The following is a 72089-nucleotide window of genomic DNA, read 5'->3' as shown; positions in this document are numbered from 1 at the left end:
AAAAATTTCTTCACAATTTTCAACTAACTTTTCATTTGATTTTTCTAACATCTGTTGTTTAGTATTAATAACAAATTTATCAAGTACACCTTTTGGGGATTCAATTAGTTCTTCCACCTTTTTTTTTTCTTATGTTTTGTAAATCCAGATTCATATTTTCTAATAGACATTTTTATTCAAACAATAATTAATTTAGAGTCTTTAATATTATTTTGTTAAAATAAAATAATTATAAAAAAGTGCAAGGAAGTAAGGATTGTAGCTCTTGATTATGCTCTTTTGATTGCACTTTTTGGTGAAATTGTGATAAAACCTAGTATTATTACCTGCATAAAAATAATCAAAACATATACTATAAAAAATTAACCATAATATTGAGATAATATCCTACATTTATGCATAACAACCCTATCTATTATTGGGTTGCTTACCTTTTATGTTTCTTATTTATCCAACATAGATGTCTAATTACTTATCAAAAAAAGTTATCTATAATCCATATGTTTTTCAATGGTATATTATTTTCCATGCACTAAGTTCTAAAAAGGGAAAGCCTTTACTTCTCACTTAGTGATTCATAAGATGGTGTTCCAATAAAATAATAACAATCACAAGCTTTTATCTCACTAAGTAAGGTCGACAACATTGATTCTAGATCTCAATCCGCATAAATTACATTTTAATTTATATAGCAAACACGATCATCCAAATTTCGCATTCGCAAATTGCAATTTAACAAATAAGTTCAAAAACCAAGTCAACTTAGTCATACAATTCAAAGTTTAAACTTAAGGCTAATAGTGAAGGAAGGTGAGAAAGAGAGGGGGAGAGCCAGCGAGTCAACATCTTTGCCGAAGGAAGAGCTACTGTTGCCAATCAAACCGGTGTTGCTATCTCAGGGTCCAAATGAGAGTAGAATTGAAGCAATAGAGTAGCAAAGCAAGCTCCAACCGTCCAACGCCGATGTTCTATCGTGGCTCAAACAGTCAAAATAATTGACAAATATAGTTTCTAAAAAGAGAAATCGTAGAGACAAAGATGTGGGCAAGGGTTGATCACGTCAAGGCCTTTTATCCTTTCTTCTTCCACCATTCCATGACTAACACCTAATGGTCCCTTGATTTCTCGCTCTTCAAGGAACTGTGCAATAGATAAGCAGGCGCACCCTTCCATTCTCCTTTTCTTTTGCTTTTCTCGTTCTCTCTCATGCTGTCAAGTCACTCAAGTAGTCAAGTGTCAAACATTTAATGTGGTAGGCCGACAACTGATAGACGGGATTCCTTAGCTCCCTTGCCTTTCTTTCTCTCTCTTTCTAGCTATCCCACAATTGGCGACCACGTCTCCTGGTCTTCTCCCGTTGTCTATCAGTCTCGTGTAACCAATGACTACGTTTCCAAGTCTTCTCCCGTCAATGTCTCTTGGTCTCCTCTTGGCTCCCATCCTCCAACATCTCCTAGTCTTCTCCTGTCCTCCAACTTCTCCACTCTCTCTAGCTTCTCCTGCAGCATCTATCTCTTTGATATCTCATGAGACGTCTCTCTCACCGACATCTCTCTCGGTTTCTCTCTCTCTCTCTCCCCAGCATCTCATTTGGCATCTCCTCCATCGTCTTTTCTCTCTTTCTTCCGTGTCTCCCATCTTACGTCTCGTGGTCTTCTCATTTTTTTGCCCTCTCTTCCTGTTTTGGGGGACCTAGGCATAGGCCTCCTTGAGTCAACACTGATTCTGTAAATAGTTGTCTTATAATTGATAAACTCACTTTCAATTGAAAATCCATTGGCACCCTTAGATACCACTAGTAATCAGTTCTTTGTTGCCTACTAGCTAGTAGCTCTAGCATTCATTTAAAGTATGAGGTTAGTACTTACTAGTATTTGTTGCACATGTTTAATGACATGTTTTTATATTATAATTTTGTGAGGTTATCATTTGGCTTATTTTGCTACTAGATTGATTGTATTACTCTTTGTGTTACAAAATACTTTGTTTTAATGTACTTCTTTGTTCCTCTAGTGTGCATGTTTATAATTTTTTACATATTTAATGTTAATTGATGGTTTATATTCTAAACTTGGTGTTGAGGTGTGGTACCCAACAAGTCCAAGGTGATGATGTTATTGTCGGGGGTAAGTTATCTATCATAGGCTTTAACCTAGGATTGATAGTTTTTTATAGAGAGGTCCAATCCCACAAATAGGTGGCTTGACAAGAAGATGATCCAAGTATATTTACCTTGTGTTTGAGGAAATATGGGCTTAGCCCAGCTGCTCAAACCAAGGACCAAGCCCATTGGTCTAAGCCCACAATGCCTTATCTGAAGCCCACCATACATATACTTTAGCTTAACCTAGTTTCTTCATTCTATTAAAGATATCCGTGTCTATTCTTCTAGTTAATTCCAACGTAGGTTTGTTTCTCCCCCTATCTTATATCAACCTATCGGATAACCCTATGGTTATTCTCATCTTTGGAGATCTTTATCTAATTCCTGGGAGGTTATCTTTATATTGTGAAGATAGGGGGGGTGCCAAATGGGCAGCGAATGCGAGAAGAGAGAGAGTGAGAAGAAAGCTTAGTGGCCTTTGGGTGTTCTCCTTGGTGGGGTTTCTTCGTCCTTGTGTGGGTTTGTCATTCTCGGTTGGGGGTTTTACGAGTGAGGTAGGTTTGGGTGGCAATTGAATACAGTTCTTGGGTTGTGCTTGGAACCGATTCTAGTTTACCTTTTGTGGGTGTCGGACCGATCAACACTGAGCCTTGCAAATCCACCTTCTTCTTCTCCATTGCCAAGCATCAACAGAGAGTTTGCTATTCTTGTTGTTCAATTTCTGTTTTTTGATTTTTTACTTACTGATTTTGCAATTTCTTTGCCCTAACGTTTGGATCTTGTGGTTGTTTTGCGAGGTATAATATCTATAAATTTGTATCAGAGCCTTAGTGGCTTCGTGGGTGGAAGAAATCAGCAATTTCTTAGCCAATTTTAGATTTGGGACATTTCGCATAAACATAACCCAAATTTGAATATCAGCCTAGATCTCCCTACTCCATTCATATCTCGATCTTGAGGCACACCAGTGGGTACAACGCGTGTCACTCAATAGCACCTGCAGTGACAGCACATGGTGACTCCGACGACGGCGCATTGCGGCTCTGGCGATGATGCATGGGCTCTGGCAACTGTAACTCTAAACAGCGTGCTCAGACTGACGAGTATGTCACTCCTGCGTGGTCAGTTTTTTAAAATCTCCTTTTCATTTACAGACTGATTTGTCAGTCAGTTCAATGAGAAATTTCATAACCCCAATTTAAATCTTCAGCAACTAGTAGGCCATCGGGTGGGGGTGGCCATCAGGTTGGGGGTTACCCTGTGGTGGTAACCAATACGTGTTGCTAGAACTAAGATTATATATGTTATTACTTTCCTTCATTAACTGTGTTTCTTGTTTTAACATTCTTTGTGTGACTAAGTGGCAGTTTTTTGTTGATTTCTTGTTTATTTAGTTGCTAAAATTGCATATTGAAACCTTACCTGCATTAGTCCTCTTCCTTAGGCTAAGAATTAGTTTATGTTGGCATTTAGAGGGTTTAAAAGCAGTGTGCAATTGCAATTTTGAATCTATTTCTTCTTGCAACTTGTGTGCTTTGTGCATTTAATGGCTACACACCACTTTGAGTTAGGTGTGTTTAATGGAAAATGTGATTTTGCAATTTGACAACATAAAATGAAAGGAATTTTGATTCAACAAAAGGTTTCAAAAGCTATTGACAATTCTTTTGATAAATCTATCACTAAAGAAGAAAAACAAGAAAGTGATGAACTAGCTTATACTTATGTTATCTTGCATTTGTTTGACTCAGTTTTATGTAAAGTTGGTAAACATGATATTACTCAAGAACTTTGGAAAAAACTAGAGACACTCTATTTAACCCAGTACACTCCTAACAAGCTCTTCTTACTTAAAAGTTTCTTTAGCTTTAAAATTGACCCCTCAAAAGATATAGATGATAATCTTGATATTTTCAAACTGGTTCAAGATATCACTAATTGTGGTGAAAAAATTACTAAAGAATATAAAGTTATCTTCTTTTAAATGCTATCCCTAACATATATAAGGAGGTCAAGAATGTTATCAAATATAGAAGGAAGACCCTTACCTCAGATATTATAGTTGAATCTCTTAAGTGTAAGGAGAGAGAAATTAAAGTTGAAAGAAACAAGAGAAGAGGTGGAGAAATACATCTTATGAGGAGAAGGCCTCAAACTAGGAGTGGTGAGGGACAAGACAAGAGTAGCAAGAAAAAGGGTAGAAGTAGGTCTTAGTCACAGGGGAAGGCAAAAGGTAGAAAATGCTATGGTTGTGAAAAACTAGGGCATTTTATAAAAGACTGCTATGCAAAGAAAAACAAACAAAAAAAGAAAGAAAAGAATGAGGCCAATGTTATATCTTCTCAATGTGATACTAGGGAGGTATATATGTTGATGAACCATGAACCCTTTGAAATTAACCTATCTATGAACTCTCATATGCATGAGTAGATTCTAGACTCCAGTGCATCTTTTCATGTCACATCTCATAAACACTAGTTTGAAAACTTGCATGAGTTTGATCATGGGCACGTCATTACGTGTGATAATGTTGTTTATAAAGTTGCTGGTGTTGGTGACATAACTATTAAATTTGAAAATGACTTTGTGCATACACTAAATGGAGTTAGGTACATCACACAAATGGGTAGAAATCTAATTTCTGTAGAGGAATTAGAAAAGATAGGTTTCACGGGTGGGGTTGGCAGTGACATTATTAGAATGTTTAAAGGTGGACTTAAAGCCTTTTAGGCGGTTAGGAAAAATGGCATATATATCGCCTATGTCGAAGTAATTAGTGGCACTACTCCCACCATTGCATCAATTGACACTAATCACACATAAAAGTGGTATAATAGGTTAGCCCATGTAAATTTTAACGGACTTAAATTTCTTAATGATAAGGGTGTGTTTGGTAAGGATCAGGTGTTAGATTTGTCATTTTGTGACCACTTCGTGCTTGGAAAACACCATAGGCTTTCTTTCTCATCTAGTAGTCATAAGACGTTTTAGAGTCATAGAGTATATTTATACGGACTTGTGGGGTCTTGGGAGCAATCCCACTTTTGGAGGCAATAAGTATTTTTTGTCCGTTATTGATGACTTTTCTAGGCGTGTATGGGTTTATCTGTTAAAAGAAAAATCTGATATTTTTCAAAAATTTAAAAATTGAAAATTTCAATTTGAAAATCAAACTGGCAATAAAATAAAATTTTTGAGAATGGATAATGGTATTGAGTTTTGTAATGCTGATTTTGACAATATGTGCATTAAGAGTGGCATCAATAGACATAAAATAGTCCCTTATACTCCACAATAGAATGGAGTTGTTGAGAGGATGAATATGACTTTACTTGATAAAGTTAGGTGTATGATGTTGAGTTTTGGTGTGCCTAAGTCATTCTAGGGTGATGCTATTATGACTACTTGCTATTTGACCAATTTGACTCCTTCTATTATTTTGAATGCTGATACTCGTTATGAATGTTGGTATGGTAAATGGCTGATTATTCTGTGTTGAGAATCTTTGGTTGTGCCGCTTTCTCTCATCAAAGTGAGGAAAAGCTAGAACCTAAAGTTAGGAAGTGTATCTTCTTAGGTTACCCTGAAGATGTCAAGGGATATGGGTTGTGAGATAGAAGCCAAAAGGGCGTGAAAATCATTATTAGTCGGGATGTCACATTTAATGAAGTAGATATGCCATGTCTTAAGGATGAGTCTGATTTGGTGAGTGAGAAACAACAAGATAGTGAAGAGCCTAAGGTTGAGGTGGAGAGAATGAGTATCCACATTCCCGTTACCCCTAGTAAGGTGGAGAATGATACTCAAGATCAGCTTATTACTGAGGAAGAGAGTAGTGAGGATGTGGAAGAAGAACATCTTGTTTACCAAAACCCTTTAACTGATTACCAATTGACTAGAGATAGAGAGAGAAGACCACATAGGATTCCTCAAAGATTAGGAACCGACTATAGTCTTGCTTATGCCATGTAAGGACCTGTTCTCAAAAGTCCCATAAACATAGGAGTTTCGAGAGAAAGCCCTCATAGAAATGGATACAGATGCAAACTTAAACAAAACATCTCTAAAGAGCTTTTCATTAATATACACAACATAAGCCAAAGTCATATAATGCACAATCTTTAATGACAACGTTAGGGATCGCATGCCTGCATCTCCCACAAAAACACCATGTCTTGCATAGCAAGACAATATTCTTCCTGGACGGAAAACAAGATAAAATGCCTAGGAATCTTCCAATTAGGGTGCCTCTGTACACGACATCTATCATAGGGAAAACTAAGCTTGGTTGAACCCACCCTCGACTGCCTTTCCACGCTTACCTAGAATGATGTAAAGTAAGAGTGAGTCACAAGACTCAGCAAATATATATATAAGAAAAAGGATAATAGGGCTGATAGTTGACTCGCCTATAAACATCCCCACACATGATATGTATTGCATATCAAGCCATGCCATGTACCATGATGCCAAATCATAATGTAAATGCACCAATGCACACAAATAGTCCTTGGGGCCCACATAAGACACACACTAGCACCTAAGTCCTACATACAAACTTGTTGTAGTCCAATATAGGCTACCATAAACTTCTGAGATATACACTAGATCATTCTCCGAAGTCACAAAGTACGCCCGTGGAGTATACACCAGATCATTCCCACCGGGCCCAAACAACTTCCATATCCAGAGGCCTCCGAGGTATACACCAAATCATTCCCCATCCTCATCATGCAATGTAACAAGTAAAGAAATGCAATGGCTTATGCAGCATAAACATGATGTCAATGCCCCAATAAGCCAAGCATCAAGCCATGTTACGTCCACATAAGAACTCACACATACGAATGCTCCATGTGTCTATACACATCTACAATACACAGGTCAGTACTCACAAGCCAACCATGTCATGCCAATGCTCACGTCTCCATTAAATACAATACATGATCTCGGATGTATGCAAACCCATAACCCAATGTCCCAATGCATCACCATGCAATGTGTATTAGTAAATAAATTGAAATACAACACCACCCCCAAATAGAAACCATTTGGAACCTACACCACAAGGGTACGACATCATTCCGCAAAGAAAAGTAGGGAGATCAAGCCTTACTCAACCATTAAAAACAAGACATGTCAAGAAATGCCAAATAAGACCCTTCCAACCATCTAGGGAATCATAAATAGAAACATCACCACTTAACCCCTCAATGACCCTCATCATATCCCAAAGAAATATATTTATTCCATAAAATCGGTGCATGGAAAATCTCCCACGATAGAAGAATTCTCGTATTTAGATAGAATTTGATAGCTGCTATGGACTCAACTCATACCCAAATTACTCAATTAGCTTCTCAGAACCAAGTCTATGAAATCTAGACTATGGCACAAAAGATGGATTTCAATTTGGATATCACCACAAATAGTTATGCCCCAAGCACTAAAACATTATTAGATTGGACTGAAAATTTAGATTTCTAGTTGCTAGTTTATAGGGCTCTAATTGGTCCAATTTTTGTCCAAATACCCCCAAATTATATACCAAATCAAATCTCATCGAGTCTAGTTTACAACACTTCAAATGATTCATCAATTGGATATCTATAAAAAACGTTATGGCCAAAATAGTAGAGGGTGCACAGTGTAGAGTCAACTTACGAATAGTCGACTAATGAGATGATTAGTTAACTAATGAGAGGATTAGTCAACTATTGAAAACATTAGTCGACTAGACCGAGACCTGATCATCTGGGGGTCAGCTAACCTACTTATTAGTCAACTATTGACCAAAATAGTCAACTATTGAACCCAGAAACGCACAGAAATGATCGGTAACACCTTAAAATCATTCAAAACTCCACCATAATCCATCCCAACTCCAAAAACATCATTCCCATCAAAATATATGGTGGAACCAATCCTATTTTAAGTTCCAAACCACTCTAACCAACACAATCAAGAAATTGGGGAAATTTTACAAAGATTTTACACACAACATCTACCAAGAACCCACTTGAAGAATCATGGGGTTTTTCACCACTAATCCTCAAAACACTAAGATTAGGGAGTTTTGGGAAGGGATAGAGGAGTAGAACTTGCAACTAAACAAGAAGATGAGCAATGGAGTTTGCACAACATAATTAAAAAATAAGTGCAAGCAAGGGCTTGCCTTATGGATTTTGATAGCCCCACCAAGCCTCCAAGCCACACAAGATGCTATCTTTTACTCCCAAAGCTTCAGATCTATGGAGAGAAGGAGAGAAACTTCAAGAGGAGAAGAGGAGATGTTGAAGAAGAAAGGAAGGAAGAAGAAGAAGATGAAGAAGAATGAGAAGTGAAGAAAGAAGAGTAGCTCAAGCCACCACCACCTCCTTCCTTTTTATTCTTTCCCCATTTACCTATTTGCCCATCAAGTTTAGCACTTGTTCCCCCCATGCCCCTTAGCCATTTTAATAAATGCAAATATCATATAATTCCTTTAATTTAATCCTCTTTATGTAAATACATCATTATCTTATTTTCCATTTCTCATATAATATACTACACACATACCTTGCATAGTCGTGGGTCCCATTTTCGTCAAATCCCTTACTCTTCCACCATTTTACCTTATGTGCCAAACTAACTAAAAATATCACATATAATCCTTAAAAAATAATGGCTCAAATAAAGCAAATATTATATTCCCACAGTTAACACCCGGACCCACTAGCGAGTTGTTATATGCCAGTTATCAAGAATTAGTTGATAATGAGCTAAATACATACGATGAGACAATTAAGAGTGAAAACTCTAAGGAATGAGTCAAAGAAATAAAAGAAAAAATGAATTCTCTTTATAAAAATCAAACTTGGGAATTAGTGCCTAAGCCAAAAGACAAATCCTTAGTGGGTTGCAAATGGATTTATAAAGTTAAAGAAGGTACTAATGGGGATGAACTAATAAGATTTAAAATTAGGTTGGTAGTTAAGGGGTCCACACAAAAGAAGGGGGTAGACTATAATGAAATCTTTTCTCCCGTTGTCAAGTATACCACTATACAAGTAATACTTGTTGTGACACCCTTAACTTGCATGAGCATAGAAACATAGGGCAGGTGGTCATATTTCTTCATATATTTTTTTCTTTTGATATATATATACATATACATATTTATGTGATAAATATAACTCTTATACTTTTTGAAGAATAAGAGGTATAGGTGCATATATAACTTTGTTTGAGAATCTTAGATGAAAATTTCAAAAAAAACACCCTTACAGTCTCATGGCTTCAATTAGTTACAAAATTAGAATTTAGTGTCAAAGGAAGTGGGATTTTCATTCATAAAGGGATGATAAGGATATCCGAATTTATCAAGACAAAAAGCGTAACATGAACCACAAAAATAGTCTTTTAAACAAGGTTTCTCATAACATCTAGATTTTAACTTTGAAAACTTCTCTCGATAAAGGAAAGGAATACTAATCTTAGATTTATGAAAATTCATTTTTAAAGAAGCCACCACGTTCCACATCCGTCTTCCAATCTCCTAATTCGCTATCACCTAGGGGGAAAAATATGGGATGAGATTCATGCGAGTCTTAGTAAGTATAAGAGAACCATCATAAGTATTTAAGAAAGACATGACATAACATAACATAACATATCATAAGGAGACATGAGAGGTTCCACCAATTACGGGGGCACGAACCCTTGTGCGTAGCGCTACTATGCTCCGATCTCGAAACTTGCATGAACATAACATAACATGAGAGACCACATAACATAATTCCTGGGCATGCTTAAACATCATAAATAGTTCAAAATATACTTACCTAAACTTGGTTGGTCAAGATTTTTCTAAGGTTTAAGGCCTTCACACCTTAATGGGTTTGTTTTTCTACAAAAAACATGGGTTTTCATAAGCCAAACTTAAATTGTTTTTACATAAAGTTGTAGGGTATTTAAATAAGAGAAAATCTGAAAACTTTTGTGGGAAAAGGGGCTTCCACGCTCCCCAAGAAGAGGTGGCGTGTATTTTCACGACTTCCGTTTTTACAAAAAACACATATGTTTGCCATATCTCCCTCATTTTAACTCTGATTCGACTTCCGTTTGAAGCTACGGACTCATATTTCAGTCCTCTATATGATTATTGAAAGAAATAAGACTTACCTCTTCGAGTTTATGACTGTTACAGTAGTTCTTTGGCAGCTGTCCATTTTCCATCAAGCCTTTGCCTCTCTCTCGTTTTTCACCGATTTTCTCTCTTTCTTTTTACAGAAATTCCCCCTCACACTCAAGATCTTATTTCTCTCTGAAAGTGCTCTCAAAGTAACTTGGATTTGGCTCACACAATTTTGAGATAGCTTGGGAAGTTATATTTCAAGCTTATTTATAGAATTCCAAGCCAATCTTTCTTTGCCAAGTGTCTCGCCACCTAGCATAACAATAATTACCTTGCCACTTGCCCAAATCAAATCTTGACATGTGTCTTAAGTTACATTTAAATGAGGTTTGGAATCCAAAGTAGAATTGAAGAATTATTTGGAATCCAAAGTTGAATTTGAAAGTTATTTGAAATTCAGACCAATAGGATTGTGCCATGTCGTCGTCGATCTTATCCTCAAATGCCCAATAGGATGCTTCCACCTTACAAGGACACTTGGAGGGTGTTGATTGGCTAATTCTTGATATTTTTGGTTGATATTTTGGCTAGTTTACTAATATTACATTTTAGTCCCAACTTTTTGGATAATTATACTTAGACCCTTTGCAACTGGGTCCCTGGGCTATTTTTAAATTGCATTTCAGTCCTCGAAGAAAGGATAAATTACGTTAATACCCCAGGGTTTTAGTAAATTACACTTGTGCCTGAGTTTTTCCAAAAATTTCACTTTTACCTGGACTTAGTAATTACAATTTTGCCACTAGTTCAAAAACTAAATTTTTATCTTAGGACTTTCGTAACCCCTTGAAAATGTCTCATTTCATAATATATCTGAACCTAAAAATCCTTGGTATATATCAAATTTAAAGTTCTTGGATATTATATATTTGAACTGAGAAAAAAAAGAAACGAGAATCTCGGGTATTACACTTACCTTAGTTGCACATTTTAATTGGGAACTTAAACAACTAGACGTAAAAACTGCATTTTTGCATGGGGATCTTGAAGAAAAGATTTATATGACTTAACCTAGGGGTTTTGAAGATAAAGATAAACCTAATCATATGTGTTACCTTAAGAAATCTTTATATGGTTTGAAACAATTCCCTAGGCAATGGTACAAACGTTTTGACTCTTTTGTGCATTCCATTGGGTTTAAAATGAGTGAATTTGATCACTACCTATACTTTCAACAATATGATAATAACTGTGTGTTCTTATTGTTATATGTTGATGACAAGCTTTTAATTGGCCTAAATTTGAAGATGATAAATGAAATAAAAATAACTCTAGGTAAAGAATTTGACATGAAAGACCTAGGAAATGCTAGAAAAATCCTAGCCATAGAAATTGAGAGGGATAGGTCAAATTCATGTTAATTTCTACACTAATCATCTTATGTTTAGAAAATATTGAAAATTTTTGGCATACATGATTGTAAACGTGTTTCCTTACCTTTAACTAACCATTTCATATTGTCTAAAGAATAGTCACCTGCTAACAATTTTTTTTCTAGCACCAACCCAAGTCTCACTAACAAAGTTATTAAAATTATTTGTTCACATTATTTTTTTCTCGTGCTCTTGTGGTTGTGGATGAGTGTTATATATAGCATATTTGTATGTAAACTTATTACTGGTTAACTATGCAAATTATTCGAATTTAGAATCGAAAACAAATTACGATCAAATCATCAACGCACACAAATTAACACAAAAATTTTACTTAGAAAACCTAAATTAGGAAAAATATCATAGGCAAAAAGAATAAATTATCACCATGATGATATTACTACAATAATTCTAACATATTAAGTACCTATTAATAAATCCATCACTTATCTATAGATGCATACAAAACAAGATTTATATAAATATATATTCTGAGTAGAAGATGAGTCATGAATAAAATAAATTTTTAATTATAATGCGTTCTAGTTACAATCAAATTTAAATTTTTAATCACAATTAAATTTGAATTTCAAGTTACAGTCATCACGCAAATCGATACTCAACCAAAGTCTCATTAGAAACGAACTACACCTCCCCGTGGGCATAGCACGGTTGGTTCTTATATAGCAGATTGCATCCAAAGATGCAAGTTCGAGTCATGACAGTCGCAGTGTGGGAGTTTCACCCTCCTGTGGGGGTGGCTCCTTGTGGGTATCATGCACTGTCTCCTATCTGATGTGTTTTTGTGTACCATAATTAACCCCTCTCACGTGTGTAGGACAATGTGTGGAAGATTCTTAAGATGAGAGATTTCACCTTTTGCACCCAAGAAACGAACTACACACAAAATTGTGGATTGATAGATTAATGGGTCATTTTATTGAGACATTAAACGACAAAACATACAGACTCCAACTATCCAATCACACGATCCAACCCTACCCCAAGGAACAAGAGACCTATATAGTCCTAGACTCTCCACTAACACCATTACGTACAATCCCAAAACTCAGTGTTTTCCAGACTTACGTACAATCCCAAAACTCAGTGTTTTCCAGACTTACGTACAATCCCAAAACTCAGTGTTTACCATACTTTCTTCAAGACATTCCTGCAACCAATGGCATCCATTGATTGCCCAATGCAATTATCGAACTTGGAGAGACCTGACACGATAATGGACAGTAGCCCGAGTCTCATTATTCATAGTGAAGTCACAAAGTAAGAGAAGGTGATTGATTCATCCATAGATTTGGGGATGTTCTTGCAAATTGGGCACTTCCCAACTGCGTAGGACTGGTCTCCACGCAAATCTCCATCGCGTCGGGCTTCATATGCTAGACATAGTTTCAATATACAAAGCTGGCATTGCTCAAGGCCGCACGTATTACCATTTATGCTATTGTTGTTGTCTACTATGCACGAAAATTTTTTAAAAGTGTCGTTTTGATGTATCTATTTTTGAAATGTCAAAAAATAATTTTAGACTTTTTTTATAATTTTAAAAAAAAATTGTGACCATTTTGTAATATAAGAAAAATATCAAAAACGTGTTTTTGATTTAGAAACTCATTTCCATCCACAAATAGAGATAAAAAAAATTTCGTTTCTAACTCAAAATTTTTATTTTTTTTCTATAATTTGTTTGAATGCATTATAAAATTTATGTTTTATTTTTAAATTGAATAACTATTTTTTTATAATTTTTTATATTAAAAATTATATTTACAAAAAATCCCCTATATTTTATTATTTACACATTTTCCTATATTTCTATTTCTTACTTTTTTTAAAAATGATGTTTTTTCATTTCCATTTCATATCGTATTCGTTTTTCGTTTCCGTTTTAGTACAATTTGGGTTGTTGTACTATTAGTTTTAGTTTAAATATCTTTCGATAAACTACGTACAAAATCACTATGTAATAAGGGTGGACAAAATTTTGGTTAAATTAATAAGATAATCGAATTGAATCGGTCAAAATTGTCAATTCAATTCGATTTAATTTGTAGGCAGGTTCAGTTCAATTTTTAAATTTCAGTCTTTCAGTTATTTCGATCTTTTTATTGAAAAAAAAATTGAAATAATTGAACCGATCAAAATATCAGAAATGACGTTGTTTTTAACCAAATTAAGAAGTAGAGAAGGACAAATTCGACAAAACCAAAAAAGAAGAAGTTTAACATAATAGGATGGTTATTTTCAATTTTGTTTTTTAATTTTTATGGTTTTTTTATTTTTTTTATTTGAGCAACTATTTGATCGGTTTGATTTTTGAAAAGGGCTCACTCAATTCAATTTCAACAATTTGAGAAATTTGATAATAAAATCAACTGAATACTTACCCTTACTCTTTAAGATGGTTAAAGACACGGAGGAGAATCACCAAATAGAAATTACATCTAGGCTTATTGTAAGGCACTGGTTTCCATAATCCTTTCTCCTTCAATATGTACTCAGAAACCGTTAAGAACCGTACAAAGTTAACCAAAAGAAGAAAAGAGATTGTGATTAGGAATTTGGAAAAAATCTTAATCTAATGGGTAAGTAAGAGCCCATAAGGCTACTAAATCAATTAGGATGATCAAATCAATTAAAATTAAATTAACTTGAAGTAAAACCTAACCGATTCATGTTAATATTCACATTAGACCCCACCTCTTGGGTGCATTGGTTTCTCGACCTGGCGACGAAATACCCATCAAATAATTTCAAAATACAATGAATGAAAATGAATGAAAAGTTTTATCTTGTCCATTGAAATCCCTATTTTTTGTGTCCCCGTACTAAGAGAGTGGATGAGAAGTTTCATGAGCTCATGGGATCAAATAATATATTTAAGATCTCTCCAATAGACTATCGATGTAAGATTGGATATCACGACAAACTCCATTCCTTTAATAATTTGGCATACTTGGAATTAGGGCGAGATTTGATTTAGGTGATGTACAAGACGAGAAGGATAGCTTAGAGTTGATGAAGAGTGAGGAACTGGTGAGGTCGTCGAGGGAGGTGGGGGGGAGTCGAAGGTCGAGTTGGGCTTCGTCGCCGCCACTCTTAGTGGCCAGCTTAGTCACGCCCCTACAAAGGAAGTGTTTGAAGGATAGGCAACGGTTTAAATGGTTTGGTTTTTTATCCAAAAAATAAATAAATAAACCTAACCAAACTAAATTGATTAGCTCAATTTTTTTAAATGGTCGGATTTTTTTTCCTTTTTCTTAAGAAATTGAGTCTATCTTCCTTTTTTTTTTTTATAAAAATTTGGAAAAATAAAAACTTTGAAACTATAAGAATTAACAAATAAGTGAATAATAATCACTAGAGGTAAGTAATATAATCTAAACTGAAATATTAAATAATATATAAAATCTAAATCCTTGCAATTGCAACCTTTATAAGTATCTATAAAAAGTCTTGCACCTGGAACGCCACTAAAGAAGAGAAATTACATGAATAAGATCATCATTATCAGTAATGCTTTACTTCAAGGGTTTTGTGACATCTCCACAAAGCTCACCGAAAGTTGTTTGGCTCCAGTCACACATCGTGGCATGAGGGTGATGTGTCATGGCGGGTTATGGGCGGATGGCAGGCTCAAGTACTATTGGATGGCACATGGATGCCATGCTAAGGTGGCAGCAAGCATGTGAGGGAATGCATTAATTGTGCGGGAGAATGGACCTCGATAACCAAGGCGCCCACACAAGGGGCGACAATTAGCATGGCTGGCATGCACGGATGCGACTGGACTTGACTGAGTGGGGGCAAATGCCACAAGGTAGCCACGCAGGCCAAGAAACACGTGCACGCTGGCGGGCCGAGTTGGCCGAGATGTGCGGGACACGGGGGAAATCCACGTGCCTTAGCGGGATGCAAGGCCAACAGGTAGGAACGATTGCAACACCGCGAGAGCACAACCGATGCACGCTTACAATATGTGGGACATGTTAACTCAATGCCCACCCACAAGAGCCATGCACACGCATGCAATCAGGGCAGTTGAGACAAGTGTCAGCTAGGCGAGCCATGTGACCTAGCAAACGGTTTGCCCACATGGTGCATGCAACCCTTGTGGGTCTGAGGGGATGTTATGGGGCATAACCACTTGTAATTGTGTACTCTATATATATGTGGCTTGAGGGGCAATTTTGGGAGCTTTTAGAGAGCATAGCCCGAGCCATTCTTTGTATTCTCAGATTTGAATATAAAGTTGGGATTTTCTTGCATTCTTTGTGTGTGCTTACGTTTATTTTGTGCATAAACCTCAGAAGGTTATTGGTTGATCTAAGTGGGAAAACTTAGAGCCATCTCAAGGTTGCCAACCGGAATTCAAGGCTAGTCATATGACAAGTTGATATTAGAGCACAAGTGCTATACAAAGAAGTGAGGGAAATCAATGGTTGGTGGAAACAAAGCTGTTCATGATCATGTTGCTCATCTTGAAGCTCATGTGGGGGAAAGGGACCCTACTGCATTGACACAGAATATGGCAGAGGCAGCCTCGTCTATAGAGGATCTGTAGGCCCTTATGGACAATTTGTGCACTTCTCTAAAGGACAGGGCCGTGACTTGGGAGGAGACCTTTGCAGCCAAGATGGCTGAGCTTGAGGCAGACTTGAGCCTGTAGGCAAAGGCACGCGAGGTGAACCTGGAGGATCAGATAGCCTCGCTGGAAGCTAACGTTACCTTGCTTAAGCACGCCATGCTGAGAGCACCCTTTGGTGGGGGTGAGACGACCCCGAAACTGAAGGTGCCCAAGCCCAAAGCCTTCATAGGCGTGTGTGAATCGAAGACTCTTGAGAACTTTATGTGGGATATGGAGCGATATTTCAAAACTGCACGGATATCAGATGGTGAGAAGGTGGATCTCACAAGTATATTCCTAGCTGGTGACGCCAAGCTCTGGTGGCTCACCCGAGTTTCTATTGATGAGCCATGAATCAAGACATGGGACAAACTCTAGGCATAACTGAAAACCCAATTCCTATCTTCCCATGGCTTCTAGCTGGCCCATTAAGCGTTGAGAAGGCTGAAACAGACAGGTTTCATGTGGGAATATGTCAAGCACTTTAGCTCCTTGATGCTAGACATTAATAAGATGTCCAAGGAGGACAGGCTATTCAACTTCATGTTGGGTCTCTAGGCATGGGCCCAAACAAAGTTAAGGAGATAAGATGTGAAGGACCTCATTTCGATAATGGCTGCGGCAGATGCCCTTATTGACCTTCGAGCCCTGAGAGCCACAGACTGTGCTAGTAGTGGCAAGCCGAAGGACAAAAGGAAGAAAAGGGATGATCATAAGTTAGACTATAAGAGTACATTTAAGGGCAAAGGTAAGACCGTGGTAGGCGAAACAAGCAAACCCAAGACTAATGGATGCTTCATATGCGATGGGCCGCACAAGGCACGCTAGTGTCCAATATGGGAGTGATTGAATGCCTTGATTGCTGATGGGAAGCAAGGCCCAAGTGATGATGTTAAGGAGGAGCAAGTTCAGGTGAGCCCCCTCCAGGTGTTAGTTGGCAGAATCCAAGCCTCAACCTTAATTGGTGGCTTAATTCATGTGCAAATGGTAATGAACGAAGAAGATTGTTGTGCGTTGGTGGATAGTGGATCCTCACACAACTTCGCTACTGGCAAGATGGTGGTGGCATTCAGGCTACAGGTGGAGCCATGCCAAAATCGTATCAAGGTTATTAACTCCGCAGCCTAAGGTGTGCTGGGCTTGGCTTCAGAAGTTGCCCTTCATGGTGGTAGAGCTAGATGACTTCGATGTCATCCTTGGAGTGGACTTTCTGATGCGGGCTAAGGCAGGGCCCATGGTACACCTTGGAGGCATAATCATTTATGATGAGTTGTAGCTATGGTTTGTACAACAAAAGATATTTAGTAGGTTGCAAGACAAGGGTAGGAGCAACATGTTCTCTAACATCTAGGTTGAGCAAGGCCTCAAGAGGAAGGAAATAACCTATTTGGTAGCACTGATAGAGATGAAGCCAGATCAATGGATGGAAGTCCTAGATGTTGTGGCAGATGTATTAGCGGAGTACATGGATGTTATGCCACCCAAGCTGCCAAAGGACTTGTCACCTAGTAGGCCAACTGATCATCACATCAAGTTACTATCTAGTACACGACCTGCAGCTAAAGCCCCTTATAAGATGGCACCACCAGAACTGGCTGAGTTGAAGAAGCAGCTAATAGATTTGCTGGATGCAAGCCTGATCTAGCCATTCAAGGTGCCCTATGGAGCCCCTGTGTTCTTTCAGAAGGAATAGGATGGGTCCCTTCGGATGTGTGTGGATTGTAGGGCCCTCAACAAGGTGACCATCAGGACAAGTATCTGATACTACTTGTGGCATATTTGTTTGATAGGCTAGCGGGGGCCACCTTCTTCACCAAATTGGATTTGCGTTCAAGATATTGGCAAGTGCTAATAGTTGAAAGGGATGAGGGGAAGACTACTTGTGTAACCAGGTATAGGGCTTATGAGTTTCTAGTGATCCTTTTTGCCTTAACTAATGACCCAGCTACCTTTTGTAACTTGATGAACAATGTTCTTAATGAATATATAGATCAGTTTGTTGTGGTGTATCTTGATGATATTGTGATCTATAGCGAGACCCTGGAGATCATTTATTACACTTGAGGAAGGTGTTCCCTTGACTTAGGGAACACCATCTCTTTGTAAAGAATGAAAAATGCAAGTTTGCCTGGAAGGAGATTATGTTCTTGGGGCATCATGTGAGCAAAGGGCATTTCCAGATGGATGAAAAGAAAATGCAAGCTATTGTAAATTGGTCTGCTCCTACAAAGGTGTCCGAGCTTATATCTTTCCTTGGATTAGTGAACTACTATCAGAAGTTCATCAAAGGCTACTCAAAGAAGGTTGCATCCTTGACAGATCTGTTAAAAAAAGACAAGGCATGGTAGTGGACTGCCAAGTGTCAAGAGGAATTTGATGAGTTGAAGGTAGCTATAGCTTCAGAACCGGTGCTAAAGTTGCCTAACTTCAAGCATCCATTTTGAGGCACACACTGATGCTTCTGACAAGGCCATTGGTGGCGTCTTGATGCAAGGTGGGCATTCTGTGGCATTCAAGAGTCAAAATTTAAATGAAGCTAACGAACGATACTCAGCACATGAGAAGAAGATGCTGACCGTGGTGCATTGCCTGTAGTTGTGGTAGGTATACTTGTTAGGGATAACATTTGTGGTATGCACCGATTGTTGTGTGCACCGACAATGTGGCCAACACTTACTTCTCAACACAGAAGAAGTTGACAGCCAAGCAAGAACATTGGCAACAACTTTTTTCTGAATACAACTTTGTGTGGAAGCACAAGGAAGGGGCCAACAATTAGGTAGTTGATGCTTTGAGTAGGAAGCATGTTCAAGCGGTTGTGGCAGCAATTAGTAGCTTTAATACTCTGTTCTTAGACTAGGTTCGGGAGTAGGCAAAGACTAACAGCCAGTATCAGAAGTTAGTGCAATAGGTAATTGAGGGCATGGTGCAGCGCTATATGTGCCTTATGGCACAGGCTTGCGATAAGTGCTAATGTGGGAGACCCATGACACCACATGGACTGGCCACCTGGGAACCGCAAGGATGAAGGCATTACATGCACGCAACTATTTTTTGCCCAAGATGGAGATGACATTGAAGCCTATGTCAGGACTTGCATGGTGTGTCAGTGGGACAAAGTTGAGAAAAGAAAAGAAACAGGCTTGTTGTAATCTCTTATAGTCCCTGAAAGACCGTAGGTGTCGGTTTCGATGGACTTCATAACAGGTTTTCCCAAGGTGGATGGGAAAGACATGACCATGGTGGTAATAGATTGGTTCTCAAAGTATGCAGTGTTTGTGGCTACACAGAAAGCATGCAAGACCAAGATCATTGTTGAACTATTTTTCAAGCATGTGGTCAAGTACTTTGGACTGCCTGAAGACGTGGTCAGTGACCGGGATGCGAGATTTACAAGTCAGTTTTAGACTTTGTTGTTTAACATGATAGGCTTTGAGCTGAAGTTTTCAACAACAAACCATCCTTAAACTAATGGTTAAACGGAGAGGGTGAATGCATTGTTGGAAGAGTATCTCAGGTATTATGTGATAGTGAGCCAAAGGAATTGGGTAACTATCTTGGACACTGCTCAGTTTTGTTATAATTTGCACGAGTCTTCAGCAATGGGTCGGAGTCCGTTTGAATTGGCCATGGGCCAACAATCTCTAACGCCCCATGAAGTAGCTAGGACATAAGCAACAAGTCGATGCCCTGCTACATACCGATGGGCTAAAGGGAGGCAGGACATGCTTGAAGAAGTGCAAGACAGCTTATGTAACGCCCCACTTTTTCGGTGTTAAATAACTCATGGAATGTCGTGGTATTTTTTTTTAACATAAACTTAATATAAATCATTCCCCGACAATCCTATTCTACCTTCTCAGCATACCAAAATAAGAATCAATAAGCTAAGACAAGTAATCATCATAAATGCAGAAGCTAAGATCGAAACCTAATATGGTACATAACCAAATTCGCTTTAATCATAACACAAGAATCTGTACCATCATATCATCAAGTGCTTAAATGCATGGAGATTTGTTTCTTGAAATAACAACTAAGCACCTTAGATACTATAACATCCCATATTTTCAACTCAAATACTATGTAATACCTAAGGTTATTAGGTTCTAATACTTGAGGAAATAGGTCATTTCAAGGGATTGTAGAAGCCTTGAGGCAAAGATTCAGTTTTTGAACTAGTGGCAAAATCATAAATTCTGAAGTTCGGGTAAAAGTATAATTTACCTAAAATCTTGGGGTGCTAAGTGTAATTTATCCATTTTTTAGAGACCAAAAAGTGCAATTAAAAATGGCTTAGGGACCAAGTTGCAAGGGTCTAAGTGTAAATTATCCAAAAAGTTTAGACCAAGTTGTAGTTCTTGAAACCTTAAAAATATCTCTTCAAGGTATCATGGATTTCAAATTCAAATCAAATGGAGCTTTGGATTTCAAACTCTATTAAATTCAATTAAGAGACGAATGGTGTATTTGGGTTGGATACACATGGGAGAAATGATGAAGCCTTATCTTCAATGACACATGGCAATCAACAATTGGCCACTTGGAAGATAAGATAAGGTCACATGATGGCTCATAATGACCATTTGATGTGGCATTGTGTGATTGGCTAAGGAAAAGCTTACTTAGCTTCCAAGTTTGCAAAAGTCTCTAAACCTTATCCCTAAGGACATGTGGTAAGCATTTATTGGCCACTTGGAGATAGGATTTGATGTGTAATGATGAGAAATGTGGAAAATGCAATTAACCATGTGGGATGTAGTTGTTAATTAAAGGTGTAATGATGGGATGTAGAAAATGTAATTTACCGTGTGGGATGTAATGATGGGAAATCTTGAAAATCTAATTAAACATGTGGAGGCACAAATCCCTAGGGATACATGGCATATTTTAATTGGGTGCTCATGGATGGAATGATGACGCGACACGTGGCACGATTTGGTTCGTCGAAGTGTCCTATAAATAAGGGCTTTGGGGTTATTCATTTTGGGCACCAAGTAAGGAGGAAAAGAAAGGGAGTTTGAGGGAGGAAATGTTGTCGAAAAGAAGGGAGAAAGTCGAGGGAGAATAAGCCTTGGCAGAATTTTTGAGTCTTTCTCGAAGTTCATGCCAAGTAGTAAGAAAAACTGCGAGAAAATCCATTCCGCTCATTGTAAATCATGCTTCCTAAGGTAACCAATCAAGGTGAGTGATTTTTGCATGTTTTGTGACACTTTGAGCATTTGTTGCTTCACTTATTTGTGGATGTTGCTTGCATATCATGCCTTTGTGGCTTACATGTCATATTTTTCCTTGGCTATGCATATTCCTTCTGCTTTGTCATATATCATATTCATGTTGGTGACTGTGGCTAGTTGTTGGGCCATCATGGAAGAACTCGTGCTTTTACAGTGAGCTAGGGGTGACTATGATGATCGCGGGGGTGATTGCAACACCTTGGCATTGCTACCACAGGGGTGGATTTCATAATGGCATTATTGCATTTGTACGCATGTACTCTAATTTTCTGAGTCACTCGCTTAGATGTCATTATCTAACTTGGATGTTTCATACCCCTGGGACATTCAACGTCCCAGGTATATTAGCATGCCAGGTACCCCGAAGACAAGCAGGAGAAAAGGCTACGAGGAGGCTGATGTTTAATTTAACTTCATGTTATTCATGTGCTATGGATCTTATGTAACATTTGAATTTATTTGAGACTTGTGTATCGCAATTGTATAAACAGGGGTTATGTAAGGCTTGGATTCACCTTACATGTTGTTGAGGGTGTAAGTCACTATGTATTGAACATGGTAAGAGTTGTTTGTTGGAATTTGGAAGTTTTCGAATGATGCATTGTGAATAGTAGCTAGGATACTCAAGGTTGTAAGAAGTGTGTGTGTGGGTGTCCTGCAATTGTACCCTCAGTGATGTATTGTCTTTTGGAATATTGGAGGTCGTGAGCATTTCTCATACTTGTAAAGGAACTATAGTGAAAACCCTATTTATTTAGCTTTGATTAAGCTTTCAGGTTCGATCCAACGCTTCCGTTGGCAAGGGTTTCCATAACGCCCTAGGTGATGTCTGCTTCTATTTCACGTTGTTATGTATTTGGAAAAGTGGGGCATTACAGATACAGTCTAGTGATGTCTCAAAAATACATTAAATCGTAACAATTATACATGATTATCAATATAATATAAACTTCTAAACATGACTAAAAACATATCCCGAATCCTCATGAAGAAGCAATTACCGGAACAACTCGTCGAACCCATCGGCCATATCATCACGTGCCATTACATCTCAATCATCCCCTTGCCATAGTTGCAAATCCTAATTGGAACGTTTGAATGTTCTAGGGGTATAGCCCAATTAGAAGATGGATCTTCTAATGAGGTTTTAAAAACATGATACATGAATGCATGACGCAATAATATGAACAAACAAATGCCCATCAGCCTGGCACGAAACCCTAGGTAGAATCCTGACTTGCTTTTAAGATAATCCTAACGTTGTTCTATCAATTTTCCTCGAGAAATTATGGCTATACTATTAGGACGACATCCCAATCCCATGCACGAGTATCAATATGCCAACAATATCGCGTTACATAAAAATCATGACTTTCCATGCAATAATATATGAGAAAATATGACAAAATGATCATAACTTTCATGAGTATCATACATAATATAAGCAATCATATCATATACAAGCTTTTGGGGAGAACCACTCACCTTTAGCACGAAATTTAGAACACCTCGAAAAATGTGCATTGCCTCGATTTGCATGGTTAACCTCGATTTTCGTGTTGAACTTAGAGATCACTTAATCTCGAGCCACAATGGTCCCTAAACAACATATTTATTTCAAAGAAATATAAATATCTATTTTTCATAAGTTCTCCATGATTTCTTATATTTTTCTCCTATTTTCCTTTCTAATATTCCAAATAAATGCTTTCTTAACTATTTTCTCAAATCTTTTTCCACAATAATTGATAATATTCTAAGAACTTTAAAAGAGAATTCTAGAACTTACCCCGATACTTCGTTTGCATGCATAACGAGACTGGTCGTTGCGGAAACCATGAAACTCGAAAGGCAAACACCAAAACTTTGAACACAAAACTCCCTTATTTTATTTTTCTTGATTTTTTAAGATTTGTTTCCAAATTTTTTTAGCAAGGGATGCTCTCTCATGCACCCCCTTTTGATCCTCCACGCGCACCCACTCGCGGGGGTTGGTTGGCACGTGCACTGGACATGCCGATCTTCTTCCTCAGCGAGTTTCCTAATAGCTCTAGTTTTTTGGCGATATCTCATTTGTTTGAGCTCCATTTTGCCTTTTGTTTGAACCTACGCCTTACTCTCTTCATCCTCTACAGGATTATAACTTCAAATGCCTCGACTGGAGCTATTTTCTGATTGCTCAAACCCATTTTCCAGTGAAGCCCAGTTTTTTGACGAAGCTTCATATCTCCCTTATCTCTCAATGAAAATTGCTTAAATTTTTCAAAAATGATCATCTGGACATGGGGAAAAAAAGCCCCTTATCTGCTTCCCTTAATTTTTCCTCAAACTCTCGGATTTGAGAGTTTAATTTTTGCCTTATCTCGGCCATCTCTAAAAACCTCTATTTATAGGCTATTTTGAGCCATCAAATGCTCGTGCCTAGTAAATCCAACCTCTTTGAGGCTCCTACCTACCCCAGATAAGTCCAAAAACACCATTATTCTACCACAAAATGCATCAAAATTCTGGCCAAGAAATGGTCAAAAATCAAGTAAAATTAGTCATCCTTGTGGCCAATGTCGGCCTATGCTCAACCCAGGAGCATCCTAGACAACTTTGCTCGAGTCTTTCGTCACCAAATTCAGTGATGGGAGGTGGTGGTGGTGGAAGCTTGGTCGGCCATGGCAGATTTCCCTTTGTGTAATTTTGTAAAATTGCACTTTGACCCTAGCCTCTTTCCATTTTGCATTTTGGTCATTTCCTTAACGCCCCTGAGCTTCCCAATAGTGTCATTACAGCCTACAAGTTTATAATTTCCATTGCATCTCTGAAGATTATGAAAAAATGTCATTTCGACCTCCCTCAAGTAAAATTAAGAAATTACAGTTAGGCTCGAATCTACGTTTTGACCATAAACCTTTTTGTTTCTTCCTGAAACTACTGAAAGGTTGTTCTACATACTAAATATGAACCTCCTCCGTTGGCTTTTTGGAAGCCCCTTACGATAATTCAGTTTTTCAGCCTAATCCGAAATTATACCAAAAACTGTCTCTAACTCGATTTATTTTAATTCCATAAATCATGCCTCAAAATTCTCATTACTACCATATCATTTTCCTTAGAAATCTCGGCTCCAAGGCACTCCCTACAGTCAATTCGGTCACTCATAATTGTACTAAAAAATGCATTATAGCCCTAATCTTCTGATTTTTTTTTTATCCCAAGATAAATTACTCTTGAGCCCTTTGTAAATTATTGGGTATTGCAGCTTAGACAAACCTGCTCGCCACATGAAGAAGTATGCGGATCAGGGAGACGACCCTTGGAATTTGCTGTGGGGGATAAGGTATGGCTGAAACTTACTCACCAGATTTGGAAGCAAATCACCAATAAAAAGGTGCATCGTGGGTTAATTCCAAGATTTGATTAACCCTTTGAGGTAGTACAATGAGTTGGTACTGTGGCATATAAATTGCTATTACCCGAGAGGCTCAAAATACATCTAACTTTCCATGTGAGTTTCTTGAAGCCTTACTATGAAGACAACACACCTAGTCGGGTGCAAGCTAAGAGGGCCCCTCTAACAATTTGGGTGCATCATGATCGTGAGGTTGAGGTAATCTTAGACCATCGCATGTTAGGGGTAAGCAAGAAGAAAAAACATGTGCAATACTTAATAAGATGGAATGAAGCTCTAGAGGGGGAAGAAAGTTGGGAAATGGATACAACTCTTTGGCAGTTTGAAGACATCATATAATAGTACTTGTCTTCACTTTTGACAAGGCTGTCAGAACCTTTTGTAGGGGTGGTTTGTGACATCTTCGGCAAGTTCACTGAAAGTTGCCCAGCTCTAGTGAAGCATCGTAGCACAAGGGTGGCGTGTCATGGCGGGTTATGGGCGAATGGTAGGCTCAAGTGTTGGATGGCACAAGATTGTCGTGGCAAAGTGGTAACAAGCATGCGAAGGAATGCAACAATCATGTGACAATGTCATGGCAAGGTGGCAATAAGGGGCGATGATTGGCATGTCTGGAAAGCACGGAGGCGGTTGGACATGACTGAGTGGGGCAGATGCCACAAGGTAGCCATGCAGGGCGAGAAACGCATGCATGCTAGCTGGCTAAGTTGGCCAAGATGTGCGAGATACGGGGGTAATTCGCTTGTCTTAGCGGGAGTCAAGGTCAATAGGTAGTAATGGTTGCAACACTATGTGGACGCGACTAGAGCATGCCCGTAATATGTGGGGTATGTTCGCGCAATGCACGCCCACGAGGGCCATGTGCACGCATGCAGTCGGGGCAGTTGCGACAAGTGTCAGCCAGGCGAGTCTTACACCCAGTAGACAATTTTCCCACGTGATGCATGCAACCCTTATGGATCTGAGGGGACGAGTATGGGGTATAACCACTTGTAATTGTATACTCTATATATATGTGGCTTGAGGGGTGATTTTGGGAGCTTTTAGAGAGCATAACCTGAGCCATTCTTTGTATTCTTGGATTTGAATATAAAGTTGGGATTTTCTTGTATTCTTTGTGTGTGCTTCCGTTTATTTTTTGCATAAACCCCGGAGGGTTGTTGACTGATCTAAGTGGGTGAACTTAAAGCCATCACAAGGTTGATGGTCGGAATGCAAGGCTAGTCTTGTGATAGGTTCTAAGTAGGGGTGAGTAATATTTTAATTAAATCGAAATAATTGAATTGAATTGGTTGAAATTGTCAATTTGATTTGGTTTAAATTGTAAGTCAGTTCGGTTTGATTTTCAAGTTTGACAATTTTGATTACTTCAGTTTAGGTCGGTCTTTATATTTAAAAAAATTGAAATAACTAAACCAATCTATTGTGGGATAGCCAAACAAGCCTTAGCTAATCATTCTATAAGAATCATCAAAGAAATTTGAAGACCTGGAAGAGCCCGAAGTGTTTTCCAGGCAAATTTCATCCGAAGAATCAAAGAGTTTTCGAAATGAGTCATTCGCACTTAGTTACCCTAAAGACCTGAAAAGTCTTTGGGTAAACCCCTGAATTCCAAAAGACCCAAAGAGTCTTCTAGAGAGTATCCTTTCAAAGGATACTCTTCGAGGAACTTGGTCCTCAAAAGTGCCTTCAAGCCTTCCGGCCTCATCCACAAACTTTTCATTAGAAGAGTCGCGCCACCTGCGTATGCCATGCATCTTACCTTGCCATGTGGCCCAATCCTTGAACCTTATAAATACCCCCTGGATTCATGCCCTTGAGATCCAGATGTAGCACCCAAAGACTCAGACCTAACTCTTCAGATCCAAACCCATCCGAAGACACACATCTGAAGACTCACACACATAACCCATACTCATTCTAACTTCTGTATCATGGCATCATTTGACTTTGGAATCGAAGGGCTCGTGCATGAGAGTTTACCGCGTGACTTTTAACTATTCTTGTGTCGCATACATCTTGAAGACCCATCCAAAGGCATCAAGGCCATAACACCTCTTGGAGACTCCCCAACTTTCCCGAAGTCGACCCATCCGAAGACAGACCTAACGAAAGACCCATAGTCTTCGAGGCCTTAATCTCTCGAAGAGTCTTCAGGACACCAGAAATCCGAAGACTTAAGGCGTTCATCTCACTCTATCAGACAATGGATCGAGCCTAGCCCAATGAACTTTGCTCTCCAAAATAACAAATTAAGCCATTCTCTATCTAGACACTTGTTAATGCCACTTTTCAACACATACCTTACTCCTAACTTTCTCACCAAACTCTATTGAGTTGTTCCTTAAGAAAAGAAAATTTAATTGTTGTATCCTTGTAACAACAATTTGGCACCGTCTTTGAAAAACGTAACTAAAAGCCAAACGCGATGGTGAGAACTACTGGATCAGCTTGCATGGGTAATCCACCCAATCACCCACGAAGGAATACCAGAGCTAGGATTGTAACCACTAGGAGCATAGTTAGATAGTTCCTCCATAATCTCACATTTTGAAGGTTGAAGCAAATGAAAAGATCCACTTTGGGAATGCTAGCCTCCCAAAAGGAAACTTAGCTGCCAAACTCTATTGAGTTCTTTCCTAAGACAAACAAATTTAATTGTTATATTCTAGAAACAATGCAATCAAAATATAAAAAATGACATCGTTTTTACCAAATTTTGGAATTTTTTTCTAGTTAATTCAGTCTTTTCAATTTTTTCTGGTTTTTTTTTTATTTATTTTTATTTTTTAGTTTGTTTGGTTTGAAGATCTATTTGGTCGGTTCAGTTTAATTTTGGGCTATTAGCACCGTTGTTGTCTAAATACAATAATAAAATTTAATTAACTGAAAATGTCGTCATCAAGCCGCATAAATCTACAAAAATAAGAAAAGAATCAGACGACGCAAGGAGGTCTCTGCACAAACACTCTGATGCTTAAGTCAGACATGAAGTATGATGAAAGAAATTATATTGAAATCAATATTAGAGACACCGTACCTCTTCAAGAATGAATGTCTACTTATTTATAGAGAAATATAGAGTGATCTCAAGTGTAACAGAATTAGGATTCTTGTAAATAACGCTTATCTTCATTAATTCTAGTCTAGTTGAGACTAGATTTGTTATAGATGACATCTATATTTTATAGATAATGTTTATCTTGATTAATTCTAGTCTGGTTAAAACTAAAATTGTTATGGATGGCGTTTATTTCTTATGGATGACTTTTATCCCAATATTTCAAAATCATTTTAGAATTAATTTTTTTTATGGATAATTGATTATCTTCCTAGAGAAATTTTCAAATGTCAGAGTTTTCTTGTTTGCGCGTTTATGTGGGACCCCCCTCCCACGTATGGAAAATTTATACCTTTAAGCCCAAAATATCGTTTTGGGCTCTTGGGCTTTTAATCGGCGTTTGCTTATGACACAACAAGCACGAAAAATTCAAACATTTTTGCGTTTTTGTAATTTTATCCAAAAGTTTTAATTTTGATAATAAGTTCCTATTTTGATCAATTGGTTGTAATTTTATTCGTGACCTGAATCCAATTCGAGAGGCATCCAAGTCTCGCTGACGTGGCATATCACCTGGTATTTTAAAATATTTTGAGTGGGCCCATATGCACACGTGTAAAAAAAATAAAAAAACTAAAATAATGTTAAATATATATTATATATATGTGTGTTATAGATATATTTACAAAGGCAGGCAGGCAAAGGTCGAGGACGGCAATGACAACAGTGTCGACAGAGGACAGCAACGACAACAGGCGATGATGCTGGGCTAAATGTGGCGATGGAGGCTAATTTGAAAGAAGGCTGATTCTGGAAGCTTGATGGTCAATCATTGATGTCGATGGGGTCGACTTAAGTGATTGATGGCGAGGGTGAGGTAACTAGCAAAGGATGTCATCGATTGGCAAAAGTAAAGGGTCATCGATCGCTTTCTATGGGTAGCCCTGAGTATGAGGAAGCCTAAATCGGTGGTCGGTCCAGCTTCTAGATCAATCGTCGTTGTCGTGAGCAAAAGAAAAATTAAATCGATCGTCGTCTCTAGCTTCCAGATATGTCGTCATCATCACTGTCGCCATTCGCTGTCGTAGCCGTTGCTATCAGTGTCATCATTCTCTGGCTGGTTCCTTCTCTCTATGCATAGATATAACATATGTATATATTAAATATTATTTTATTTTTTATTGTTTTTACAAGTGTACATGTGGATCCACTCAAAATGTTTTAAAATGCCAGATGACATGCCACATTAGTGGGTCATAGACGTCTCTCAAATCAGATCCAAATCGTGGATAAAAATTACAACCAATTGATCAAATCGGGACAATATTGCCAAAATTGAAATTTTTAGACAAAATCACAAAAACGTGAAAAGTTTGAATTTTTTGTGCTAATAAGTCTTTAATTTTTTACACAAGTTCTATCTATTCCATTTGAGCAATTTGGTCAATTCAGTAACCAAACCGATCAAATACTTACCCTTATTTCTAAGTGATAAGAGGAGCAAAAGATTGGGCTCATAAAACTAAAATAAAAGGTGTGCTCAATTTAAAAGTCAAGAGTTGTATTTAGTTTGATCTCGATTTAGATTCTTTATAATTCTAGTTTAGTTCAATTTTTTAGCCCTCCAAACTAAAAATCAAGGTCTTCAACTTCTTAATATTATTGAATTGAACGTGAATCGAGATTCATCAAAATTCGAACCAAACTACTTATTCTAAGCGATGAGATTTCCATTCCATTTTATTCTAAACAAAACATTAACTAGAGATTAAGAAAAAAGAAAAAAGAAAATGAAAAACATGTCAATTCTTTAAAATGGCAACAATGGAAGGAAAAAGTCCACGAAACTTACTATTGTCACCTAAATTTAAACATGTCCTTTGTCTTTACCTACCTAAAGTAGAAGAAGACACATCTATACAAGTAAAGAGGGTATTTTGATACTGTAAAGTGATGAAATCGAAGAGTTGACAATTTATACTATTATATAAGCAAAGACGGTATTTTGATATAAAAGTCAATAAAGTAAATTCTTGAAATACTCTTTATATTCTTTATTTAAAAAATAAAGATAAAGTTAATCACCAAAATTTGATCTCATCACTTTGCACATATAAGTATTTAATTTTATTACTTTGCTAACTTTAACCTTCATTTAAACTTTACTTTAAAAAAATATATATAAAAATTAGACCACAATTACTGATTATCTCCTAATGAATATTAATTTAAAATATTTTAATTTTTTATTTACATGTAAATAGCACAGGGCGCACTTCTACTCATTGTAGGCTAAAATTTAAATTAAATAAAAAATTAGATATCATAATTGATAAAATAAAAATTGTCTAAAATTAAGAATAATCAACAACAAACCATTCTCTCTTTTTCTTTTTGAGAGTGAGGTTGTAATCGAAATGATTTTTATTAAATTAAGGCTTGACAAGAGAGTTTCTAAATTAGAGCTTGACTTGAGTCTTAAAACTTGGTTCGAGCTAACTTAACAAGAGGTTGACGAGCCAATCTCAAGCACTTGTTGGCAAGCCTAAGGTCAAGCTCGAGCTTAATAAACTTTTGGCAAGCCTGAGCCTTGCTTGAGCTTGAATTTGTTAAAAACTTAATAATTTAATATACAAATAATCAACAAATATAACTTTAAATTAAAGTTGACAATCAATATGATAATCGACTAATAATAAATTTAAATTTAATTTATTATTTTGTTTTATTATATATATGTATTATGTTAAATGATTAAATTAATATATATAATAATTTTAAATATATTATATTATTATAATAATTTAGAGTTTAAAAATTTTATATTAAATAATATATTTATAAAATTATACATAAATATATTAATATATTTATAAACAAGTTGATTCATGAATTTCTAATTAAGTATGTTTACGAACTTTTAATCAAACATATTTACGAAATTTAACGAATCAAACTTTATTAAGCTATTATAAATTGAGTTTCAAATTTAAATTTAAATTTATTTTAACTTAATAAATAAATTTGAACAATGTTTTGTGAACACGAACACCGAATCTCTTATGAACAACTCATCTCATTTGCAATTTTATTTGGGGAGTCACACGAAGTTGTTCAAATGGGATTTGTGGTCTCTTTTTTCTCCCATCAATGACTACTTGGAAAATATCAAGAAGGCTGAATCACATCTCATGGTGGGGAGTGGAAAATGAGGTCGGGGAGAAGACAAAAAACAGAAATGGAGAACTACAACGGGACACGTCTCCGTAATATCAAACCCTACAAACCCAAGCAAATTTCAATCACAAAATGGACCACAACAGTTAAGGAAACGAAGACACATAGCAGTTGAGGATGCTCAATTTCGGTGTCCTTTTCTTTACCCGAAGGAGCCGGCAGGACGCAACCGTTACCGGATCTTCACGCTCCGTTGCTTCAAAAGTGACCCCCCAATGATTTTTGGTGCCCAATAAGTCTTATATAAAATATAATTCACCGCAGCTAGAGCACTACTCTCTCAATCATTCAGTCTACTTTGATCAGTAAGCATTTCCTCAATCTCAATTGTGTTTCCGCTTGTTTAGCTTGCATACAGACCTCTATGTACTTTACACGAAGGCATTTTAATTATCAGCTTGAGATTGCAATTGTTGCCATATGATATGTAGGATGTTAATTTGTGATTACTCTTATTGTTTTGTTCTTCTTGAAATGCAAATCAATTGGGCTGTGTTGCATTTCTTTGTGGATGTTCTTGGTGGCTAAAACAACATACCTTTTTTTTGGAGTTTTGGCTTTTGGGTTCAATTTATCTGGATTGAAGTTTAGGCAGCTTATTTATTTATTTGTGTTTCTTGCGAATTCATTAGGTTTCTTAAATGGCGGCAATACTGGCTTGCCAAAGGTGTTGTTGCCGCAGCGAGGACTTGGTTAATCAAGGGAGAGCTATTGAAAATTTAAGTTTCTCCAAATCAATATCAATTCGGCAGTTCCCATGGTTTGTGAGGCAAACATCCAGTCTGCCTGCTACCGCTAAATTGTTCAAATTTCAAGTGGAAGTAAGGCAGACTGAATCTCGTACGAAATTGGGTAGTAATGGTCGACCTACTAAGATGGTGCCTACCAGTGAGATAGTGAATGGTAACCCCAAAAGGAAAACCACGCCAGTTGATGCAGTGGTAGTGAATGGTCGTCCAAAAAGGAAAACCATACGAGTTGATAGAGCAGCAGAACTGAATGGTTCAGCACAGGTTGTTAATGGTGTAAGCATAGTCAAGAAAGATGGTGCCTCTCCCCTGGTAAAGACCCAGAAAATTAGGAACTCTGGCGAGCTTCCACCTATTGAAGACCTAAGGGTTCTGCCCTCAGATGAAACTTTCAGTTGGGCCAATGAAAATTACAATTCAGTTCAGAGAAGTATAGATGTATGGTCTTTTGTTCTTTCTCTGCGTGTTCGTGTTCTGTTTGACAATGCAAAATGGACATATGCTGGAGGCTTCACAGAAGATAAGCAGGTGACTTTTAGCATTCCAAAAAATGTGTTGTTTATCATACCATATTTGTTCTAAATCACAATGTTGTTGTGGAAATATCTTCTTCAATTTCTGCATGTGCCTTGGCTGGTGAAGCCTCTCAAACTGTTTTTCTTGGTTTGTATAGTTATATCTTCTAATTTGTGATTGGTACTTCTAAATTCTATTGTATTCAGAAATATCGAAGAAGAAGAACTGCCTCATGGTTACGAGAACGTGTTCTGCAACTTGGCCCAACTTTTATTAAACTTGGTCAGTTATCCTCCACGAGATCTGATCTATTTCCTTCTGAGTTTGTAGATGAGCTTTCCAAGTTGCAGGTACTCCTTTGGTTCTCCGTGTTTATCATTCTATGTTCTCTAAGAATATCTTCTTGGTTCCATGCTTGGAAATACAAGCAGTTGCATAATTTTTTCTACAAAAGGAAGGCTGATTTTATTTATGGAAACTACCAATCATATTGATTAGGATAGAGTACCTGCATTCTCACCAAACAAGGCAAAAGACTTTATCAAGAAAGAATTGGGAGCCCCAGTTGACATGTTGTTTAAGGAGTTTGAAGAACGGCCAATTGCAGCTGCTAGCCTTGGTCAGGTGTGTGATTTATGTACACTTATTAAGCCTTTGGGATGTAGCATTCAAAGTTATGAAACTGAAAAGACTTATTCATGTCCACGTACTTGAAGCGTCTGTTGTCTGTTCTACATACAGTTGTTATTTGTTGTTTCTATCATCCACATTGCCACCATCATCATTTCTACGTACAGTTTTTCTTTTTTCTTTTTTTGGGGGGGGGGGGGGGGGGGGAATTTGTCCTGATAATGAAACAACAAATAAATTTATATGCACGGAAAATGGGGATGGCATTTAGATTTTAAAGACAAAGTTGAATTAAAAAACCCCTGTATTTACCCTCTTCAATGATAACAAAACATGAGATACAGAGACAGACGGGGGTGCTTGGTCAATCTTATAAGCATGTGAGCATTAATAACAGTTAAAGTGAGGTAACACTTGTCCTTTAATTGCATTTACTCCAGTATTGCTATTATTATTTATTTTTCTGATTCAGTTTCGGTAAGCTTTTCCTTTAGGTGCATCGGGCTGTCTTATACAATGGAGAGAAAGTTGTTGTGAAAGTTCAGAGACCTGGTTTGAAGAAACTTTTTGACATTGATTTACGTAAGCAAGCACATATGTCAAGGCACCTTCATTTTTCACTTGGTCGTTATTTATGATAATAAACATGTCTCATGTGTTTGTTCGGTTCAATTTTTTTGAGAAGGTTTGTTATTTACCTAATTATGCTCTTTTATTCCAGGAAATTTAAAGTTAATTGCAGAGTACTTTCAGAGAAGTGAGACACTTGGGGGTCCATCTAAGGATTGGGTTGGAATATATGAAGAATGTGCCAAGTAAGGAAGCATCAAGTAGTATTAATATTTCTTCTTTCCTTTCTTATTCATTATTTGAAGAATATTTTATCTAATTGGAGAGTCTCAGCTTAACTATGAGTTCCTTTGCATTGTGTTTACTCAGCAAATACATCAGGTTTGGATTTTTCTCTGGATCAAATTTACCTGATCCCAACCCATGACTAATTTGGTGTAGGTTGTACATAAAAGTGTCCTATGCATTTCAGTTAAGCAACCATATGATAAAAGCTGTAGTAATAAGCGATTCTTTACGTGCAGTTGTGTCTGTCCACATAGCTTGCCACATGTTGTTGCGGGCAGTTCTCAAATTTGGCTGAGTTAACTCATCTTAAAAGTACTTCAACATGTTTCCTTTATTATTATTATTATTACTACTACTACTTTTGTTTTCCTTTTTTTGCTTTATTGTCCTGCCAGGTGTCTCATGTTCTGTAACTGAGTATTTCTGTTTTCTCCAGTCATCAATTTGCCTTTCAACCATGAAATATTTTCTCTGATTTTATCTTGGTAATGGTTCATATATTAATTCTACTACTTTAGGATAATTTCAGCGAAGACTTGCCCATTATTATTCATCCTGGTGGCAAGTCATGATATTTAAAAGTTTGTCAGGGGAAAATATAAATCTGGAAAATATTTTTTTATCTTTCATGCAATACCATGGCAAATTGATTGCAAGTCAGATTAGCAACTATGCACCTCTAGTACCTCTGTTTTTGACCCAAACTCTTGGATCATAACTCTTGAAGAGATTATAATTAATCCTTATGCTTAATTCCTTATAAATCACATGTCTTCTATCATTATTTTGATTCATAATCTTTCTGGTTTTCCTTTAATCACATTGAGTTGCCCTTTATGTCCACTGGTTCTCTCAATTTTTCTTTTTCTTCTGAGCTTGTTCTGGAGATTATATGTTTTATCTAATGCATATCATGCTTTAGTAGCTAAGGTCCCTCTGTTGTCTCATTCTGCATGGGAATACATGGTTCATTACTGTGATCCAATGATCGGGTAATGAAGAGGCATGTTTTTGTGATTCTGGACATAGTAGATCGAGTTTTGGATCCGCCCTCCACTCAGTTTCATAAGAACAATAAGGGGAATATGGAAGTTTCTGGGCAATTGAATAAAGACAAATTTAATGGAATCACATTCGTGTTTGGCTTTCCTTTGCCAAGAGCATATAAAGACAGATATGATCTTAGGGGAGAAGATTTAATAATACCTTGAACTTTATGCTTTGTTCAGTTTTGTTCTTTCCCCTCCTTCCAGAGGACGCTTGTATTGCAAAGATAAATCCTTGCACAAGTTTTTATATTTTTCCTCATGTTATACTAAAGACACTGCTTTTTGATTTGTGACTTCCAGCCTGTAGTTAATGCTTGTCTGTCTTAATAGAATAATTATTTGGTTAATCTTTTCATATGTTGGATTTTATTAACTTCTTCAATTTAAATTTACTAAAAATTAAAATAAAAAACTCTGTTCAAGGACATGGCATATGACCACTTCTTCCTAAATTTATGTTGATGATGAGCTATCTTTGTTTTGATATGGTGGTTATTGTCACATCTTATGGAAATTTTAGGATTTTGTATGAAGAAATTGATTATATCAATGAAGGGAGGAACGCTGATAAATTTCGCAGGGATTTTCGAAATGTCAAGTGGGTTCGAGTGCCTGTACGTTTCTTGCTATAAGACTAGAACTCCATGCTTTCTTTTTTCCTTTTATTTCATTTCAGATGGTTCTTAGTTACATGTTTCCATTACCTGCTAATTGGTTGCACAGAGAAAAAAGGAAGAATAGAAGAAATCTTGTGTGGTATTGCTGGGGGTTAAATGTAGTTCTCTTTGTTGAAACTCAGCTATTAAGACTTTATTTCATCTTTTCTTTTCCACTCACATTTTTTCCCTGGCAACATGCACCATTTATGTTGGACAAAAATAATAATAATCATAAAGGTCTAAAAGGTATATCTCAAACAGAAAATAGGAAAAACATAAAGCTTGGCTTGCTGGTTCTTACTTTTAATTCCTTTTTGTTTTTCTTTTTTTCCATCCATAGCTAGTGATGTGGGATTATACTGCAACAAAAGTTTTAACGCTGGAGTACGTTCCAGGTTCCATTCTAAGCCACTTTGTTACTTTATGTTAAATCTTTTAAATTATCAAGTCCTATGATCAAAATTTTGGGAAGCAAACATTAGGCAATGTTTGATGTTGTAAATATGTGACCAGGGATTAAAATAAATCACTTGGATATGATAGATGCTCGCGGTTATAACCGATCTCAAATTTCCTCCCGTGCTATTGAGGCATACTTAGTTCAGGTTGAGATCTTTACCTACTTGATCAAATCACACCATGTGGGGCTGGGTTTTAATATAAATCTCACGTCCTGGAAAATTGCCAGCAGAAGTTCTTCTCCTTAACTGATGATTCACTGCACCATGGTACAATTTCAGATTCTGAAGACAGGTTTCTTTCATGCTGATCCTCATCCTGGAAATCTTGCAATTGATGTTGATGAATCACTCATCTATTATGATTTCGGTATGATGGGAGAGATTAAGTCTTTCACAAGAGAGCGGTTGCTGGATCTATTTTATGCAGTTTATGAGGAAGACGCAAAAAAGGTTTGCTCTAGTCCTTTAATAATTTATTTCAGCATCCATCTAACAATTCATTAACCAATATAATTTATGAAGTCATATATTTTACTGTTATTCTAGTATTGTCTGGAAACTAAATGTATATTCATGCATGAGGACATATATATCCCCAATTTTCTTAAATAATTCAGGACACTATCTGCTATATGTCTAGGGGACAACTACATCCGCAGCCTAGTTTGTATGGATCTACTGCCCCTTAGAGGTGTCAAAAGGGCCGGGCCGGGGCAAGCCCGGCCCCCGTAGGACTAGCAAACTCTCCGCCTTCGCTGGTGTTTCTTTGTGAGGACGACCGATGCGACTCTCCGCCTGCGACCAACCGCCTATATCTACCATCTTCAATGCTGGAGTACGGCTCTGTGCTGTGCCCTTTCATCTTCTTAGACAACAGCGATGACTGTTTGGGTTTTGTTGTACAAACCCTTTTGTCTTCCTCGTCGATTTCAGTTCTGTGACCCTGCGCTTTCTCCGACGCAGCTTTGTGACTGTGGTCAGTTATCCCTGCGTTAGCAACGGTTGTGATTGCGGATAAGAGCGACAACGATGGTGACGGTTGCGGTTGTGATTGAGGCGATCAGGGGCGGATGCAGAGGGGGGCTTGGGATTGGGCTGTGCTTGGGAGTTTATATATTTATATATATATTACTATTTATTATATATTTTTTTACTATTTATTATATATTTTTTTTACTGTTTAATTGGGGCTGGAGGCGATGGTAGACAAAGATAAAGGAGATGGCTGGAGATGGGCAGTGGCCGACAATGGCAATGTTTTCTCTTGGGAAATCAGGGTTTCTCAATTTTGGCTTCACCATCTTCACTGCTCTCTCTCTCTCTCTCTCCCCCTCTGAACTCTCTGTCTAACCTCACTCTAATACAATAAAGAAGTTTTGGACTGTAACCTCCTTACTTTTTCATTTGATCGAACATATATATATATATATAAATTACAGGGGAGAAACCGCCCATATGGAGTCGGTTAAGGAAGGAAAAAATTGGAGTCAGATGAGGAAGGAAAAACTGTCATCTAGAGGGACAAAATTAATTGTACACTTAAATACAAAATTGTAATTACATGATTTTCTACCATAACATTACATATCTTATTCAACCTTAAACCAATTACTTAGTCATTAATAATATTAAGGAGAGTACTAAGATGTTATCTTCTAGGTTTTCAGCTTAAATTGTCTTTCAGGAGAAATTTTGTTGAGATTCTTCAATACCTTTAATCATCATGCCTCTGTTATGCAGGTTGTGTCCAGTCTCATAGAACTTGAAGCACTTCAGCCCACAGGAGACCTGTCATCTGTATGTTGTCATATTAAATGCCAGTAAACATCTAAAAGCAAAACGGTCGTGCAATTGAACTTCTGCTTATGGAGTCCTAGCTGTCCAATCTGATAGTACTGTACACTTCCAGGTTAGGAGATCTGTGCAGTTTTTCTTGGATAATTTGATGAACCAGACACCAGATCAACAACAAACTTTGGCTGCAATCGGTGAGGTATACAAGTTTCAACTAAATGCTGAATTGTATAGGCTTCCTTCTGAGACATGGGCATTTCTCGATTTCCAATAATTGCTATACATGACTAATCATAAACCCTGTAGCAAAATCTCTATATTTGAGGGGGCCACCAAGACTAAATTAAATTCCAGATAATAAGTATGACCAAATTTGCCAGAAAAAATGGCCATAACTATTGTGTTAGGATTAATTGAACTGAGATAGTTCCATTCATGATGATTAAACTTCCTAATTCTTCTATGTCAACAGTTTCTGCATTATTAAAGAGGTTTTACGATCGTGAAAATCTAATCAGAGAGCATTATATAGGGAAGGAAGATCAATCTAATAAAACAGATTTTACTGAATGTGCTGGAAATTGATCCCACAATTCCTATCAGATTAGTCAGATCTGCTAACCTACCAACAGCATTAAACTAGAGAAGTTCAGGTTACCATAATACAAAGATTGATGTCATTTATTGCTTTCCTTGCAATCTTCTTTTGTTGTACTAAAGCATCTTTCAAAGCGTCCTGTCAAGTGAAATACACATTGTTCTCAACTAATTAATTGTTTTGCTTAATTTATAGAACCTTTGGTGTTTATAATTTCCAATTGGTTTTCTTGACTGGCTCTTCAATGATCAAGAAATTTCTCTGCAGGATTTGTTTGCTATAGCACAAGATCAGCCATTCCGGTTTCCATCCACTTTTACCTTTGTGCTAAGGGCCTTTTCGACACTTGAAGGTTCTCTCTCTCTCTCTCTCTCTCTCTCTCTCTCTCTCTCTCATACAAATACATATGTGTTCATTTGCCAAGCGGGGTGCACCAAAGTGATCGAGTTATTTTGGCATGAAAGTCACTAAAATGCTTAAAGAACAAATTATGATCTATACACGTATCCATCTGATTCAATGTAGGAACATATCTTGAAATCATTTTACAGTTTCAGTTTTTATTGAACAAATAACATTCTTGCATTGTAAGAAGAATTCATTGTTCATGACACTGATCAGTATAGGACCAATTAGGTCCATGTGCTAGTTATATTTGTCCAGGCCATGTGGATGTTACATATTTGGTCATTTCAAGGTTTGTTTATCCTTATTAAAATTACGTAATATAAGGGTGTACCCTCGCACCATCAAGTCACATCTCCTGAACTATCAAGTCTACTTTTTCAGTGTTGAATCTCATCCCTAATTTTAGACATCTATTATTTTTATTTCATGTAGAAATTCACTTAAAAGAGAAGTTTAACCAATACCCCTGTTATATGAATAAAGTAAATTGTGTATATTACCCATAAGTGTATAATACAAGCGTTAATATATACATACACATATTTAAAATTAATTACATTAATACCTTCTTACTTATCTTATTTAACACTCTCCCTCAACCTAGAATATATATATTCAGCATGCTTAGCTTGGTACAAATATAATTCACACGAGACTCTCTAAGTGACTTGATGAGTAAATCAACCAGTTAATCGTTGAAACCCACTTATGTTGTAACTATATTCTTAGATAACACATTTTCTCTAACAAAATGACAATCAATTTCAATATGCTTGGTTCTCTTATGAAACACAGGATTAAAAACAATATGCATTGCAGTCTGGTTGTCACAAACCAATTACATAAACTTAACATGCGTAATTCCTAACTCCTTAATTAATTATTTCAACCACACTAGCTCACATGTTACGACCATTGCCTTGTATTTAGTCTCCGCACTGGATCTAGCGACAACAGTTTGTTTTTTATTTTTTCAAGAGACTAGATTTCCACCCACAATGATAGAGTATCCAGATGTAGATCGCCTATCACTAGGTGATCCTGCCCAATCAGTATCCGTATATCTCACAATTTGACTGTGTCCATGATTTTGATACAATACACCCCGACCCTAGGTAGCTTTAATATATTGAAGAATACAGATCACTGCATTCTAGTGACTGTCACAAGGTGAATCCAAGAACTAACTTACCATACTCACAACAAATGAAATATCAGGACAAGTGACTATGAGGTAATTAAGTTTCTTAACTAGTTGACGGTAGTGTCCAGGATCAAAAAGAGGCTCCCTTGTCTTGGTAACAGCCTAATATTTGGATCCATAGAGGTATCTGTAAACTTACATTCAAGCAATCATGTCTCCTTTAGCATATGCAAGGCATACTTCATTTGAAAAATATAGATGCCTTATTTTGACTGAGCTACCTTAATACCCAAAAAATATCTCAAATGACCCAGATCCTTAGTCTGAAATTGTTGGTGAAGATGTGCTTTTAATTCAATGATACCAACATCATCATCCCTTATAAGTACTATATCATCAACATATACCATTAGAAGAATGTGACGGTCAGATTGGGAGTGATAAAAAACAGAATGATCAGCTTCATTCTGAGTTAACCCAAACTCAAGAACAACTGAACTAAATCGACCAAACCAAGCTCAAGGAGACTGTTTTAAACTGTACAAAGATTTTTGAATGCGACACACCAGCCCCGACCCCCCCTGAGTAACAAAGCCAAGAGGTTGCTCCATATACACTTCATCCTATAAATCGCCATGAAAAAAATCATTTTTTATGTCCAGTTGATGAAGAGGCCAGTGAAACATAGCAGCAAGGGACAAGAAAAGGCAAACATATAAGATCTTAGCAACAGGATAAAATATATCGCCATAATCAAGACAAAAAAATTGAGTGTATCCTTTGGCAAGATGATCAATCCGGCCATCAGGGCCAACTTTAACAGTGTAAACCCAACGACAACCAACAATAGACTTATCCTTGCGAAGATGTCCCAAGTCTTGGTGGAATGTAAGACAGACATTTCTTCAATCATAACAGCCCGCCACCTTGGATAGGAAAGAGTTTCGAGAATAGATTTAGGAAGAGAAACAAAAGATAAAGAATAAACAAAAGCAGAATGTCTAGGGGACAAAGAATCATAGTTAACAAAATGGGAAATGAGATGGAAGATGGTGCAATGACGAGTACCTTTATGAAGAGCAATAGGTAAGTCAAGATCAGAAGTTGAAGATGACAAGCCAGAGGAGAAAAAACTAATTGGCATAGAGGATGAGTCAGGAGATGGCTCTCTCGGACTAACGACGACAGTTGGTGTTGGTTTGGCCACGAGTTGTGGACGCCGTTGATAGACTTGAAGATCGGGACTATCAAGGCGAGAAGCAAAGGATGGTGGAGATGGTGAAGGCATTGGAGATGGAGATAATGTAAGGTCAAGAAAAGGGACAAGCAAAAGTAACCCAGCAGACACAGACTCGAAGACCTCAAATGAAGAAGGGAAATAAGGAAATGACTCAAAGAAGGTAACATCTGCTGAAATAAAATATCGAGTTAATTGAGGAGAGTAGCAACAATATCCCTTCTAAAAGCGAAAATACAACAACATATCCAGCTTTTATCCTACTATGTGGGGTCGGCTACATGAATTCTAGACTTCCATGTATTTATATCTTTTGTCATATCTTCATTTAGACCTATACACTTCATATCAAACTTTAATGTCTCTCCCAAAGTCTTATTGGATTTACCTCTACCTTTTTTTTTTTTTTGACTAATTGTTCAATTTTATCAACTCTCCTCACCGGAGCATCTCTTTATCTCCTTTTCACATGACCAAACCATCTTAGTCTAGTCTCTCTCATCTTTTTCTCGATTGGCACTACTTCTACCTTATTACGAATAACCTCATTTCTAATTTTATCTTTTCTTGTATAGCCGCACACCCAAAAAAACACATTCAACAGAATGAGCGAATAACTTATCACGACCTGGGGCAGATGGTGAACAAAGCATGCACTCCCAAAGATACGAGGGGGAAGAGAATATAAGTCAACCCAGGGAAAAAAGAATGAAATGAGGAATTTGGTCATTAAGGACAGAAGATGGCATGCAGTTAATTAAGTAACATGCAGTTAAGATAGCATTACCCCAATATTGAAGTGGAATATGCATATGAAGAAAAAGCATGCAGGCTGTCTCAATTAAATGATGATTCTTGCATTCAACCACCCCATTTTGTTGTGGAACACGAAGTTTGGTGAAGAATCCATTGGATGCCATATAAGATCTAAAGGGGAGAGACAAATATTAAAGAGTATTATCACTACGAAAAAGCAAATTAAACTGTGTTCTAATTTCAACGCAAAATGTAGTGAAGACTGAAAATAACTCTGAACGCGTTTTCATTAAATATAGCCATGTAATTTGAGAGAAATCATTAATAAATGTTACAAAATAACGAAAATCATCTTTTGAACTAAGACGACTGGGACCCCATACATCTGAATGGACTACTGAAAAAGGAGAATTGGCACGTTTATTGACTCTACTTGGGAAAGAACTACGACTATGTTTTTCAAGTTGACAAGACTCGCACTCTAAGGAAGAAATACTAGAGAGACTGGGAACCATCTTCTTGAGATTGGGAAGAAATTGGTGCCCCAGCTGACAATGGACCTGTAGTGGGGAAGTTGTCGTCGTGCACACCACTGAAGAAGTAGGGAGAGACAGATAGTAGACACCGTGAGACTCAAGCCCCATGCCAATCGTTCGTCTGGTTCTTCGATCCTACACAAGAATAGAATCAGAAAAAAAAGGTTATGGAGCAATTAAGACTACGAGTGAGTTGACTGATAAAGAGCAAATTCAAGGTACATTGTGGTAAATGTAAAACAGATGATAATGGTGAAGTAGGAAGAGGTGATGTAGTGCCAATATCCGTGACTGAGGCTTGAGAGCCATCAGCCAATGTAACAGGAGGTAGAGACTATAAAGTTTGAATATGAGATAGGAGAGAACGATTACTTGACATGTGATTAGTAGCACTAGAGTCGAAGATCCATAGGCCAAGAGAAGAGGAGGACTTAGTAAAGCAGACAATAGGGTTACTAGTGTCAGCAAGGGATGTGACAGGTGAAGTAGCCTGTTGTGCGGCCCGAAACTGAAGAAATTGAGCATACTCCCCTCCTCCCCGGAGATAATCACTGGTGATGAATCACTGGGTGTAATAGATGCTTTACTTTTTGAAGTGCCCACAACCATGTTAGCAGTACTAGTTGTGTGAGGTGGATGACCATGTAAGCTGTAGGCGATAATAAGTCTCTTGAGTGTGACCAAAACGATTACAATAGGAACACTAGGGTCGAGGACGACCACCACCTCGATGACCACGATCAGTCAGGGTCGTAACAAGGGCGGAGTGATCTCCAGGTACAAACATGCCATGATTAGCAGTAATAGAAGAGGCTCTAAGTAGCCTGGCAAATACCTCTATCAGAGGAGGGAGAGAAGCATTGCCCAGAATCTATGTCTTAACTGATTCAAGTTCCGGTCGAATTCCATGAAGATAGAAGATAGTAAACATTTGATCATGCTATTGTTGTTGTTTTTTGGTATTGGCATCAAAGGGCATCAACTCGTTAAAATCGATAATAGAAACTTAAAGCTTACCCAAATACGCGGTTATATCCAAATCAGTCTATCATAAATTGAACAAAGCACCAATCACATCATAAATACGAGTGATGTCACTAGTATACAACTCAAGAGCCCGAGTCTATAAGGCGCTACACTCCCAAAGAGGTTGAAATATCAGCATCAAGGTTGGCTCAATGGTCTGCCACAATAAACTCAATAACTGAGCATCCACCTTCTGCTAAAGAGGTTGATTACCCTTAGGAACAGTTGAAATAGTCTGTGATAAATGATCCTCAAGGCCATGGCCAAGAAATCAAATTTCAACTGTAGATGACCAAGCGGAATAATTTTGTCCACTCAACTTCTCCATGGTAATAACTAGTGTGCCTGAAAAATAGGGAATGGTAACAGACGTGGACATGATGGAGCGGCTTGTGGATGAAGAGTGAGCTAGAGATGAAGACATGATGCAGAAAGAATAGCAGATCAAATCTAGAGCAAGTCAGATTGCACGACCGAAGAGAAAGAAGAACAAATTTGGAACAACGGCAGATCTAAGCAGATCTGGGTGCACAAAAGTTGAGTGTCACTGGATTTGAAACAACGGCAAATGGCACGGTGGCCAAATCTAGGCGGGAGCGGCCTGATCTAAAGATTGATGGCCAAATATGGGGTCGCCTAAGGATGGCCAGATCTGGACAGGCATGGCGACGGCGACGGAGAGATGGCCAGATCTGGACAGGCACGGCGAGTGCGAGGGCGAGATCTGGGGCGGCCAAAAAAAGATGGCCGGATCTAAAGAAGAGGCCATGATATCAAGGAAACAATCACGTGACCAGTGAAACCAACGACGGATGAAGCAACCGACAGTGATGGCTGCAGCAGGCGAAGCGACCGACGGTGATGGCGTCAATTGATGACGGCAGCTAAGGTTAGATTAGGGTTTGAAGGACTCTGATACCATATTATGTGAATAAAATAAATTGTGTATATTACTCACAAGTGTATAGTACAAGCATATATACATACACATATTTAAAATTAATTATACTAATACTCCCTTACTTATCTTATTTAACAACCACTTGGCCACAAGGCAATCCATTTTATGGAGGAGAATTGAGAAAAAATCATCTTTGAATTTGAATGAGTCCACTGATTTCAAGAGTTTGTCTAGATATCAAATAAGTCCAACACCAATAAGGCTTTATCTTTTTTATAGACCTTCCCTACCCCAGTATTGTAGATATTGTTTTTCTGGGTCATCATGAAATCTCCCTCTTTATATAACTAATATTTTGGGGTATTTCAACATTTTATCCTCCCGGCATTGATTATAGGCCAAATGGTTTGGAGTTCCATCTCTAGAGCCAACACCATAGCCGGAGATCTAGATATTTTCAGATGTGCATTGGCAAGTCCCTTGCTTACTTTAGTCCAAGAAAATGGAAAGTGAACATACAAAATGACCAAATATACATATGCTGTTCAACGTATACAGTATGCACCTCTCATTCATAATAATCATGCACTGTTCAAGGATTCCTATACAGCAATTATCAGCATTTGGAAACTGGCCATCATTAGAGTTGAATTTTACAAGAACTGACTTATTAGTTATCGGGTTCACCATAGCATTGGGTTTTTTGCGTACTTATAATGTGTATAATCTTACAGGTATAGGCTACACCCTAGATCCAGATTTCTCCTTTCCAAGGATTGCTGCACCTTATGCACAGGTTTAATATGTTTCCTTGAAAGATTTATTATGCATGAAGTTAATGCAACTGCTTTTGCCAAAGCACATATAATTTCCATCAAGATATAACTCTGAAAAGGTTCAATACCTGCAGGAGCTGTTGGATTTAAAACAGCAGCAGCGTTCTGGAAGACAAATTGTTCAACAAATAAGGAAACAAGCCGATGATGTACTGCGTACTACTTTTCCCTTCTTTTTTTTTTTTCTTTGCTTCAGTTTCTCGTCTTAATTCCTTTCAAATTGATAACATTACTTATTTTGCTACTCTGTAGAAAGCAGGTTTTTCAAGGAGATGATATCTATTATGAGAAGTAAAATGTTAAATCTCCTTTACCATCATTATATAAAGTCTATGCATCTATGAATTTCAGGCTAGAACACACACCATATCCATGCCATACAGAATCCAAAGGATCGAGGAGATTGTGAAGCAGCTTGAGTCAGGAGACCTAAAACTTCGAGTCCGAGTGCTTGAGGTATTCCATCACTTGATCTTTTATGAAAATCCATTACTATTTGCTACAAAGACTTAGATTTTACCTTTCTTTTCAATTGTGGATTAGTGATCTATGCCCAACCTTAATTGGCTATTTCTGCTAAAGCATGCTTTAGCACCTAAAATTCTTGTGCAATCTATGTTTAATATTTATACATTTCCTGAAATTGCAAAAATTGCATTCATCAGTCTGAAAGAGCAGCTCGGAAGGCAACAATACTGCAATTTGCAACCATGCATACAGTTTTGGGTGGTACCCTACTAAATCTTGGAGTCACATTAAGCACTCAAGGCTATCAAGTGGCTGCAAATGGATCATTCATCGGTGCAGGTTATCCCTAAAATTCTTGCATCCAACCTATTACTTTTCATACTCGAGTAGTTCAAAATTCTCTGCAGCTAAAAAAGAGTAAAAGACTGAGTTTTTAAATTTAATCTGCTTCTCACCGCCATTGATTCATAAAAATGCAGGTGTTTTCATGTTGCTGTTTGCCAGGTCCATGCAAAGGGTAAAGAAGCTTGACAAATTTGAGAAGATGATATGATCTGTTTCCCCCATTTCTTGGTCATAGATTCATATTCGTTTCAAGAACTAGTTCTTTTACGTTTATTTTTCAGTTCCACAAATCCCATAGATAAATGAATTGTACAGCTACCACAGTCCAAGAGGGGCATGCTCTATTGTCCCTGTTTCAGCCAAATTATATATAGAGGTGCGGACATATTTGATTCCATGGATTGAGCATTGCAACCCCTGTTTCATGGTTGCCCTAGATTTTTAGTTACAGGATGTAAATTGTTGTTACACTGAATCAATATCTGTTTTTACCCAACCCATCATAAGAGTCTATTAATTAAAGTGGAAAGTGAGGACTACAATACATCACATCAAGGCATGTCTATAACGAGTGCAATTTTGTTCACCCCCTTTAACTGGGGTGAACGTGACCCCAGTTAGTGTTATGGGGCCTTCGTCAATTTTGAATGCTTCTTTCTCATTCTCTCTCATTTCTCCTCTCTCCCCTTCTCTCTTTTTCTCCAACAAGCCTGTTGTCGCCTTCCTCTCGCCGCCTACGTGCCGACCACCACTGGATCCTCCCTCACCACGAAGAGGCAGTGAGGCACCAGGTGACAAGGTGAGGCAGCAAGAGGGTCGGCGGCGATGGCGGCAACAGCGAGAGGGTTGGCGGCGAGAGGCATTTGCTGGAGAAGAAGAGGAAAAGGGAGAGAGAGGAGAGGAGAGAGAAATAGGGTGGGTTTGAGAGAGATCCACTCCCAAATAACTTTTTTACTCCTATACTAACTAGGGGTCACGTTCATCCCAGTTAAAGGGGGGGAACAAAATCGCACTCATCTATAATGGCATTTTTGGATAAATAATAACATTTACATGTAACATATATGTCATATCTACAAAAGAGGATACAGAGTAAATGCGAGACTAGAGCACTGTGCTCCAATCTAAATAATATCAACTATCTAAATCAGGTTAAGTATCCTCCTCGGTTCTACCCAACCAATAATAATAATAATAATAATAGTAAGGAGGAAAGAAAGAGTATCCTCCTTGGTGAGAACTTCTGACAAGCTCAAAATTATATAATTGCTGGAGGATCTACCACTTGAATCCTGTAACTGGTTACTAAACCTAAAATGTACAGAATATGGAACGTTACTAGGTCCCAAACTAGGGCGTTTGCTCTAGTATGAAGGCAAGGTAAATTAACACACTTCTGTTACCTTCGAATTCTTGAACCTGGAAAATTGGTTAGAGAAAGAGGCAGCAGCCTGCTGGAATTGAACCAGAACTGGCATACATCACAATTGCCAATGCTACACGGGATGCCCTTTATCCAGCTTGGTGCTTGCCCCCAAAAGAACATGGATCCAATGAATTAGCAACGAGCCCCAAATTAGTTCTTCATGGTGGAGGTTGGCCCTAGCAAGTAAAGTTAAATTCTAAGCTATTCAAGTCTGAAGATTGACTATGTTCTCAGAATTTGCATCAGTCTAGTTTCCTGCAGCTTCCAAAAGATTTGCTTCTGTTAGTTCATTTAACGTGGTTGAGTCTGGAACCCATCCAAACCTCACCATACTCTCTAAAACCTTTGTCGCGTTGTCCATGTCGCCAGCCATTTGAAAACCTCGAGCTATAGCATTACATGTAGCAAGACTGAGCCTTTGTCCACTCTCTCCCATTTCGTCAAGCAACCTCAAAGCATCAGAGTAGTCTGAATTCTTGCAAAGAGCTTGTGTTAGCGCCTCATAACAAGCTACATTCACCTGCATGCCATTCTCCAATATCTTGCTCCTTACCTTGAATGCCTCGTTCAAGTTTCCTTCTTCACAGTGTGCATCGAGCATTGCATAATAGGTGATTTCATCAGGCTTGATGCCCTTAGCGTCCATCTCTTCAAATAATGCAAAAACCTTGTTTTTATCACCTATCATTTTGTAACCAAGAAGAAGTGTTGTATATGTTATGGTGGTAGGGTTCAAATTCCTCTCCAGCATCTCCAAAAAGAGCCGTTTTGCCTCTTCCATCATTCCCTTCTTGCAATGCCCATCAATAAGAGTTGTGTATGTGATGTGATTAGGCATTACCTGCTTCTCTATCATTTCTTCTAACATGCAATTTGCTTCTTGCAGCTTTGAACTCCTGCAAAACCCACCAATCAATATGTTGTAAGAGACAGTAGATGCAAAACCCATCTGCCACATTTGTTGAAACAAGTCCAGAGCTTTTTCCAATCTTCCTTCCTTGCAACAGCCATCTAAGAGGGCATTATAGGCAAACTTATCAGGTGAGATTCCCCTCACTGACATCTCATCGAACAATGTAAATGCTGCATTTATATTCCCAGATTTGCAACAACCATCTATCATTGTGGCATATGTTACAGCATTTGGTTTCAAACCAGCTTGTAACATGCCATCAAACAAACTTTTGGCTCTATCAGTTTCACCCGCCTTGAATAGCCCATTGATTAAGATGTTATAACTAGCAATGTTTGTGGTGATCCCTTTTGCATGCATCTCTTCAAGAAGAAGAAAAGCCTTCTCTATATCACCATGTTTACATAAGCCTAAAATGAGAGAGTTGTAAATAAATGTATCAGGAACCAGACCTATAGAACAGAGTTCATCAAAGACCCTGGTAGCTTCTTCCAGTTTTCCATTCCTTGAGAGACATTGTATCAGCACACCATAGGTCTGAACATCGGGAAAAAACTTTCCTGCAAGCATGCGTCTAAACACCGAGAATGATTCTGTTATATTCCCCTTCTTGCAGTGCCCATCAATTAATGCTGCATAGACTCCACCAGTTGGGGTTAGACCATTTCCAAGCATGTCGTTAAAGCACCTATCTGCAATTTGCATCTCCCCCATCTTGGCATGGCCATCAATAAAAGCTCCATAAGTATGAGCATTTGGCTTTAAGCCTCTCTCCAACATTTCAACCAAGTAATACCTAGCTTCCTCCATCTTCTGCCCTCTGCAAAGACCAACTAAAAGAGAATTGTAGCAAAAAACATCTGGTGCAATACCTTGCTCCTTCATTTCATCAAAAATCCTTCTTGATTCTTCAAATCTACCTTCTTGACCATGGGCTGCAATAAGACTTGTGTAGACTACAGCATTTGGTTTAAGACCCTTTGCAACCATTTCTTCAAAAATGTACCTGGCCTGCTGGAGATCACCACTACGACATAGCCCATTAATTATTATACCATATGTAATCAGTGAGGGTGCCAAACCACCCCTCTTCATCTGTTCTAGTAGTTTAAAAGCACCAGTCATATCAGACTTTCTACAAAATCCCTCAATCAACATATTACAAGTTCTGGAATCAGGTTTTAAGCCCTTTTGAATCATCTCATTCATGAGTTCTAGTGCCTTCTCCATCATACCAACCTTACAAACTCCGTTGAGAAGTGTATTATATACAATCAAATTTTCTTGTACACCACTAGTGAGCATTTCATTCCTAACCCGAAAAGCCTCATCTATATCACCCAGTTTAATACACCCATGAATCAAAGCATGGTAGACAATTAGGTCGGGCTTTAGACCCAAATCAGTGATCTCTGCTAACACCATTTTCGCCTCTGTGGGTCTCTTCTGCGCAATAAACCCATTAATAAGAGTGGCATAAGTGTAACTATCAGGGACTAACCCATGCTCAAAAATAGATTTCTTCACCTCAATGGCTTCTTCAAGGAATCCAGCTCTGCACAAACCTCCAATGACCATATTGTAGGTCACAACATTTGTATCACAACCCTTTATCCGCATTTCATCAAGCACTCTTCTTACCTCCTTAACATTCCCAACCTTACTATGTGCCTTGATCATACTGTTATAAGCATAAACATCAAAAGCCATATTTGCCTCAGACATTGCATGACAAACCTTCCAAAACAATTCTAGCTTATCAGTCCTCAACAAATCTGCCAGTAAAGAATTGCAAACTAAAGAACTAGGAAAGCATCTCATACCTTCAGGCCCTGAGACAATACCAGCAGCTTCATCCAAGAGGCCCATTTTCACATACCCATCAATCAGTATATCAAAAACTTTAGGGTCGGAGGACTAGACCCATTACAATCTCCATAACAACTTGCAATTGAACCCAAAATCTCACGCGGAGAGGAGCGCATCCTGATCATTCTTTGAATTATATCAATTGCATGCCGATAATAACGAGAATTACAGAGAGGAACAGCTAGCTTTGCCAAAATATTCAAATCCTGGACAGCGCCCATTTTGCGTTCGTACCAGGAGAAGAAATTAAGGAGGCGGTTGGGATCACCCACCTGGTGTTTGTCGAGGACGGTTCGAACAACATCGGCGTTAAGCCTCTTGGGTATGTCTGATTGTTCCAAGAGCAAGTTCCAGTTTTGGAACTTGAGTATTTGGGCGATTTCCTCGGCCAGTCTTTCATTGGTAACCGGTGAGCTAGAGTGATGCTTCTGAGAAGAAGAAGAAAAAACTTTCTTCATAACAGGAGCAGCAGCAGTAGTAGTAGAAGTAGTGAAGTTTCTCTGTGACTGTGAGAGTCTCCACATGTTGGGCTTGAATCACCGTCTCTCTCTCTCTCCGGCGGCAATGGTGTGAAGAAAGGAAGGAGGCAGAGAGAGAGGGAGAGCGGCAATGGTGTGATTGGCATTACCGACCAAATCCAACCAACCCTAGCTAGATAATTGCAGTAGCAATGTCAATGACTTGACTAGGGCACATACCCATGTACATACATAGGCTTAATAAATTATCAAAATTTTAATTAAGCGATTTAAATACTGTAAGCAATGCAGTATTTAAATCGCTTAATTAAAATTTTGATAATTTAATTATTTTTGTTATCACCTTAAGTTCTTTAGGTTAGTTTCTAATACATGAATATAATTCACGATACAAGTATGTGAAGGGAATGAAAGTAGACAAGTAAACACATTTTAAGAACCTAATATATAAAGATCTTCTTAACTTATTAAAAAATGTATTTTTTAGTGCTTAAACTAAAATTTTGACATATTTATTCGTTCGACCATTTATTTTTTTGTCACCTTCAGTCATTTGATTAAGTGAGAGTTAATGGTTCAATTAACAATAATAATTAAAATTAAGCATCTCTAACACATCATATTAATTTATATACATCAAACTAAATATTTATACATCATTCTTTATAATAACCTAAAAAAAATCAAATTTATCAAATCTCTTACCCTTTACTCTCCTTTTTTTTTTCTCTTCATTATTTTTTGGTTGTGCAATATCGCCACCACCTCCATCCCTTTTTTTTTTCTTTCTTTTCGTTGGCCACAACCACTCTTCACTTGAACTATCTGCCTACTGCAACACTTTTCTTTTTCTCTTTCATTTCTTTTTTATCTCTCTTGACCCTACACCATTGCCACCATTTTCATCTTCTTCTTTTATTTCTTGGCTGCCACCACCAATTTATCATCACAACCACTCTTTTCTCTCTTTAAAAAAGAAAAAAATGAAAAAAAAAATCTTAATCTTGCAGCATAAACTCATTATTTGCCTTTACCATCGTTAGCCACCAACGATCACCAAAGCAAAATTCACCCAATCATTTCATTCACCACTACCACCCAATCATTTAGACCTCGTTCTCTATTACCACCAACCATTTCTACGCAACCTAAAATCACCCATGAAAAACTCCATCCAGCACTCCATCACACAAAAACCCATTTACCAAAAGATAAAAAACTAAATAAATTCTAGATACGACACAATTCCAATTAAATAGCAAATTGCAACAAAAATTAAAAAAAAAATTATAGAAATTTAGGATTACATATTTTATTTAATTTTTTCGAGAACCAAATAAAGAGATAACAAAAACCAAACCTTATTCATCAATGGCAACAACTTTAACAAGCACAAGAATTATGATCCAAAAAAACTCAGATCTCATAAAAAAACATGAGAAATTAAAAATAAGGAACAAAAGTTGAATTAAGATCTTGACTTATCTAGAGACCTTGATTCATCCACCCTGTTGAGAAATTTGTATTTTAATTTATGAAAAAAATAATTTTAAAAAAATCTTTATGAAATGGAAAATATATTTTTAGTAAATTTAGTTTATTGATGATTTTCAAAACATTTCCAAATCATTTTATATAAATTCTTTTAAATTGGAGAACTTTATACTTATATACATATATCTTTCAAAATAATCGGGTATATTTTTGTATTAGTCAAGTATATTGAAACTCGTTATGAAAAATCGGCTAAATATAGCTTTTGATCCAATTGAGTAATTGCTTAGTGTGTTTTCAACTTAATCGAGTATTGAAGAGATTCAATAGACATAAAATCCCTACTCAAGTATTTGTTTTACAAAGATCTGTTTCCTAAAAGCTAAGTCGAGTATGGTATTTTTATAAATCAAGTAATGATTCTTTCCACTCAAATAAGTTTTTGAGAAAATAAAGTATCTTTATAGCATTGAAATCTAAACATATTTTTACTTGAGTAAATGCTTTGTATGCTTTTCAAAATAGTCGATTATATACTTTAGTAAAATCATTTTTCAATCGACTATTAATGTTCTCATGCTCAAGTACTTAGTATAATCAAGTAAGGATTCTTTTTAATCGAGCATCAGTATTTTGTACTCGAGTAAATTTTTTTGAAAATTGAGTATCTTTTATATCAAAAGATCTGAGCATATTTTCAATCGAATAATGCTTACTTTCAATCGACTAATGTAATTAGTTAATCGAATAAATATATGAGTTAGTTGAGTGAAAAAAGATTGGTCTCTGGCTAAGTCTTTGATTTTAAAGTTAATCAAATATCAAATGATTGTACTCGAGTAAATGCATCTATTAGTCGAGTAAGCTTACCCCAACAATCAAGTAAGAAATTCATAGTCTCTGTGACTTTTAAGTTAGTCGAGTAATGACTTGATCGTACTTAAGTAAACCTTATAGATAATTGATTACTTGAAAAGTCCAATTGAGTAAGCACTATATTAATCGAGTCCTTAAATGTTAATTGAGTAACTGGTATTGGATTTTGAAAAATATAGTCGCTACTCAGAGAAGAAAAAAATTACAGTTTTCACAGTTAGAGCTTTATCTCTTTATTTTCATGAAGTCTAACTATGTTATCTCATATAAAAATGATAAATATGGTTATGTATTGCGTTCAAAATGTTATATCTATATAACATAGATATTGTTGTTAACTAATTTGACAATTGTCAGTTAAATCAAAGAAGCTATGAGTATGTGCAGGTATCAAGGCAAATCCTAAGTCTTAAGCTTCTATAAAAAAATCAAGTGCAACAAGAGATCTGTTGGTGAATAGAGCAGTTGTTATTAAGCAAGCCTGAGTTGTTGATGTCCAAGTAATGCCAAGCTAATCCAAATTTAAACACAACAAAAGCCATGCCCTTTCGAGCTAATGTTCATTGCTTGAGTGATTAAGCCTTCATAATCATTCATTCTTCACTTCAAGCAAAGTATTTGGTAATGTTTTCATGTAGTTGTTCTTAGACCATGTTAGTGTTGTGTGCCCTAACGCTAGATTTGGATGACATCTAGCAGACTTGTTTTATGCATTCATTGTATCTTTGTATAAATCAATAAAAGAAAAGGTTTTTTTCATTCATATTTTCTCCAATCAATTATATGAATGAATCCCTAGATCTTCTATGTGAGAATCTTATTCTCAAGGTGTTGAGATTGTGTGATAGGATTCTCTGGTAACAGAACTTCTTAAATTATTCATAGTTATTAGATTCTTTAGATAGGGACTCCGATTAATCGAATATGAACTAGCACAGAGGTTACTATCTCGTTTGATATGGGGATACCGATGGGAGGATAGTGTGTCACACATCATATGACATGAGATGTCACTAGTAGACCTATGGGTGGTTGTTGGGGAACAATTAGCCAAATGTGACGTCGATTACTGACCACATGACTTGGTAGATAATGGTCGAGTCATCAGGTTGTGATGGTGTGTTGATCCTTAAACTTGAACCGATACGGTTGTTTTGTGTATTGGTATGCGAGATTTGCTAATGAGCCAAACCATCCAATTGGGATGTGAGAACGTTCATTTATATGATTCTGTATTACTAGTATATGAAGACAGGTGTTGGGAATAGGATTCGTCGCCCTCATCAGCATTTGATGGAGTGAATGTCCTATGTGATATACTATTAGTGTGATGGGACAGTCTTTAGACAAGGCAAATTGAAAGTCAGGAAATGTGTTTAATGAGGTGTCATCTAGTCATATTAATGAGGTCTAATACATAGTTGCTGAGTTTGTGAGTTTGTCACTCCATGGCTCTTGCTTAGTCAGAATGTTAGGTGATGGAAAGATTATAACACACTATAAACGTCAACTATAATAGGTTCACTTGAAGTGAGACTTTACTGTCACCTATAATGTTTTGAACCACTGCTAGGCGCTACAAGAACTTTTGGATTGTCGTCAGGATTTGGAAACATTCCAGTGATGGGTTTGATTGGCCGATACCGAAAAAAGTTTCGGTATTATCTGATTACTAACGAGTATTGAATCTAGAAAGTCATACACCATATAGTATTACGTTTGGTGTTGATATTGTGTACCCGAAATGTCTCTGGAAGTGATTGGTTAAAAGTTGACCCTTGGCCCCTCAACTGTCAATAATTAGGTTACCATGTGCCACAAAATTGGAAAGGCTAGTAGGGGTGGGCGACGGATGTGAATATGAATTGGATTTGGGGAGGGGAAATGATAATGGAGGAGGAAGATTAAAGAATTGGAATTGAAATAGTTTAATTAATAAAAAAAGGAATAGTAGAATTATGAAGAGAGAGAGAATGAGAGAATTATTGCGTGTGTATGTGTGTGTGTGTGTGTGTGTGTGTGTGTGTGAGAGAGAGAGAGAGAGAGAGAGAGAGTTATTAAAAGAAGCAAAGGGCCTTTTTCTTTTCTCACGTTGGTTTCTTCTTCTTTCTCTGATTCCTTTAAAAATATTCTACTGTTAGAAATTTTATATGTAAAGTCATGCGTATAATTTTGAGATGCGGGTGTTGGTAATACACAAAATCTCTATGTTTAGCATGGAAAGAGGTGACTAGAATGGTACCAGATTGCATACTAGGTATGGACAGACTAAGACCATCACAGGTTGAGGTGGAATCAATCTCAGTACATAAACAATTTCTGTATCCCATCTTTACATCGGACATCATGTACACATTTATTTATATTCATATGATGAATATTCCACTACGTGTATCTAATACATGATAAAAAAAATTTATTTTTACTCGTACTGCCATATCAATGATCTCCTTCAGACCAGATACTAAATATAAGAAAGTTGAGTGTTTTATTCATTCATATTCTTATAACTCTCTTTTGTTCAAAAGAATGTTTGAAATAATTGTATTATCTTATATTTTTTTCTTGAAAAATCATTTCACAAATTTTGTGAAACTCTTATAATGGTTACATCTAATCCTTTAAAAGGTAGTGGTTATGACTGAGCCTAATCATGAAAAAGTCTCATGTAAAGATTATAGCTACTCCTGTAAAACTGGAGTTCCTATTTAGCCAGTGAAAAGTGGAAGTTTTAGCTGTGTAATACCCCATGTTTGTATAAGGTTGTCACGTAATTTTAATGAGTTTAGAATATCGAAAAATTGGTTTGATAGCAGTTATAAGTACCGAATCGACTGCAGGGAATGCCTCGGAATGAAAGTATCTAAGGAAAATTATATGGTCTCGACGAACATATCGAGATAGGATTTATGGTATCGAAATAAATCGAATTCGGAACGATTTTCGGTACAGCTAAAATACAACTGTCATTTAGGTTGAAAAACTGAATCGTTGTAGGAGGCTCCCGAAAAATCAACGAACCCTTAGGGGGGCTTCGATTTTGCGTAATGAGCAACCCTTCAGTGGTTTTAGGATAAAACGACAGCTCGGTGAGGACACTGGGGCAAAATCGTTCTTTTAACTAAGCTCGAAATTATTAATTTTGTGTTTTTAGTGTTAAAATGCAATTTAATCCAGTGTTTGAGGCTATAATTGAAATTATGGAGTTGCCTAAGTGATATTATGATAAAATTGGGGTTTAATGTATAATTTCTCTTAATTTAAAGTGTAATAAATAGTTGTATATATATATATATACACGTGCATATATGCGTGAATGGAAGAGGTAGCTTCTGTGAAGTTTTAATGGCCGAGATTTTTAGCTGAAAATTGGGAGATTGCGGCAACGAGATTTGAGGAAGAAGATATGGCAATCGAATTTGAGAGATTGTGCAATTAATGTGATCTAATATATATATATATATATGCATCTCGTACAGCAGCTCGTCTATAAATTGAGATGCATTTGGCCAAATTCAGAGCAGCAAGAAAGTGGGAGAGGCAGAGGGAGATCGAGAAGGAGAGATTGAGTTTGGGCTAGGCAATCCGAGAGAGAGAGAGAGAGAGAGAGAGAGCTGGAAGCAACCAGCTCGCGATAGCCATGGCCGCGAGCTTCCAGTAAGCTCGAGCGGCCATGGCCGCGAGCAAGGGGCCACGGCCGCGGTCGTGTTCGACAGCAGCAGCTAAGTCGAAGGCCAGCGAAGGCATGGACGTCGGGCGGCAAGGCTGAGGAGGATGGTGCGACGGCGTGGGCGGCCGAAAGCCTCGGCAGTGGTTGGTTCGATCAGCCATGGCCGATGCGCAGCCAGCAGGTGCGAGCGAGGCAGTAGCCGTGACGGAGGAGGCCGCGATGGTGGCCGGCGAGGAGGCTACCAGTAGGTCGAGGCGGCCGGCGGCGGAGGCGGATGGACGCGCTGGTAGTGGCGGTGGCCGCGGGAAGGAGATGAAACAGAGGCTATTCGCGTAGGAAGGAGAAAAGAGAAGGAAGAAGAAGAAGAAGAAGAAGAAGAAGGAAGAAGAAAAAGAGAAGAAGAGAAAAGAAAGAAAAGAATGAGGAAGGAAAGAAGAAGTTGTAGGCGCATGGCAGGGGCGAGAGGAGGGAAAAGAAAAAGAAAAAAAAGAAAAAAGAAAGAAAAGGAAGAAAAAAAGAAGAAAAAAATAGGAAAATGATGGGAAAAATCCTAGAAAATCCTAAAAAATAAAAAATTATGTTTCGGTGATATCCCGGAGATTTTGGTGAGAAAATCGACCCGGGCACGCATTTCGGGAATATGGCACGCCTATCGAGAAGTCGGAGATGCTAAGTCAAGGTGAGTAAAATTCTCTAGAAAATTTTAAGAATTCCAAAATATTATTTTATGAATTTTCGTAGCGAAATATTCGAGGAAATATTTTAAAAATATTTAATCTGGATTTATTGAGGAAAAATAGGAAGAAATAGAGAGAAAATTATAAAAAATGTCAGAAATTATGAAAAAATAGGTTTTAATGTTTATTTAAATAATTATGGTAATTAGGATACTTTGAGGCTGAAGTTGAAGAGACTCATGCAAATTTTGAGGTTGGCACGCAAATCGAGGCAAGGCACGGATATCAAGGTAGCCTGATAAGTTTGAGAAGGTAAGTGATACTCCTCAATTAAAGTTAGTTTTATAGAAAATGCTTGGTTAGTAAGTGGTTTATGTTCCTCGAAAATGTTTTCATCATATTGATATGCCCTAATATGAATCTATCACGTAGACTGCATACATGACATGACTATGAAATGCATAAATACACGTTGATATCATTGATCACTCGCATTTGAGGCCGTAGGGAGTACGAACTGGCATCGCTGCTTTACCAAGGGTGCACCCATACACCTCGGCTTCGAAAGAGGAGGTCGCAAAAATGGTAGGTAGCATGAGGGGTGTAGTTGACACCTACGATGAAAGACATTGCATTCATGCACGAAATATGTTTTCTGTACCCTTACTTAGATGATTCATCATCTAACTTGGGCTTTGCCCCTAGAATATTCAAACGTTCCAAGTGGAGATTGTAGCAGATACGAGGATAGATGAGGCATGAAATGGTACTTATCAGAGTGCATGAAGAATGAAATGTATGTTACGTAGCCCCTGTATTTAAGTTCTGCTACTTTAGGTTCTGAACGTTTTGAGGAATGTTGAAGATGTAAGAATTTATTTTTGATTAATGTTAACATATCAGGTTTCGATCTTTGCTTCCGCATTTGATGTGTAATTATCTTTCGAGATAAATGAATGGGAATTCTAAGACGGATTTGAGGTATGATGAGAATTAAGTTTGAAAAGAAAAAAAAAATTATTGTCCCGAAATTATCCCAAGTTATAAAACGCGCCCGAGCAAGCGGGGCGTTACAGTTGGTATCAGAGCTTAAGATTATTGGAAGCCCTAAGTGACTCGGATATAGTTGAAATTAGAGTTAAACCCTATTTGGAAATTAGGGAAGAGCGAATTGGAGACTTAAGAGGATCCGATGTTGACAGAACCAGTTAGTAGGACCCCCAAGTAGAGGCTTAAGGGAAAGAAATCCATGGTTCGTAAAACGAGATCCCTATTTGAAAATTTGGGGATTGTTGGTTAAAGACTTAGAGGTTATTGGATTTAAGTGTTGTGAAGTGGGAGTGCATGTCTAGGCAAGTTCTAGCTAAGAAAAGACTTGGTATTTAAGTGTGTTCGTTTGTGACCTACCTCTCTTTCCTGGGAACTTACCTGGTGTATTATTCACGTACAGACACTATTCCAACATACGATTACTATTCTCAATGAATAGTAAAAGCCTAATAGAAGCTAGTACAATGATCTAGCTATTGAAGTTAGGATCCAATGATATGATTCGGGTGTAAGGTTGACTCGGTAACCATGATTAGGGATCCGAGAAATTCAGAAACTGTTGATTTGAGGTCATTAGTCGAAATCCTTGCGATGAATACGATAGCTGGTAGTTATTAAGAATAATTGAGTCATGGATGATTAGTCTGATGTGACATAGCCTAAATGTTAAGTTAGGATTGAATGATAAGTATTTCGAGGATCATTTAGTGTCTCGGAAATAGAATGTGTAGATAAGTGATCCAACGGATTAAGTTAAGTGAGAGGCCAAAGATAGTCAAATGATGGCGTATGAGTTGTGTCATTCGATGAGTTGGCAGTGGTGTAACTGATGTGACAAGCAGAGACGGGATAAGGAACTCTAGCAGTGTGACGGCACTACTGGTTCGGTGTTCACAGTAACAAATCTGGGTTTAGGGACCCACGTGCAGATAGTTAATAGATGGCTTGCGATAAGGTACGGGAAGCCCGTCGATCGAAGCATCATAGTAGATTGCGTGGGAGACGGTCAGATTCTGAAGATCTGGGACAGCCCAGTAGGGTCTGTATCTTGTATGGGTCTAAGTCCCAATGGTCTAGGGTGCGAGGTGTGCCACTAGCTAAGGTTAAAAGAGGCTGGAAGCCTAGGGAATCAACCTGAAATAAAATAGATTGAGTATGGATTGAGTAAAGAATTATATCAAGGTTCGCGGTCATCTTGGGAGTAGGTGACACGACAAACAGTGTGAAGCTCGAAGAATAAAATACCACAATATTTAGTAGGGTAATGGGATCATGAGGTTCAAAGTGGAGTTCGGATACCCAAAAAATGAAAGAGTTACTTGATAGGTTGTATCGATCGTAAAAAGAATGATGAGGAGATCTAGTCAACAGAGATTATGACTACGGTTCAGTTTGTCAAATAGACATGCGAAATCAGGTAAAGTTGTCGGTGGTCAACCCGACGAACTCAGAAATGCCATGGTGGATTGGGAGCCATAATTATAAGAAAATAGAGTTCACGAAAGATGATTGGAACCAGATATCGTGGTCTGATTTGAGATTTTCGAAGAAAAAATAGGTTTGAGACTCTTAGGGAATTTCTCGAAAAAAAAAAAATCCAGCGAAGATTGGAGTACCGTGGATAACATAAGTACCTACCTGCTCTAGCTGACAGTATAGTTATGAATTGTCGTCTGGAAGATTGTGCAAATCTGAGATGTGATTGAGAGAATCAAGTGATGGTAGATATACCAGGATAACGGGTCACAGTAGGAAAAGTTGCAGACCTAGATTGATTAGAAACTCGAGATTTTCGATATTAGAGAATGAAACCCTCGTATGACTAAACGGTTAGTCTAGATAACCCTGATGGGCAAATCGAGATATGTGTAGCTAGACGATCACTAAAGTGATGTAAGCAAGTTATGAAAATAAGGAGCCTGTTAAGTTATGTCTTTTGTTCAAATATCTCATCTAATTTTTTTTCTTCTTTTTCAATACATAAATATGTTGGGTTAATTACACCAATAATAACTCAATTTTGCATTCTATTACTGTTTGATCATTGAACTTTGAAATGTTACCTGTTAGTCATTGATATTTCAAAATTATTATTACTTAGTCACTGAACTTTAAAATATTACTTATTAGTTACTAATATTTCAAAACTGTTACTGTTTAGTCACTGAATTTTAAAATATTACCTGCTAGTCATTAATATTTCAAAATCGTTTTTTACCCGTCACTCGATAGTCATTGAACTTTAAGTTCACAAGTGACGAATGAGGAATAGTTTTGAAATATTAGTGACTAACAGGTAATATTTTAAAGTTCAGTGTAACAATTTTGAAATATCAGTGACTAATAGGTAACATTTAAAGTTCAGTAATTAAGCGGTAACAGTTTTGAAATATTAGTGACTAATAGGTAATATTTCAAAATTCAGTGATTAAGTAGTAATCGTTTTAAAATATTAATGACTAATAGGTAACATTTCAAAATTCAGTGACCAAATAGTAATAGAATACAAAGTTGAGTTATTATTGGTATAATTAACCCTAAATATGTTTTTACCATCAAGATGACTTATTTGTTAAGTTTTAATTAAATTAAAATTAATTAATTTTTCCTTTATCCATCTATCTAATTAGAAATCAAAATCAATAGCATATATTTCAATTGTTATAGATTATTAATCAACTTGAAAATTATAATAGTATAGTTTAATTAATAACTCATTTATCAATGTTAGTTTAATAACTTGAATAGTCATATGATGATTAATCTGCAATGTAATTAATTTGTAAAAGAGTTAAATGCTAAGGGTCCTGATAGTATCATGCCATGGGGAGTTAAGATAGTCTTCAAAATTATTTCTTAAAGATTGTTTACTCTTTTAAGAGCTTGTTTTTCATGTTGGTTTTTATAGAGGGTTTCTAATCTAAAGCATAAAAAGATGTCTTTGTATGCATGTGGGTCAATTCCATATTTTTGCTTTTATACTTTTATGTTTTTTTTATTTTGTATGAGTACTTGAATTTTTTATTATTTAAATTATACTTCTGTATTCATATTTTCGAATCAATTTAAATTTTATATTTTGATATTTTTTTTATATTACAAATCAAATTTTTCGTTATTTCAATTATATCTATGTATCTACATTTTCGAGTAAATTTAACCCATGTACTTTGATGTATTAAAAAAAAACTCATTTTACCTTTTTTTTTATATGTCTAAGCATACAGATTAAATTTACTCAAAGATACAAATATAGAAGTGTAATCAAAATAATGAAAAATTTAAGTTGCCACACGAAAAAAAAGATCAAAATATAAAAATTAAATTGATTCAAAAATACAAATTTAGAGAAATAATTACCTAAATTGTTTTTATACTTTCATATTTTTATTTTTTATATAATTAACTAAATTTTTCATTATTTCAATTACACTTTTATATTTATATTTTTGAGTTAATTTAAGACTTGTATTTTGGCAAATTTTTTTTTGTTATTTCAATTACATCTATGTACTTTCGAATAAATTTAACTCTTATGTTTTGATATATAAAAAAAATACGTATAAAAGAGAAGATCTCACTTTATATTTTTTTTACATATCAATGTACACGAATTAAATTTATTCACTGATATAGATATAGAGATATAATCAAAACAAGTCGTCACACAAAAGAAACGTCTAAATATAAAGATTAAATTGAGTGGACAATATAAATTTAAAGAAGTAATTGCAACAACGAAAAGATCTAGCGACCTTACAAAAAAGATGTGAAAGTGCAAGAGTAAAATTTTGAGTTTGGCTTATGTATGGATGATACCCTTCTTTGCATGCATCATGCAACATTTATCCCAACATTTTATTACATAAACTAGTAGACTCAAAATCCCAAGCCGAATCCATCCTAGAGACCCTTGTGGGGTTTATAGCTATTCCATATAACCGGCCCCATAAATAGCCCGAAATTCCTGGGCCCAAGATTCAGGGTCCTAACCAAAACCAAAGTTCTTGGGAGCATAGTTGACACTCAAATGATCAGAGCTTGAAGTAGTAATGATGCAGATGCAGCAAGCACCATTAAAATTCAGATGGATGGAGGAGGGAACTTTGCCAAAAGAACCATCAATATCAACCCTCCCAGTATAATGGGAAGCAAAACTATCCAACCAAAACTCTACAAGAAAAGGCCATTGTTAATCTTACTCCCTATTCACATTCACAAAACAGTGTTAGAAGCCCAAAAACATTCTCCACATCTCTGTACATTTCACCACTGCATATTCACATTCACAAAACAGTGTTAGAAGCCAAAAACATTCTCCACATTTCTGTGCATTTCACTTCATATATCTGCTCTATCTACACATCCCATCATCCAAGATTTCCATAAACAAAATATCGTGCCAAAAATCCATTGTTCCACTGAAAATATATAAACAGGTCAATGAGCTCTCAGTTTCTTCAAGGGCACTTCAGCAGCAATCAAGTCCTCATGCCTTTTCACCAACTTGCATTTAGTTTCAAGATTTATTTCAGATAACAGAGAGCTTGGAAAGGAACTGTCATACTCGACCATGTTTGTAACTACAGCATAGAGTGTAATTTCCTTCTGTGCGTGTGATTGAATTTCTCTGTGGACCACTGAAAACTGCCCGCAGCAATGATCTTGAATTGCCGTGTCCCTAAGCTTCTGAATAACGCTATTCTGGTCTATTGCGGGTACACTCTCCATTCAGGGACGGAACTTTCATGAGGCCCATGAGATGGTTGCCTCGGGCCCATAAAAATTTGACTATTTGGGGGCTTATAAATTGGAAACCTTCCTCTTTGTAAGTACTCAATAGGTACTTGGAATAGATTATGATTGTTGAACTAATTGTTTTCTCCATGTAAAGGAACAAAGACAGGCCTCAGGCTCTCACCTGAAAATTAACTGGAAACTCGATACTCGTGTGCTCACACTGGCAGCCATCATTAAAATTAATCTTCATAACAATCTTCAATGGTCTTCTTTTAAGCATCCCTGTAATATCTTGAGAGTTCAAGGTTAAGTTCATGAAGAGATTTTAGAGAAATTAGTATATATATTGAGGATAGTAATGAAAAAAATAACATCAGTTGAATATCTTTTGAGTAGAATATGAATAAAGAACTTACGGGTTAAGCGTGCTTGAATTAAGGTAGCTTAAGAATATGTGATCTCTGAAAAATTCGAGTAGGCTCATTAAAATAAGTTAATTCGATCACTTCCATCGCTCGATGCGGGATATTTCATCTGTGACACAAACCACCATGATAAAAGGATAGATCAGAGAGGAGTAAATGTGTTGGTCAATATCACTGGCCATTGAAATTCTAAGCGGAGGAATATCCCTTCCCTGTATTATAAATCTATTTAGTTACAATTTACAATTTAAATTTGATTATAAAAGCTAGAATAAAATGTTCTTACTACTCAACATGATGTATGTACTCCTTTCACAGCCAGATGTTTAAATGTTAGAATGTGAATAATGATTAGAATGTTGGAATTTGAGTGATGATCGTGATGTTTTAAAATTATAATCACTCAAAATTTTATTAAGATAGAGTTAAAACTCATTTGCCCCTTGTACTTTTTAATAAGCATCCAAAACTGTGATTAAGTATCTAGAATCGAATCGAACTAAACGGCTCGGTTTCATTAATTAAATAGAACTGAATAGTTTCATTTTTACGAGTGATAAAATAAATTTGTACATGAACGCCAACATAAGTTTCAAAAAAAAATATTTCAATCACAAAATGCATAAATTATTTTACTTACATTATAAAATAAAGAAAGGAAAATGTAGAAATAATTATAGAATAATAATGTTTGGACTTTGGAACATACATGCCTTCCTATGTTGATAGTGATCATTTTGATATCTGATTGCCTACTAACATGGGCTCTGAAACTGGAAAGGCCTTCCCCCATCATTCCCGTAAACTCACAGGGCTATGACTAAATTAAACTAATTCAAGAATCCAAAGTCTAAACAAACACACAATTCAATAATCTAAAGTCCAAACATTATTATTCTATAATTACTTCTACATTTTCTTTTTTTATTTTTATTTTGTAATGTAAGTAAAATAATTTATACATTTTGTGATTAAAATATTTTTTTTGCAACTTATGTTGGCGTTCACGTACAAATTTATTTTACCACTCATAAAAATTAAACTATTTAGTTAGTCAAAGAAATGAAAAACCGGTTCCAATTTGTGTACTCACAATTCTAGTTTCAAGAACTAGGATGAGAATCGATCTGTTGTTGATTTTCAATTTTGGATCTTATTTTTTCTTTTTTGAAATTGGGTCGAACCCTCTAATTTTGTTTCGATTTTGGTTCAAGAGATTCAATTCCGGTTAAAATGTTTCAACCCTTCACCACATTATAAACACAACACTAATTAATGTATATTTTTCATTATACACCACATCCATTTTACAATTATAACCTTAATACAATTAAAGTAAATTCTTTTAAAAAATCAAAAAAATAAACAGTATACCACATATCAAAACCACACATATGTAAGTATAAAAAATATTTAAAAGTGTGGTGTGATAATTAAAAATCGTGGTGGCAATATAATCACTCTTAGATGAACAGTGCTAATTGAATTAAGCTCCTTATACACCATAGAGAAGAGAAATAAAAAGTCCTTTCTTAAAAATATTACTCCACACCATCTAATTAAAGTTTTAAGTTTTTATAAAATGAACGCATTTATATCTATAATATAGCTCTTCTATTCCCATTTTCAATTTCAAGTGCACTATTTCATCAAGGCTAAATATATTAACACCATAATTTTTTTTATAAATTCACCACACAAAAATCGCATTAAACGTCCTCTTCCTTCCAGCCCAGGGGGTGGTTGGACGTGAGTTCATGACGACAGGGATTGGATTTCAAGAAATGGTTGACACCTGCGAGCATTCCGATGCTTAAATCAATAAGAGATAAAATAGGCATAATATTGGTAGGGTATAAGAGAACATATATTGACTCTTAATAGAGCTGGTTTATATAGAGGTAATATAGGTTCTCCTACATAAGATGTTTACATTGGGTCTTGTATGATGATGGGATTGGTTATTCGACGCTGAGGAGGCTCTTTGACTGTGGCATGGTGCCGATAAGACCTTTATTAAATGAGGATAAGATCTAAAATGAGTGCGGGAGAGCCCAATGTGCAATGATAATGATGTTACAGACTGGTGCATAGCTAAGATTAGGTCGCAGGCTGGGGCCAAGATTGAGCCATAGACCTAGGCTAAGAGTGGGCCGAAAGGCCCACAGCCCCAAGTCGGTCGCGAAACAAGCATCCGAGCTTAAAGGTGTGTAGCCAGGTGACTTTTGCGTTTCAACTGCCTGTGGTTAGAGAGAGGTCGGGATATAATCCCTTGGGCTGAAGTGTTTTGACTGATGATGCACGAACATACATGGGTTGACGTCATAACTCGGATGCTTGCGGGCTTCGAAGGTCACCATGCCTGGTCGAGACGGCAATGGGGCTGAGCTGTCAAGAGTCAAGGGACAATCAACCCACTACTCGATATGGACGTTTTGTCAGTGTATTAGTTGTTGGAAAGGTGGCATGATCTGGGGGGTTGTCTCGGTGACGAATAGTCTCCATCCCTCAGATGCATCCAACGATTTTTATAAATACGCCTCTCTTCCTGCCGATTTGTATCATTTTGGATGCCTTCTGTGATTCCTTTCACGTTTTGGCAGTTTTTATTTTTAGGGGTTGTGGCTTTTTAGGCCCAATTTCTTCCCTTGCTATTTGCAAGCTTTTGTTCTTTAGGCAATCACTATTGGCTGAATCATCCGCCAATCTCCCCACTTTTGAATGGGGAAGTGATGAGGTATCTAGAATCGCTTTTAAATTCGATGCTGCTGGTTGCATGGCTGAGATGAGGCAACAAATCTCCTTATTTGGCACTAAAAAAGGAGAGAAGTCATTCGTGTGCCGGCATTGCGAGAAAGAAGAGCGCGTATTCATGGAATTGAGCTCTATAGGGTGATTGATCTTTATGTATGAGACATTCTTCTCGCATATTCGATTGCAGTTGCCTCTGTCCGAGTTCCATGGTTCAGTCCTTTCGATGTTTCACGTTGCCCTGACCCAGCTGCATCCAAATAGCTGGGCCTTCGTTCAGGCATTTGAGGTGCTCTACAGTTTCCTCGTCCTAAAGTCGAGCTTGGGAGTCTTCTTTTACCACTTCTAGTGGAAGGGGGCGGGCAAAGGCGGTTGGTTGTCCTTGAACAGTCTTCGGGGAAATGGATGGTTAAAGCTATATATGATAACTGTAAAAGCACTTCAAAGTTGGTTTCTTCAAGGTGACCTCAGTGGAGAAGGAGTTCCCCTTTTTTCTGGACGCCAAAGGACATCCAAGGTACCCTCCTGTTTTGGCAGCGCGAGCCAACCGTCTTATCCAAGATTGACTACGCAAATTTGGATAGGAAAGGGTAGGTCTTGGTGGATCTTCTTACTTTCTCTCCACAGCTAAAGTTGACTAAACTTGTTGAGCTTAGGGATGACCCAAAGAGGCTTGTAGAGTACATGCGTAAGTTCCTTGTGCCTCTGGTTTATTTTTGCCTTGCGCAGTCCTTGCCAATCGTTACCTATGTTGTTTTGCCTTGATTGTCTTAGAGACCACAGCTTTAGGGCTGACCAAGGAGGAGGTTCAATGCCGGGTGTAGGCGAAAGGGGTTGCTAGCCCGATTTTCGGATTTGGTCCAAAAGGGACCAAGAATGATGCTAAGGGAAAGAGTGTCCGATCGCTTAAAGGTCATTTGACAGAAAGCACAGTTGCATCCCAAACCTCTAAGGGGTCAACTGCACTGGACATTCCAACTTTTCTGCTAGAGGAGGAGTATCTTGACATTGAGGACATCTCACTAGTGTTACAAAAGAGGCGAAGGCTAACTGGAGGGGAGCTGTCCAAAGCTCCGACGACCCCGATCTTGGTCGTCGATCAAAAGGTGCAAAAGCTTCCAAGGACCCTAAGCCCAGTCGTCGAGGAAGAGATGTTGGTGAGTCTAGGGACTTCGAGACTAGGTGCCGAATTGTCGCCCTTAGTCATGGGGCCAATGTTGGGTGCTGGCAAGCAATCATCGGGTTTGGTTGAGCAGCCCTTGAATACAGATTGGGTTCCAGGCGGGCTTGCTCTATGGGGCTAGGATGACACTGAATCTGATCCTCGTAGTCTCTGGAGCAAGGAGTTTCGAGCTAGTGACTTTGTTGAGGAACACGTCACGCTCCCTGCTGATCGTGAAAGGAAGATGGCCTTAGGACTTAAAGGCTTATGCCGTTGGGCCGAGACGTAAAGTCTTCGTCTTGCGGACGTTTGTCGGATCTTGGAGGTGGAGACCCAAGCCCGGTCAAAAAGGTTACGGGGGGTCCGCAAGGATGCGGGCGAGGGAGATGGTGGCTGACGAGATGAAGTCTTTCCTTATAAGAGTTGAAGATATTGAAGCCTTGGCCGCTTATCACAAGGGCATTGCCCAGAAATTGCTAGAGCAGCGAGACCAGGCTTGGGGAGAACAAAGCACCCTATAGGGGAGGTTGGCGACTGCTAAGGGTATCGCCCGGGAAGAGGCGAAGAAGTCGGCAAAGCTGGTAGTCGTGGTGGAGTGCCTTAAGGATGAGGCTGTGGATAAGTTTGTGGAGGGATTTTCATTGGCCTTGTCTCAAGTCCAAGCGCTCCATCATGGGGCCAATATCTTGCCCTGCAGTCCCATCAGGAAAGTTGTCGATGGTCGGATTGTGGACCTTGTCCTGGATGACTAAGACGTGACCCTGATAAGGTCGCCCGATGCTCCTTCAGATCTTGCCGCTTCTGTCGACGTGCCCGTAGCCGAGCTTGCTCACGATCCCATCAACTCTTGATCTACTTGTAATATTTTTAGAATAAGTTGGTGGGAAACCTCGTGTAATTCGTTATGACGAGATTCTTTAATAAAATATACTTTGCTTGATACTATGGCTTGTTATTTTGCTATCCTTTGGGTTATTGTATGCTCCCCTTACACATTTTTCCCTTTATCGTACTTTCCTCTAGCCGCAGGCCTAGATTGAACTTGCTCGGGCTGTGGTTGAAGAATGGCATCTTTGGCAGTTGAGCGGCTGAGCTCCGAGTTATGCGAGCCGAGGTGATAGTCCAAGTGTGGGACGTTTTATCCCTCTGGTCAACTATGGGTGGCTTATGGGACTAACGGTTTCTGCAAGCTCGACAGGTATGGCAGAGGTGGGACGGCTTTCTTAGCCACATGGTGTGGTTGGGAAAGTCGTCCATGGTGGAGTTTAGGCTAGTGCAAAATGGTTTGTGACCGAAATAATGGAAAAGCCTAAATACTTGGATTGCCAGGACGCAGCCCGTATTCAATGAGCACAATGACTTTCTTTAAGGCTCTGATAGCGTGTGTAGTCTCGAGGTTCGAGATGTCAGGTTCGGGAGATGGGACGTCACGGACAGGAAGGCGCTGGCTTATTACTTGAGTGTCAAATGCACGACACGTGGCATGATCCTAAATAATGGTTAGCAACAGGTGGCTCTTGTTCATTCGATGCTTCGGACAAGGGCAATATAAAGGTAACTGCCCGCCTTTTCCTTCCACTTTCTACTTATTTGGCTTTTTGAATTCGTGCATCGCTTCTCCACTTCATTGCTTCATGTTGGCAATTCGAAGGTCTACCTTCTTACCCTTCGACCCTGCAACAAGTACTTCTCTATCATTTATTTGTGTACTTTTTTGGATTGTCATGGAGTCTGAAAAGCGTGGGGAGAGTGCATTTGTTTGTGGATGATTAGTGGTAAATTTTATAAAATTTTGTTATAATTTTATTTTTATTTTAATTTTAAAATAGTTTAAATTAAATATTATTATACGTTTTGTGATTACGTGCAGATTTAAAAATATTAATATAAAAAAATATATAAAATATATAAAATAAAAAAATAAATATAATATATATATAATATATAAATTGCATGCTCAAAATAAGGAAAGCGCAATCCCAAAACAAGGAAAGCCAAGCCCAAAAATAAGAAAAGCCCAAGTCCCATAAGTTGGTATGATGTCATTGTTTACATCATCCCTTTCACGAAGTTTCAAGAACTGCATTTTGGCCCGAACTTTTTGAATAACTAGATATTTTGTTTATCTTTATATTTTTAAATTAGGTATTTTGTTTTTTTTATTATTATTAAATTATATATTTTGTATTATTAAATTAAATAATTGTGTGATTTCCATTGCATCTTGTGGGTTATAAATAACTTACTTAATTCCACTTGTAACCATTCAATTTTTCATATAATAAAAGTATAATTATGTTATTAGAATTTCTCTCTCAAATTTTTAACTTTAGATTCTATATAGTTTTGTTCTTAAAATTTATCCCTCAATTCTTCAAACTTTAGTTTCCATATAGTTGTGTTATGTTATTCTTTTTGTTATATTTATTATCCATCGCCTATATGGTCAGTTAAATATTGTCTTTCAATTACTGTCTCTTTATTATCCATCGCTTAGATGGTTAGTTAAATATTATCTTTTAAATACTGTCTTTTAATTATCCACAGCCTATATGGTTGGTTAAATATTATCTTTTAAATACTGTCTTTTAATTTCTTCAATTTTAATTCCCGTTATTTAAATTTCTGTCAATTTATTTTTAAATAAAAATGAGTAGCTAAATCTAATCTTGGGTTAAAGCAATGACAGTATTCAACGCCAATAATTCCCAAAGAAAAATGCACTTCAAAAGTGTAATATTAATCTGATTTAATTTGATCAATGTGCGTATAGCGTATCTTTGAGTTTGAATTGGAGTATAAGCCTATCTTAAAATTTCAATGCCACGTATGAAGATTGCTAGATTTGAAAATATTTTCATACCCAAGTCCAAATGATTAATCTGTATCTATAAATTTTATTTATGGAATATAATTCAATTTATGGTAATTACTTAACTTAGAATTTTCATGCCATGTATGAAAATTGCTTAAACAAGAATTATCATTATCTTGAACTAAAATTACTAACAGATCTACAAAACTTAATTAAGATGAATATTACTGATCTTTTCTATTAAATTGGGAATTAATTGGATTTGACATTGAAATTGTCTTGATCCAAGTACTTTTACTTTCCATTTCGATTAATTAAAAATACGAATTGATATATTTCATTGCTATTAAATTAGTTCACGCATATAATTTTCCCAGCAAAACAACCAAAAATAATTGATAACCAAATTATTCTGGTGTTTTTATTTTCCTTCCAAAAAATCTCCCAGTGAACCGAGCCGGACTCATCCGAAAAATTAAACTTATGCTATACGTACACTTGTACCCTAGCGAGTATAAATGCCCCCATCAATTTTGCATAAAAGAAATAATTAAATAATATAAATTATAAAGTGGAGATAAGAGCAGTCAATGGGCCATCAACGTGGAGTTCGGCGCCTACAGTCGCCGAGGTCTTTTTGGTTTGGCCTCGATAGGGCGATTCTAGGCGTGATTAGAAACTAATGCCTAACGCTATGTTCGAACACCTTTGCTTTCCTCGATTTGTCCGAGGACAGTACAGGTAGTACGCCCATGGCTGGGAAGGCTACCAGGGTGAGGGAGGTTAGGGGTGAGAGTGTGAGGACCTCTCTTGGCGTTGGCAAGTATGATTGGGTTAGTAAAGATGTGTCTAAGGTTGCTTCGGTCTATGGGCCTGTAGATGGCATCCCTGTGCTTCGATCACAAATTACCCTTTTTGCTGCTGGAACGAAGGATTGATTCGAGTGTTATCCGTGCAAGTCAGAGGATCGAGTCTTCATTGAGCTGGAGTCCGAGACAGATGTTGGGTGTGTGTTCATGTACTAGACCTTCTTTCACGTCTTGGTATTCAACTTCCCTTTACTAGTTTCTAGAGCTCGATTTTGTCCTACCTGAATATCGCACCAACACAACTTTACCCAAACAGCTGGGGATTCATTCGAGCATTCGAGGTATTGTCAAAATTCCTTGGTCGTCATGTGAGTACGGGGTCATTTTTTTATTATTTTCATCCCAAATGAGGCAGCAAGGGTGGGTGGGTATCGCTACACGGGCATTCAGGGCAGAAGCTGTTGAATGTACGTAGTTGATACGTCTTACAAACATTTTAAGGACCAATTTTAAGATTAAATCAATCAGGACCAAGCTCACGTTCTTTCTAAATAACTGAGGTGAGAAACGATATCCTTTCTCTGGAACAAGGATCCAAGCTCCTTTGGACCAACTAAGTATGAGAGCTTGTTGTTTGGGGATCGATGCCTGGTAGATGTACTTGAGACTTTCCCGGGGTTTTTGGAGTGTAAGGAGTTGATTCGACTGGGCTGGGATAAGAAGGGTCTA

General features: G+C 37.3%; 3 protein-coding genes and 1 long non-coding RNA gene across 5 annotated transcripts; 2 read left to right on the top strand and 2 right to left on the bottom strand.

The window, feature by feature from the left end:
- The first annotated feature begins 31166 nt into the window (after nt 1–31166).
- On the top strand, nt 31167–46599 carry LOC127811359 (protein ACTIVITY OF BC1 COMPLEX KINASE 7, chloroplastic). The gene is made up of 18 exons (XM_052351130.1): nt 31167–31538; nt 31866–32510; nt 32705–32848; nt 32997–33122; nt 33623–33710; nt 33850–33943; nt 35556–35649; nt 36035–36089; nt 36208–36299; nt 36435–36605; nt 37896–37952; nt 38065–38148; nt 38815–38899; nt 45290–45351; nt 45466–45540; nt 45743–45847; nt 46057–46198; nt 46339–46599. Exons 2-18 carry the CDS (start codon nt 31875–31877, stop codon nt 46410–46412), a joined length of 2184 nt encoding a protein of 727 aa, XP_052207090.1. The 5' UTR covers nt 31167–31538; nt 31866–31874; the 3' UTR covers nt 46413–46599.
- Nucleotides 46600–46764: 165 nt separating this feature from the next.
- Nucleotides 46765–50505, bottom strand: LOC127811358 (pentatricopeptide repeat-containing protein At5g61990, mitochondrial-like). 2 transcript variants are annotated; one of them, XM_052351128.1, is made up of 2 exons: nt 50367–50505; nt 46765–50280 (listed from the first exon to the last, which is right to left on the bottom strand). In XM_052351128.1, exons 1-2 carry the CDS (start codon nt 50397–50399, stop codon nt 47878–47880), a joined length of 2436 nt encoding a protein of 811 aa, XP_052207088.1. In that variant the 5' UTR covers nt 50400–50505; the 3' UTR covers nt 46765–47877. The 2 variants fall into 2 exon arrangements, with proteins under 2 accessions (XP_052207088.1, XP_052207089.1); XM_052351129.1 differs by having other exon boundaries at nt 46765–50224; nt 50367–50480.
- On the bottom strand, nt 50430–51082 carry LOC127811360 (pentatricopeptide repeat-containing protein At5g61990, mitochondrial-like). Its single transcript, XM_052351131.1, has one exon. It carries the CDS (start codon nt 50934–50936, stop codon nt 50430–50432), a length of 507 nt encoding a protein of 168 aa, XP_052207091.1. The 5' UTR covers nt 50937–51082.
- Nucleotides 51083–66137: 15055 nt separating this feature from the next.
- On the top strand, nt 66138–68676 carry LOC127810868 (uncharacterized). The gene is made up of 2 exons (XR_008025601.1): nt 66138–67262; nt 67349–68676. It is a non-coding gene; the product is annotated as an uncharacterized LOC127810868 (long non-coding RNA).
- Nucleotides 68677–72089: the final 3413 nt, after the last annotated feature.

The sequence above is a fragment of the Diospyros lotus genome, chromosome 10 (assembly GCF_014633365.1).
Source record: "Diospyros lotus cultivar Yz01 chromosome 10, ASM1463336v1, whole genome shotgun sequence".
NCBI lineage: Eukaryota > Viridiplantae > Streptophyta > Magnoliopsida > Ericales > Ebenaceae > Diospyros > Diospyros lotus.
Note: the sequence above shows the minus strand (reverse complement) of the source record. Positions and strands in the feature narration are given on the sequence as shown.

Bases quoted from the DNA above. Each gene is read 5' to 3' on its own strand.
- LOC127811359 (XM_052351130.1), top strand. From the start codon at position 31,875: ATGGCGGCAATACTGGCTTGCCAAAGGTGTTGTTGCCGCAGCGAGGAC. The intron at 33,711-33,849 runs GTAAGCAAGCAC...CTTTTATTCCAG, and splicing joins ACTTTTTGACATTGATTTAC to GAAATTTAAAGTTAATTGCA. The intron at 36,090-36,207 runs GTTCCATTCTAA...ATATGTGACCAG, and splicing joins AACGCTGGAGTACGTTCCAG to GGATTAAAATAAATCACTTG.
- LOC127811358 (XM_052351128.1), bottom strand. From the start codon at position 50,399: ATGAAGCTGCTGGTATTGTCTCAGGGCCTGAAG. The intron at 50,281-50,366 runs GTATGAGATGCT...TTGTTTTGGAAG, and splicing joins TATTGTCTCAGGGCCTGAAG to GTTTGTCATGCAATGTCTGA.
- LOC127811360 (XM_052351131.1), bottom strand. From the start codon at position 50,936: ATGTGGAGACTCTCACAGTCACAGAGAAACTTCACTACTTCTACTACT.